This window comes from Meriones unguiculatus, chromosome 1, assembly GCF_030254825.1.
Source record: "Meriones unguiculatus strain TT.TT164.6M chromosome 1, Bangor_MerUng_6.1, whole genome shotgun sequence".
Classification (NCBI taxonomy): Eukaryota; Metazoa; Chordata; class Mammalia; order Rodentia; family Muridae; genus Meriones; species Meriones unguiculatus.
Genome location: NC_083349.1, coordinates 93,694,608 through 93,765,103, shown reverse-complemented (window position 1 = coordinate 93,765,103; position 70,496 = coordinate 93,694,608). Strand labels below are relative to the sequence as shown.

The following is a 70,496-nucleotide window of genomic DNA, read 5'->3' as shown; positions in this document are numbered from 1 at the left end:
AAGATGAGTCCAATAATATTCTGGGCTAAGGGTTTGCGTTCTGGTTGGATTTAGGGCTCTCTACACAGGAGCACACATATGCCCACAACTGTGGATGTGGCCAAGAAGCCATGGTTGGGGAACTCACAGGGCCCGGAAGTTCATTAACTATTACTAACCTGCTAAATGGACATAGTGCCACACTGCTCTCTGAATACATGTCTGTATGTCTATACCTATCCATTAGAAGGTGGTTTATGCAGGAACTCAGGGCCTGTCAAAGCACAGAGTGTCAATGGGCTGTTCAGCCACAGAGAGGACATGCTTGCTAGCCCTTCCTCCCTGAAGCTCAGGACCACGGCAGAGAGAGAAACAGCAATATCGTAAGAACCAAAGGTCGGAGAGACCCTAAGTGAAATAACACTTTGTTTGTTTCATTCATTTATTTATTTATTTTGATTTTTGAGGCAGGGTTTCTCTGTGTAGCCCTGGCTATCCTGGAACTAGCTCAAGGGCCAGAAGCATAGTTTGTGGTAGAGCATTTGCCTAGTGTATATAAGGCCCTGGGTTTGATCCTCAGCACTTCAAAAAATTTTTCTTCCCATACATTTTCAGATCAACTGATATTTTCATTTATTTTTTCTTTTTCTTTTTCTTTTTCTTTTGGGGTTACGATTAGAGAGTGTGTTTTGAGACAGGATCTCACATAGCCCAGACTAAATTCCCTGTACATTCAAGGATGGGATGGCCATGCACTCCATTTTTTCTGCTTATACCTTCCAAATGTTGGAATCACAGGCATGCGACAGCATGCCTGACACAAGTTAACAGATTTGTTGGCGGGGGTGGGGTGCTGTGTGGGGAAGCCTGCCGAAGTTAGAGGAGAGCCTCGGGGGTTGTTCCTCAAGCTAGATCCAAACTTTTCTTTTTTCTTTTTTGAGACAGGAGACTCTTACTGGCCTGAAATATTTCCCCAGAGCTGGAATTACAGGCAGGTGCCACATGACTAGCTTTTGGTTGCTGTTTCTTTGGTTTTTGAGAAAATGTTTTCATTGGCTCTCCTGGAACCCACTCTGTTGAGCAGGCTGACCTCAAACTCAGATCCACCTGCCTCTGTCTCTCGAGTATGGGGATTAAAGTGGTGTACCGCCACGCCCAGTGGGAATTCGAAATTTAAATAATGTTATATTAGTTTATTCATTTCTCCTAGGAAACAAAATACATGTATTGGAAAGCAAGTTAATGGGTCTATTTTAGCTTAAGGGACACAGTCTGTCATGGCAGAGAAGGCAGATTCATAGCAGCAGTAGGAGGCTGCTGGCCTGTTGTGTTGTAAGAAGGAACCAAACTGAAGCCATTTGGAATAGGGATCAAATAAAGTGTAAGTTCCCAAGATCTCCGAGGGTAACTGATATCCTACATGGCAGAGACATGTATCCTAGTAACTGGCATCCTGGCTGGCAAGTCCCCTTGTCACAGTTAAATAACCCAGCCAATGGGAACAAGATTAAACGTACCTTAAAGACATGTTCCTAAGGAGGTCCTCCATCCCTAAATCCTGATTGGTCGGTAAGTTGGCACAGGTGTAGCATTCTGGCCTCAGGGTCTCCCAAATGTGTTCTGCAGCCCTGATCGGCCAGTAGTGGCCTGAGTACATTAAATACTTTACTAAGATGAACGTTCAAAAATGCTCTCAGCTCCTGAGTCTGTGCTGTTGTCCCTGATTGGTCAGTTTCTGCTGCCTAATTCAATAAAGATCTTGCTTTGTTGGACTCTTACCACTGCTTGGGTTGTCTTGGATTTTTGGACCCCAGCAGTATCTGCAGTCAGCAGCAGGGAGCAATGGATGCTGGTGCTCGCTAGGACCCCAGTGCGGTGAGATCCTGTGACCCACTTCAGGACCTAATCTAGACAACCCTCACAGACGCTGCCTGAGATTTGTCTCTATGGAGAGTCTAGGTCCTGCCACATTGACAACGGAAACCATCACAGATAAAGGTTAACCGTTGACAAAGCTAAGCACATGACTTTAGGTTAAATTTAATCTGAATCAAATTGAAGTGGATTTAGAGAGATGTAAACAGAAGTAGTGATGAAGTATGAAATGACACTGGCACTATTTCCATGATCAGTGAGACTTCATTCCTAGAGATTGATTGGTGTGGCAGGGACAGATAAACAGGAAATGAAGTTAAACAACGGGCCAGAGGGTGACCAGTCTGTATCTGCCTGTGTCCTGGCCTCTTTGGCCCCAGGTGTCCTACTTTGCTAAAACCAATGAGGCCTATAAGAAAAGAGACAATTTAGAAGGACACTTATTAAATGCAGCATGAAAACAATGAGGTACAGTTTCCTAAGGGTCAGAGCCTCCTTTAAGGTAATTATTGCACAGTAAGGGAACTGTCATGACCAATTTCAATTGTCAACTTGATATCTAGAAGTACCTTGGAGACTGGCCTCTGGGTGATGCCTAGTGGGGATTATCTTGATTAGGTTAACTGAAATGACATGACTTACTGTGGGTGACACCATTCCCTGGGCTGAGATCCTAAACTATAAAAAGGAAAAAGTAAGCTGAGCACGAACATGCGCTCATTGATCTAAACTTCTTGACACTGTGATTGCAACTTGCCCAGCTGCCACAAACATCTGTGGCTGTAAGGTCCCACCTCGAGGGACTGGAACCTCAACCCCTAGGTCAAAAGTAACCATCCCTTCCTCATGTCCTATCGCAACTGCACAAGAGAAACTAAGACACAGGCTTGGTGGCACACACCTTTCGTCACAGCATTTGGGAGGCAGAGGCAGGCAGAGTTCTAAGTTTGAGATTAACTAACTAACTAACTAACTAACTAACCAACCAACTAACTAACCAACGAACCAACCAACCAACCAACCAACTAACTAACTACATAACAAACTAACTAATTAAAAGCAACAAAGGCAGGAACCAAACCTCTTTCTGCGGCATTCAGGATAAACTTCGCTTTGGTCCTCTCCGATGAGTGTTTCAGTGAATTCCCTTTCACCTTTGGATAGAAACCACAAACCTGACAAGACCCACCAAGTCAGCAGGGACTCTCCATTTGTCTCACACCCATTGTCTGGGTACTTCAGCCTTGATGTTAATTGACTATGGAGCTTCAAACAAAATTGTGGTCTCCCATGGACTGTCCGTTGTTGACCTGGCTGACAGTGTGACCGTAAAGGAGCTGGGTATGTGCTTTGGTGAGAAGGGTTTGTGAAGTGCAGAATGCCATTTGTCATCCAAGACAGTTTCCTCTCAGGGCCTGGTGGAAAGCCTGCACTGTCCACTGGCATCCTGCAAACATTGCCATCACAGCCAGTAGCCTGAGCCAACCATCGGAGTAAGAGTGAACTTGGGGAAATATAACTGTGTGTGATCCAAGATCTTCAAGATCTCTGACTCTCTAAGATGTCTATCAATTTTTTTTATTTTTATTTTTGAGTGCTAACCTATTTTTCCTCCTCAGTTACTCTGTATGCTGAAGGATTGTGAATGGAGGTATGAGTCTCAACCCTGGCTTCATTTAGAATCACCTGAAAGAGACTGAAATACCCTGTTGAGTGGACCTTGCCAAAGCTGATGGAGTCTACCCTGGGGTCCTGGCTGCAACACGTTTCTGAGCTCCCCAAGGAATCCCGATGAAGAGTGAGGGCTCAAGCTCTGAGTCTTTTCTAGGTCTGCAAGTCTGTGTCCCCGGTTGTGAAAGACTGCACCCGTGGCTGCAGGATCCACGAATGTCCAGAATACATCACGCTCACATCAATCAAAGTTCTATAGTGACCATTAGCTCAGACTGTCCCAGTCTCACAAAACTGCTTCGTGGTGTACCAAACCAGAGGCAGGATGTGCACCTATGAGAACATTCTGGTATTTTAAGGGGAAAGCTAGATCAGAACTCATAAGCCCAGACTTGAGATACATAATTCTAACCCTCACAATGTATGATTTCCATTTTTATTTCTTTTCTTCTTTTTTTCAAGATTTTTAAATGTGCTTTGGTGTTTTGCCTGTGTGCGTGTCTGTGTGAGGGTGCAGGATCTCACGGAACTGGAGTTGCAGACAGTTGTGAGTTGCCATGTGGGTGCTGGGAATTGAACCCCGATCCTCTGGAAGAGTAGCCAGTGATCCCAAACACTGAGCCATCTCTCCAGCCTTTATTTTTATTTTTAAAAAGAAACAAGGTAGGATTGGGAATGTAGTTCAGCGGGAGAATCCTTACTTCGCACGCACAAGGCCCTGGTTAAATCCCAGCACAAGAGAGACAGACAGAGAGACAGAGAGAGAGACAGAGACAGAGACAGAGACAGACAGAGAGAGAGAGAGAGAGAGAGAGAGAGAGAGAGACAGAGACAGAGAAAGTAATAACTATAAAACAAAAGAAACCCAAAGGACCCGGAGGGTTAAACAAGCTGGCTAAAGCGGTAGCTAGTGAGTTGTGAATCAGTGTTAAGTTTTATATCCATCACAGCCTCTTGGTCCAAGTGAGAGCCGGGTCTCCAGCAAGGAAAGGATAAGGTTACCCAAGGCAAAGCCCCAGTTGGAGCACAGGCTATGGAGATCCCCAGAGAAGACTCCCCAGCTCCCCAGCTCCCCAGCTCCGAGGGGAGCTGATGGATGCCTGCTGAGCTCGGGGCCTCCTCTGCAGGGAGATGCTGCTCTTGACGAACACACACCAGGCTGCCAGCCTCAGTTGGTATTTTACAGTCCACTAATTAGGCCATTTTAACTAATTTGTTTGCATTTTGTATGAGCAAGTTGGGCTTTTGGATTGACTAATGTAATTGCAGCTGGTTTCTGCCAAATACAAATTACTCAGTCTAGTGTGGGCTAGAGAGAAAAGCAAATATTTAATAGATATCAATACCCTTGTAGCTTTTTAGTGGCGCCTTTCCCCCCTATGAAAGTTGAAATAATTTCTTCAGCATCTGATTGAACTTTCATGTTAGAGAATTATTTTTTAATCATTTTTTTAAAAAAATAATGAGACAAAGGCTTTAGTGCCTCTGCTGGGGTTTATCTCTGATCCATTTACCCCTAAGCTTGGGAAACTCACAGGATTTTTCCATTTTCCAGGCCAGCTACCCACCATCTCTTTCTGCTTCAGCTCTTCCAGGGACCATCAGGCAATCTGCCCTGTAGATAGTCGCAGCTAGCAAGGACCCAAGAGACCACCTGGTGTGGCACCTCTCAAGACAGAGCCCTGGACCAGCGACCAGCAACTTCAGCCTTGCCTGAGAACTTTTTAGAAAGATGGCACCTTTGGGTTTCCTGAATCAGGAACTGTGGGATGGGACCACCAGGTTCCTTTAACAAGCCTTCCAAGGAACTTTCATTCATGCTAAGCTTGGAAAACCATTGATGTGCTTCAATCATCCCATTTTACAGATGAGGAAAATGAGGTGGGGAAGAAGTCTATGGTTTCAGTCAAGACAGGGCCTGAGCCTGTCTCCTGTATTTGCATATGCATGAGTTTAGCCTCCCTGTAAGCTCAGCAGTCATTGCTGATTGAGTGAATGATAAATGGATAAATGTAAGTCTTGGAATTCTACTTTGCTCCCTGAGAACATTCTTTTGTTGTGGGGACAGATGTGAAAAACAGGAATCCCCTAGGAATGGTAGTGCACACTTTTAATTCCAGCACTCAAGAGGCAGAGGCAGGCAGATCTCTGAGTGTGAGGCCAGCCTGGTCTACAAAGTGAGTTCCAGGACAGCCAGGGCTACACAGAGAAATCCTGTCTCTAAAAACAAACAGATAGATAGATAGATAGATAGATAGATAGATAGATAGATAGATAGATAGATAGATAGATATTAAATAGAGGTTTCTGGCTTGTGAGTCAGGACACAGTTGGGACTTAAAACACCCAAGGCTGAGGCCTGGCCATTAGGAAGATGACAGTCCCTTCACTGCCTTGTTCCCAAGCCATGGGAATGTCTAGTTTCCCTGTCCCTAATCCAGTGGCTTGACCAGGTCTCAACCACACTAAGAATTGTGTTGCTCTTGGATCCTGACATTATCTAAGTTCAGGCTTCTCTCTAACCAGAGACTTTAGCTCACGCATAGAAGGGGAGAAGGGAGCTAAACTCTTTTTTATGAATAAAAAACAAAAACTTGAGGAGAAATTGCTAGGAAGGTAGGTCAGGAAAAAAAATGTAGGATTTGTAGTAGACTAGCTCACAAGTGCCAGCTGTGTGAAGCCTTCAATCCTGCGAGGCCAAGCTGTGACTGACTAGCCATGTTCTCATATTTTACAGACAAAAAAAAAAAAAAAAAGCTCAGAGGAGCCTGTAGGAAATTAAATGGCTTCCTGAAATGGGGAAAGCCTGAGTATATCTTTCTTCCATGTGAACAAGGAAGTAGGAGAGAGGAGAGTCAGCAGAGATGTGTGACTGAGCACGGGAAAGGAGGGTGCCTCTGTTTCCAGTCCCAAGCTTCCTTTAAAAAAATGTATTTATTTATTTTACCTGTTTGTCTGCATGTATGTGTGTGCATTGTATGTGTGCCTGATGTCCATGGAGGTGAGAAGAGGACAGAGAATCTCCTGGGACTGACGTTACAGACAGTTGTGAGCTGCCACGTGGATGCTGGGAAGCTAACCGTCGGAAGGGAAACCAGCACTCTTAACTCCGAGCTGTCGCTCCAGCCCATCTCAGACCTTCTTTGGTGTTGCTAATTTAAAAGTGTGCTCTCATAATGTTTATTATTAGCCCTAGAATTATTTCGGTAGTATTATCCAACCCGCTATTATGACCAATGAAAGACACCAGATAGATCTTAAAATAGCTTTATTTCACTTGGGGCTGGGCTCCAAACTACCTTTACCTGCCAAGCCCTCACCCCTACCATCTGCTCTAATAATTTCTATTTGAACTACTTCCCATCCATAATTCCATAAATACTTGCTTGTTCTCTCACCTGAGCCGTCTTCTCCATCCATGCCAATCCGGCCTTGTGCTCCTCTTCATGCTAACCCATGGCGGCTGTCTCCTCCTTCCCAAGACTCTTCTGTCCCCAAAGCCCGAAAACTTTAGGCACGCCTACCTAACTTCTGTTTTGCCCAGGTGTGTAGGCATTTTAATCAGCCAATCAGGGATAGTTGGGGAACACTTCTTATCATCACAGGGGTACAGGAAGTAGTTCAATGTTAATAACAATGCCCCTGGCTGGGCGAAAACCAGATCTCAAAGCACTGAAATCAGCATTTGAAAACAGAGTTGGACCTTCCTTTAAAATTCTTAAGCAACTGTGCCTTCTACCATACACTCCCTGTATTTTTAATCTCATTTTTAAATTCTTTTTGAGGTGTAACAGAAAAAAAACAGGGATTTATATATGCTACACTAGCACTGTAATCACAATCCAATCTGCCAATTTCCAGATCTTTCTCTCTTTCATTTGTTTTTTGAGACAGGGTTTCTCTGTGTAGCAATGGCTGTCCTGGAACGTACTCTGTAGACTAGGCTGGCCGAGAACTCAGAGGTCTGCCTGCCTCTGCTTCCTGCATGCTAGGATTAAAGACAAGCACCACCACAGCCCAGCTTCCAATCCTTCGATTTTTTTTTTGAGACAGAATCTCACTGTAGAGCTCAGGCTGGCCTTAAACTCACTAGGCAATCCTCCTAATTCTGCCTTCTGAGTTCTAGCATGCACCTTCACACCCACATAGAGTCTGGTTTTTCATGCTGCTCTTGACCTAGTTTTTCTTTCTTGAAAATCAGTATATTGCCCGACTCCCTTTCAGAGTTGTTCTGCCAAACAACTGAGTCCAGAGCTTTATAAAATGCCAGCCCTTTGCCAACCCTTGCTGGCTGCTACAGACTGCTCTTCTGCTTTTTCAGCAGTCTCCAGTTCCACCACGCCCTGAGGATTCTGACTTAAACAAGTTAGGCTTGTACGTTAGTGCTTTTCGCATGCTTCCTAGAGCTTCCCTGTGGATATCTGAAAAGGTTTCCAGCCAACCCCAGCCAACAGATCCTCACCTCATGTGTTCTGGAGTTAAGGAGTTCTAACGCTCGTTTTACTAACTAATGATTGTCACCAATGAGGAGCAAGGCAGTGTTCTAGATGCCAAGGATATGACGCTGAAGCAAACAGTGACAGTAGTGTCCCTGCTCCTGTGGACTTGCATGCTAGCCCAAGGAGATGGAGGCATATCAAGAAGATAAGCTTCAAAGGGTGAAAAGTGAGACAGTGAGACATGAGGATAATGGGGTGGAGTGACTTCAGGGGACAAGTCAGATGGGCTCCTGGCAGCAAGTTCAGAAGTAGGATGCCTTTGATGAGCAGGAGCTGGTATGGAGGTGTGAGGAAACAGCGTCCAAGGCTGAGTGGAAATGGCTCACTGGGCTTAGGGTGGGGTGGAGTCTATGTGTTCAGAGATAGACAAAAGGCCTGACAGGCTAGTACACCCTATCCTTGAGACCATGATCTTACTGCAAGGGTTGGGGTGATGTAGACCTTGACAACAACCTCATTTGTTCTTTGGATCTGTTTATGGTCAAGGGAAGCTGGTAGGTGAGGCATTGAGTAGAGGGGACCATCAGGTCCACAGGAGCTAGCTGTTAGAGGGGTTGGTTAGGTTGTTTTTATGAGAACACATTGGATGTGAGTAGGAATGAGTTATGCTAGGGGCAGGGTGAGCCCGCTCGCTCTCCACATGAGCCAATCAGCACAGAAGGAGCTGTATGACGCTCTCTGCTCCTGCTGACCTGGCCCTCTGTAAGAGTGCATTGCCTTCCTGCCTGCTGGGAAGGATAAGGGTTCTCCCTCTTCTTACAGCTCAATCCTGGAAGCTCAGTAGCAAAGCACCCTCTCCTTGCTTGTTCACAGCCCTGGGTTTTATCCTCTGAATTGAAAGAATAATCAAGAAAAATCACCTCACTTGGACTTGGAAACATTTTTCCTGCTTCCTTCTCATGGATTTTGCTCTCGTAGTGCCTTACCTGGTCCCTCTAGCACCAGTAACACCAGTTAGTTCTTCATTTATATTCCATCACATCCTCAGCACGCACATCTTCTATAATCTAAAACAGGAGTAAACTCTCTTGGTAAAAGGCCAGATAGTAAATTTTTTAGACCTTCGCTTGCCGTGGTAGTAAGAAAGTAGCCACAAGCTTATGTGAATGGATGACAGGGTTGTACCTCAGAAAGACAGTTTATAACTCCTCCAGGTGGCCTTCAGAGTTGGACCATGAACCAGAGTATGAATAACCTCATACTGATCTAAACAACGTTTGTTATAACAGTGCCATTATAATGGAACTTCAGATATGAAGTAGAGAGGCATGAAAAGAGAACACAAAATAGAACCCAAGGAGAGAGCAGAGTGATCATGAGTCTTGAAGACAGAGCCTCAGGAGCGACTTAAGCTAAAAAGTGCATGAGATGCTGTCTGACTGACAGCAGACTTGGGGCCAGACATGCAATGCCAGAAATGTAGCATGGGGGAAATTGGGAGGGAGAGGAAGAAAAGGTTTTCTGAGAGCGAAGAAGACAGGAGGATGACCAAAAAGGGCTTGAAACTTGGGGGAATGGATTCAGGCTGCACTCCTTGTCCCCACGATATGCCTGAGCAGTGTCTTCTTTGCCTCTGTTGTTCCCAAGCAGTTGCTCTGCATCATTCTTTCTCTCAGGATGTATGACACAACTGGATGTTATTCCCGGCACTGGGGGCAGAAGCATAATAACAAAGAATTCCTTCACTTGTGCTCAAGACCCTGTTGCCTGTTTCCCCTTCATGAATGAATCCTGGAGGAGTGGATGCCCCACAGAGTCTGGACAAAGGTGAAAGGTGCCCAGGAAGGGGGTAAGGGTCAGAAGGAAAGGTTTGGAAAGTTTTTACCCAGAAACCAGCACATGAAAAGGCTAGGATGTAGCTGGGTGGTGGTGACACATGACTTTAATTCCAGCACTTGGAAGGCAGAGACAGGCAAATCTGTGAGTTTGAGGCCACCCTGGTCTACAGAGTGAGTTCTAGGACAGCCAAAAGCTACACACACATAGAAACCTATCTTGAAAACCAGAGGGGTGGAGAGACAGGGACAGAGAGAGAGAGAGAGAGAGAGAGAGAGAGAGAGAGAGAGAGAGAGAGGAGGCTAAGATGAAGACATGGTCCAGTTTTTTTCCAAAGGAGGTCTTTAGTTCTGGAGAGATCATTGGAGAAGGCAACCCACATCCCAGCATCCTGCAGGTTACAGCTTCACAGAGGAGAGAGCATCCTACTGAATGATTTCAGCACTTCAGCAGGGTTACTCCTTGCCTGTGCTTGGAGACAGTTAAATCAAAGGAAGACCTTCTGGAATACATGAGGAAGTCTGAAGAGCAGCCTTCCATTAACTATTCCATGTGCACTTACATGGGAAGGCAGGTTTGTCAGTAGGAAAAGGGAACGCTGGGCATCCTACCCTTTCTCTTTTCCAAAAATGCTTCTCTGCCCCAGCCCTTCCTTCAGCACAGCTGAGTATGCACACACTTTATACTCTCACAAAATATCACAACCCCCGCCCCCCCCCAGACCCATCCCAGAGATCTCATCCGTGGTCCTATCCTTAACATCATGTTCATCAACAGAGAGATGAGATTCTTCATCTATCTGCGGGGGCTGGTGGTGCTTGCTGGTTTAGACTAGCCTTGCAGAAATCATGTGGGGGTGACCGATAATGAAAGTTGCATGCACCCATCGCCTATCTTTTTGTTTGTTTGGGTGTTGTTGTTTTGTTTCTTTATTTGTTTGTTTGTTTGCTTTTAGAGATGGGATTTCTCTGAGTATTAAAGAAAAAGAGGCTAAAGGGGTTAGAGTAAGTTGCCACCACACTCAGTGCTTATCTTTTGACCTGCACATCTCAAACTCCTTAAAGGTCAAATAATTAAGCAGCCAGGTAAATATACATATAACCATTGTCTTTAAAAGTCACCCCTGGGTGCAGGGTGTGGTGGCCACTTTAATGACAGTGCTCAGGAGGCAGAGGCAGTGTATTTCTGTGAACTCTAGGCCAGCCTGACCAACATAGTGAATTTCGGGCCACTCTGGCTACATGATAGACCCTGTCCACCCCATCCCACCCTACCACACACCCCCTCCCAAAAAAAGGGAAAGAAAACTGGTCCTTGAGTAGGATGCCCGCCTAGCATATTTGGAGCCCTGAGTTCAATCACTAACACTTAAAAATAATTTGAATGAATGAATGAATAAAGTCACCCCTGATCTATACTTTTGTGTGTTTGGGGGGGTGTGTGACTCCCGCCCCTTCAGCCATCTGGGTTGATTGTCTGCCCTGTCAAAATTATACACACAACTGTCTTGTTTTGTCTTGTTTTGTTTTTTTCTTCTGTGCCTTCCAAGAACTATGGGTGCAGACATTACTGGCCCTGACGCAGTCTGTGAAACAACCCATTCTCAGGGGTCAAGCCTTGGCACGCTACTTCCTGCTCCTGTTAGTCAGGTGCTTAACATCTGTGTACACGTGCTCTGTCCTGCCATGCCTGGCCACTGAGGATACACCTGACTTCCCTTCTTTGTTTTAACTAGTATGCCCACTGAGATAAAAAGGTTTCATCCAGTTCTGGAGAACTGCCTTTCAGAAGGGACTGAAAACAGATACAACAAGCAGAAAGAACAGCACAAACAGATTGGGTCTATGGATTTTAGATGATTACAAGTATTATACTGCTAAGTCTCTACATGACCAAAGCTCTGCGCTTATTAAGTGGGTCCCAAAGGGCTAAAGACAGAGGAGACAATAACTGATGTAAAGAGACAGGGGGACAAATAGAAGGGAGAAGGCCAAGGATGATGTTAAATGGGGGAGGCGGGTGGTGGGTACAGCTCAGTGGTAGAGCCTAACAAAAATCTTCCAGCCGTTAGTATCTGGCCCATGACAACCACGACAGGTAGAGTTTTGAGTAATACAATTCTTTTTCTTGGACTCAGAATTCTCCCTCCCCCACTCTTTGACCTTTAAACATTGACTACAGAATCAATATGAATTGATTATGGTGCATTCATTAGGATACAATATAGACATGTACAAATCAGTCAATTCTCCCGACTATGGTGATGCCTCAGTCCATTTGGGCTGCTATAACAAAATACACTAAGGGGCTAGCATGTGGTTCAGATGGACCCACACACCATGGGTCCAATCTTCAGCAGGGCATAGCCTGAACATGTTAGCACATACTTATAATTCCAGTGATGGGAAGGTCGAAGTGGGAAGGGCAGAAACTCAGGATCATCTCTACCTACATAGGAAGTTTGGAGCTAGTCTGGTCTTCATGAGATCCTTTCTTAAAAAATAAAATAAATAAAAATGCAAGCTGGATAGTTTCTTTTAAAAGGAGAATTTTATTCCAAACAGTTCTAGAAGCAGGAAATCAAAGGTCAAGAGTCAGTACTGGTGAGAGCCCACTTTCTAGCTTACATTGTGGAAGGGCCAAGATGTCTCTCTGAAGCTCCTTCATAACAGCCCACCTGCATGAGCTGATAGCACTCTAGAAAATCCATCCATTAACACTATCATATCAGTGATGAGGTTTCAACATGTAGATTGGGAAGCAGGGGCAAAAAACACTGAAACCACAGACAATGAACTATGGGTTGATTTGCCCTTGGGCAAAGCTGTGAGCTGAGTCCATTCAAAGAGGTAAAACCAGAGGGAGCAAGGCTTAGTGGAAGTGTGTAGGCCACCATTGTAAATGTGGCATGGTCCTGTCCAGGCGTGCAATAGGGGAAGAGAATGCAGGCTTATTAGGTGGTGATGTGAGTCTCTTGGCTCCCCTAGATGGCCATGTGCTCTGATGAGGGACAGGAGAAGGGACACATCTCAGGTACCTCTCAACTACTCCATTCTGGCCAACCCGGAGGCACCAGGATTATGATTCAGAGTCAGATATTTTGGAGGGGAGAAGCCTACGTGATTTTGAGTCTTGGAGGAAATGATGAAAAGTATTATGGAGAAAGCTTAGTATATATGGAGAGTGTGAGCCTGCATGGAGAGCTAGTTAGGGGCTGTCACTCAATTAATTAGACTAGCAGATTGCTCATACCTGGCATATTCTCTGAGTAGAAAAAGAAGTAGCAAAATGGAACAAGAATAATAATAATGATGATGATGATGATAGTAATAAAGAATTAACTGATAGCAAATGTTTTCTCCTTGGTCTCTGCTTGCCCAGCTCTGACTGGTACAGCTTGTAATTAGTCTCTACCTGCAGATGTGTGGTTCCAATGACTTGTGGATTAAGGAGAAACTCTAGAATTTCTCAGTACCTGACAAGTCGTAACGTGAAAAGCTACACTTAGTCCATTAAAGATTTTTCACAGTGACATTTGAGTGCAGCTTGAGAAATACGCCACCTTGCCATTTATCATTTTCAGGGCACGAGTGTCGGGAAGGAGGTTGCTATGAAGAACAAAACAAAATGGATTGCATGTGTGGAGGTGAGCTAGTGAATGCTGATAAATGTACTTCACTGAATGTCAGCAAATGTCACCTGAGAAGCCATTTGCAGCTACCATAACACTCCCCAAAACAACAAAGAGTGGCAAAAACAGGCAAAATGAACTGGGCGCCTTGCTTCCACATGAATAAGCAATCAGCCCTCTCAGAAGTTACACCAGAAAGCTGTTAAACTTCATAGACGTTGCTTTTCAGCCATACTGACATATGTCTATATGGCTGCAGAGAGCTGGAGACCTGAGGACACCAGGGCTGGGATTCCTCCAGGTTGGGCTTAAGAGCCCCTTTAGCCCTGTCCGTGCCTTTCTTTTATATGTGGACAGAACTGACTGTCTCTGAGGCAGGTTTTCTGGGCTTTTCTTGCCCAGCATATTTTTGCAAATTCTAAGAATTCTACCTCCTTTTAATCTAGCTCTCCTTGTAGTGTAATCCAGGTGGTTGAAGGAGGGAGTCAGTGAATGCTGCTCTCACCTCAAACACTCCTGACCTAACATTTTAGTCCCTCATTCAGAGAAAAGATTTGAGTGATGATCTCAGTTTTTGTTTCATTCATTGTGACTGGTCAATACTTAGTCCTTATGTGGTTTGGGATTGGAACTTCCAGAAATTCCTTCAGAATTCTGCTTGGGCCTGTATGCTCTTCCTCCTCAGCTTGGTTATTCTCCACAGATCACTGCAAGGAAGCAAATGGAAAAGAAAGATCATGTTCTCGGGACAATTATCCAGGGAAATAAGAAACTCATTAAAATGAGATTGCAGCCCCTCTTCATTTCCTAATCTCTGTAGACTCCTTCCTCCCCTCCAACACCTACACACAAGGTCACCCGATACCTACTTCCTCCTTTGTACCTAGACTCCCAGAGCAGCCTGAGTTGGATGACCTTGTAAACAGGCCGAGCATGTGTGCTTGGTGCCTGCACAAATCGGGGTCAGTTGTGAGAGCAATGCTGAGGAATGGAGCCCTTCCTGGACTCTGTCCTGAATGTGGCAAGGGACGAACTTCCCTCATCACACTGTCATAGTCTGCATTCCAACCATGTATTTGCGCTGAACACATTTTACAACCAGGAAAACACAGGCTCTTGGGAAAGCACGCTTCCCTTGGATGAACTCGGAGGGTCGGTACCTGTAGGAGTGGCTGGGCAGGTTCCTCTTTCACACTCATTGTAGAGCCCTTCATGACCCTGCTGTTTCCTCCCTTTGAATTAATACTTCCCATGGAAAGGCTTTGCTTCAGTCCTGGACGCCCAAAAGATATCTGTTTATTATTGAAATTGAATTGCTCTCAACTTGTTGACTTCCATGCTTAGTTTGGGCAGAAACAGTGGCTTGTTTAAGGAAAAGGGGGGCGGGGGAGAAGGAAAGGAAGGAAGGGAAAGAGAGGGCTCTGGAGGTGAAGGTGAAGGTGAAGGTCACAGCCAAGTGGAAAGATCCTGCAAAGAGAAATGATAGATGAAATGTCCTGTTTAGGGGGAAGATTTGCTGTACTATCTATGGCTTTCTTTACTCAAGTAAAGTGCTTTTCTGAACAGCCAGTGCCTGCTGTGTCCCAGTGTGGGATTGTGTCTCAGAATCAAAGACTCACAATAGCATATGAACATATTCAAAAAGGAAATCAGGAGAGGTGTAGATGTCTCATCTTGCCACGATTATTCATTTTTTCTGCTTTCAGTTTTTCCATCTGGAGATTTCTCTTTTGAGACATGGTCTCATGCTATCCAGGCTGGCCTTGAACTTGCTATGTAGCCAAAGTTGACCTTGAAATGCTGACCCTCATGCTTGAGGATCACAAGTATAGGCCAACACACCCAGGATAAACATATCTGGTTGGCCTCTGGGGAGGGATCCCAAACATTAACATTGAAGTGAAAGAGAGGTAAGTAAGCGACCATTAGGCTAATAGACCGGCCAGGTCAGCCCCAAGGCAAAACGTTCAGAGGAATTTTAAGGTTTGTTTGGTTTTTTGTCTTTTTTGTTTTTTAGTGTCATTGGCTCATTTACTCAATTGTTTGAATAAACACTTATTTGCCTACCTTAGGTCAGATGTCATTTTATGGCTTAACTGGACACCAGCTTCTCTTTTGGACTGTATTTCTTAGCATTTAGACTCAAACTGGACCTTCCGTGTCCAGGTCAAGCTCCACCTCTTCCAGGAAAGCCATTTGAGATTTCTCCTATGCTGGACTCCTGTTTGTTCACAGCAGGGCGTCTCTGTCTTCTACTGTACCTGTCCTCCCACCAACAAATGCCAGTGCCCTGAAAAAAAAAAAAAAAGAAAGAAACCTATTCTATCTCTTCATCACTGAGTTGGTCTCTCCTAATCAGGTCTTTGAAATGAGATTTAAGGCTAGTGTAACCCGGGTTATCTTCCACACACAGAGAGATTTAAACCATTTGGGTTTAAATACATGGAAAACAGTCTTTGTGGATGCTGGTGATATTTACATTCAGTGTACAATAGGAAAATGCACTTGGGGAGAGGCATATAGGTAGCCATCTGGATTATTTGGGCACACCCTGAGTAGGGGAGAAATCAGGAAGTGTTGGAGGAGGCTGAATTAGCCAAAACAACTGTGTAGCTCTGCCCTTTGCTGTCAAGTGTCACTCTTCAGGCTGCACTTAGGTACAAGAAGCCATTTCCCCAACCTCTGTATCAAGTATGCCTTAGAGATATATGGGTGACACCTCACACAGACAGAATGGGGTAGACATGAGACAGTTTCCATTCGGTTTGGGGTCTTCCAACCTCAAAGCAGCCAGGTTTCCTCAGTACGGCGAGGGGACTTGCACGGTTCCTGTAGGGGAAGTTTGGACAGGGATCAGCCCCGCTCTCTTTTCTCTCTGCTCAGGTGGCTGCGCGGCTGTGCCCACTTCAGCAACTACACACCACTACTTTCTCCGTTGAAAACAAAGGTGCTCCAGAAGGTTTACAAATAATAATGGCGGCCGCTGATAATGTTCTTTTCTTCCCTTCTTTCTTTTGGGAATTCCGTTCCTTTCTTCTAAGATCTGCTGTTTTTCATATGGCCTTTCAGAGAAGTGTCTTAAAGCAAATTGTCAACCTTTTTTAATGGAAGAAGTCTCCTAAGCAGGCAGAAGACTTTGTGCCCAAAATGAATTATAATCCAGAAGAAATCATGGTTTTAGCTCACTTGAAAAGTGTAGGATTTGAAAAGCTTGGAAAACCATTAATGTGTTTACTAAAAAATCTTTACCTAATAGAATTCAAAATAGCCCTCTCTTATTATTTTGAATGTTTCACTTCAATTTTGTAAGATGTACTTATTTTCCTGCCCAAATAGCAGATTTAAAACTTTTGCCTAAATTTTAAGAATATGATCTTTAAAGTTTTTAAAAATAAGAATGGCTGGAAAAACTTTCCTTTCAGACAGCTGTTCAAAACACATGTATCACCCACTTACTTCCAGAGAGAAGAAGAGCCATGTACACTCAAAAACTGTTTTCTAAAATGGCACAAACCTATATGTGAGCCTTTCTAGAATTATGATACAGTAGAAGCAGTGGGATTTCCTACCAAGGGGCTCTGCATTGGGAGAAGTACCCAAGTCTAGGGAGCCCTGAAGGGAATTCTAATATCCAAACAAAAGCAACATTGCCATCACCATCCATCCTCTCACCCAGAGGAGAAACAATTAATAATTTGCATATGCTCATGACACAAATTAAAGACAAAAGGCCCCTCAAGGGCTGTGGTTACTCTGCAGCTCTCAGCATGATGCAAGGTTTCAGCCCTGCACTGTTCTAGCTTCCAAATGAATAGCATTAAGCTCCATAACCAAAAGTAGGGGTTGTGGGCCCTCTGGCCTGTTCCCACTGTAGAATCCTGTCCCCCAATCAGAAACATCTCCCAGTCTACCCGCGAGCGTCTAGGCAAACAGAATGTATAGTCCCAAGGGGAAAAAAATAATGTATATACTTTGCCCTTTTTATTTTAATGGCCAAACATTGTAATGCTAGCTAAATAGAAATTCTCATCTGTTAATAGGTTCCTTTAGTTTGTAATAAATAGGAATGCTAATGACTAAAATTTGGTATTTGGTATGCATTAGCTTTTGTGAGCTTTTCTTTACAGCCCTCATTGACATGCAATATGGCAAGCTTCCTTTGAAACATATTTATAAAATAACTACAGTATAATTAAACCAACAAAGCCATCTTTTAAGTACGCTTAATAGCTCAGGTTTTTTTTTTCATCTCAGTAAAATTTTTATTTTAAAAAGAAAAATAGTTATGCCTCAATCCCACTGTACATTTTATTCTGTGCATCTAATATTTCCTTTACAGCTACAATCTGTGCATATTTAATTCTTCTTGACAACCATGATTATTAATAAAGAGCTCATGAAAGATATACTTCATAGCTTCTTCAACAAGAATAATGTGTTTTTTTGTTAATGGAAATTGTAACATATCTTGACAGATACAATATATAAGATGTGCTTTTTTTTCTTAATTGTAATTTTGCTGTGCTGAATACAGCCGATATGGCAGGTAATAATCAGAGTGGATGCTATTTTATAAAACGTAACCAAAAATATTTTAATGGTATAAAAGCAATAGATAAATAAAAGGAATTATGTTTAATTTTTTTTTTTTGCGTCCCCCCCCCCCCCCCGAACACGCAGTTCTTGTTGCTGCTGTGGCTGCGGGCTTGTTTACCAGAAGAAACCACGAGTTGCAATTCGGTCCTTCTCTGCCCTTGGCCCTTCAGCACTCAGGGCGCGCAGGGCCCGGCTGAATGCAAAATCGGGATACCTAGTGGTTCAAGTTCACCGAGTTTTGTGCGGTTTGTAAGCCCTTCCCCTCTCCCCAGAATTCCAAAGATGCCAAGCCCGGAGACCCGAGCCGCTGGGGCTTCCCCAGGCCGCTGCTTCGCCCCTCAGCCCCCTCTCCTCTGCCTTCCTTGGAAACTCCGTCCCGGCGGCCGAGGAGCTGCCGAGTCCTCTACGCGCCCCCCTGCGCAGAGAATAAACACCATTGACGCCACTGTTATAATCTTTATTTAAAACAGTTTCCAAGGTTACAAATTGCAGGGCCTCGTATGCAACAGGTTCATCCGAAGCGGTATCATTGCAGATTAACTGTAACGTGTAGGATTAAAATAAAACATAAGGGATTAGGCAAAATGGGTTGAAGCTTGGGAAATAACGGCCAAGCGCGTCTCGACCGCGAGTCCGCAGAGGGAGCCTGCGAGGAAGCCGGGCCTTTGGGAGGTCGCGACGCACAAGGCTGGACCCCGCGAGTGGTCAGGGCCGGTGGTTCTGGAAGGAGCAGGGCGGCCGGCGGCCGAGAGGTGAGCCTTTCGGGGCGCCTGGGAGGAGATCCCGGGGTCCTGAGGATGGGGAAGGCCCCGGGCCGGGCAGGCGGGCCTGCGGTCCGGCTGGGGGCGCCAGGCGGCGCCGGGGACACGGCCCCGTCGCCCTGCGTGGCGCCCTGCGAGGCGTGAGGGGGACAGGGTACCTGCAGGGGCCACCGGGGGTGTGCGCACGGCCGACTGACGCGGCCTTCAAGGCCCAGGCCTGAAGGGGTCCCACGTGGGATCCTTCTGTCCATCCCCACGGTTGTCCCCTCTTCCTGGCCGCGTCCGAAGCGCCACGTGCGGCCGTCTGAGCGCGGGTCCTGGCCCCGAGCCGTCCCGGCCACCTCCCCTGCTCGGTGCGCCCCGCGCCCCCCGGCTCCAGGAAGACCCCGGGAGCCCCTCGGTCCCCTCCGCTTCCTGCGGAGCCGGAGCGCGGCGGCCCAGCGGAGGCTCGCTGGGGGCGGGGAGGAAGTGTGCAGCGTGGCCCGGGAGGGAAACAAAGCCCGACCCCCCCCCAGCCCGGTCACCCCGCGCTGACCCCAGACCCACCCCGCCGAGGCCCGGGGCTCCCGGCCGCCGCCCCCCGGCGTCCACGGAGACCCGGCGGGCAGCCAGGCCCGAGGGCGCGACGGCCAGACCTGCAGGCGGGAAGCCTCGCCCGGCGAAGGGACGCCGACCGGCCAAGGCTGGGAGGAGAGCGGGTGGACGGGCGGGAACCCGGCCACTCCGGGGCTCCCCGCAGCCACCGCGGTGCGAGCCGTCCGGGAAGAGCGGAGCGAACTTCCAGGAGGAAGAAACTAGGCGCACAACTTCCCCGAGGCCTCCACCGGCGAGGGAAGGGCCCCGGCTAAGGCGGCGGCGGGAAGGGGCTGGTGCAAACAGCTGTTCCTCATACATATTTCATTACACAATCAGATAATGCGTCCCACTACCTTCTCAATTATTCACAGATAAACATTTTCAAGACGTTTTGACATCTGTCTTGGTGCCTGCTATTAATTTAGTAATCACTGTAGTTAAAAATGTATGGGATTTTCCCCCCACCGTCGGAGTACCTCCTTTCTGAGCCCAGTGTTGGGCTGCGGCAGAGAGCCCGGGCCCTCTAGGAGTGAGGACACCTTAGGAGGTGAGGTGACGTCTCCGGAGCGATGACACTGTTGCGGAAAGGATTAAAGGGGTATCTGGTTATTTTAATTCACGGTTGAAGGTAATGACTGTCATATCACACACACACACACACACACACACACACACACACACACACACTACCCTGTGATAACTCTAGACCCACAAAGATGATCAGACCTTTGCCCTGGGCAGTAGAAATGGTTCGCTTCATGTAAGCACAAGCGTTTGTTGAAAAAGCATGGGCAACCTACCTAGGAAAACATACACGCCTATGCATTGACATATACGGGAGAACTTCTCAAGGAACAATAACAAAAGCCTAACAATTATGCGTGCTATCGAAGAGGCCACCAGCCTCCGAGGGCCCTGGTTCTGCGCCCTGGGCAGAAGGCACAAGAATAAGAAAGAAAAGTAAATTATGTCCTGTGCAGTACGTGGAGCCTTGGGGGTTATGAGGAAACAGTTGCTCTCTCCTTGGGAGGCAAGTGTTACAAGTGTCCTAGCTAACTCCACATAAACATTTTTTTTAAAAAGCTGGAATTAAAAAAAAATTGTTCAGACTGGAAAATCAGGGCAAACATTCCCAACTCTAAAATGCTGTGATTCGTTGCGAGAAATTTTCTAAACTACCCAGAAGGGTAGAGAACGTCGGGTGGCCAGAAGCTCATCTCTTTGTGTTCTGAGTTTTAGCTAGAAGGAACAAAAGTTACACCGTGGATCTGTGGATGACGAGACCTTACTCATTTCACTATTTTGGTCGAGGTCTCTTCCTGAGGTGCATCAGCAGGTGATTCGCATTTCGAAGCAAGAGAAAAGAAGACCTGGAGAAAAATAGCTTTGGAAGAAACTGCCCTCCTAACGGAAGAGTAAGATTACATAAACTCTAAAGTGATTTTCACAATTTATTGTTCAAAATACAGACAAGAACAAATTCACTAAAATGTCTAGGAACTAAATGTGTCTTGGGAAAGTGAAAGGGAGAAAAAGAGGAGAAAATTCTTCCCTAGCCACACCCCTACATCTCTTCAGGGGATCAGTGTGCCTGTTGCAGTTTGGCCTGCAGCAGTATTGGGGAGTCACTTTACAACTCTCTCTTTCTCTCTCTTGCTCCTTGAAGAGTAGTTATTGGACTTCTTGGCCCAAGAGCTAGCACTCCCCTCCACTCTCTTCATCCCTTCTTTTCTCCCTCTTTCTTGCCATTCTTTTAAAGAAATGGTCCAAGACTCACCCCTACTGCTTTCAGAGGGAGAGGCTCAGAAAATGCATTCAAGAGGACAAGTTGGAAAATAAGGTGATGTGGGGAAAGGCACCATTTCTCTGGAAAGTCCCTGCCATTGTCTGGGACTGTTCCCCAGGACTCAACAGGCAAAGGAGGTGTCAGAGAGAACAAGCCAGCACACTTACTAGCCCCAGAACAGCTGTGGGCAGCCCTGTTGGTACACTCTGACCCACGCCAGCACCTCAATCTCTGTCTGGAATAGAGGAGCAGTGGTCGAAGACCTCTCAGTATTCCGCAAAAGGAAATTACTCAAATAAATAATTCAGCTTGGTGTAGCATATTCCTTGCAGATTTATTTGATGTACACGGGGTTGGGGAGGGCTACAGTTGTTTTTCTTTAGGTCTCAGAGGAGAAAAGCAAAAAGGGCACAAAATGGCTTTTCCATATCTGGAAACGTTCTTAGAAATGAAATGTCCCCATTGAAAATTAAGTCTCCTGTTGTCTGGTGGAGGCCTTCTGGGCTATCTGTTCAAGCTCTACTCCAGAGCACAGTCTCCCAGGCAGAGGATGAAAAAGCCAACCGAAATAACCGATGAAGGAGAATCTTTCCTGTGTTGCCCTCTTCTGGGAGTCTCCAACAGAGCAGGTAGGAGAGTCCTAAAGCAGACTCTGGGAGGATGATTCCTTGGTCTTCAGAAAGTGGCCTGAAACTTTTCATGCCGAAGATTCAACAAAGTTTCCTCCTCCAGGGTCAATGTACCTCTTACAGGAAGTGTTGCCTTCTAGTTGAGCCCATTCTCCCTGGCTTCCTGTACATCTGTGTGCCTGTCTGGGGTCACTCCATGTGGGCACCGTCGCTTTTGTCTGCATTTGGACAACTGGGTGTGTACCTACGTATTGGACCCATGCCTTGAACAAGCCTTTATTCCTCCACTTCTGCTGTTAGGGTTCCTGTAATTCTCCTACGTGTGTTCTCGAACAATTGCTGTGCGCAAAATCCTTCTGTGAATACCAGAATACCAGATAGGGCGCGACCCCAGAGATCTGCGTTGAAGAGAGGAGGTGGGTACAATGGTAGTTCCGGACTTTGGGCGGGCTGTAAGGTTGCTAAGTTCCCCAGTTCTAGGGGCCCTAGGCTTTCCCCACCCCTTCATATACCCTAACAAGTAGTAAGTGTTTACAAGAAGAAGCGACTGTCTTCCATCTCACCAGCCTCTGGACCTGTAGACTGCAGCTCCAAATAGCCAAAACGGGAGGCAAAGTGAAGTCTTAAGACCTTAGACATCAGCTGGCCTCCCGGCCACCTTCGTCCCAGTGTCGCCTTGGGGCTGGGAGGGAGCAAAGGCCCCGTAGGTACCTAACCTCAGGGAGCCTTTAGGCCAGCACCCCGAGCGTTAGGGGAGCGTTAGGGGGCGAAACTCTCCTTGCTGGCACCCCTAGAGCAACAACATTTACAATTGCAAACTTGCAGGGCCCGCCCCCTCGGCTCCTCCTCTGGCCCTCACCCCAACTTTAAGCTCCCAGCGGGAGAGCCAGAGCTAGAGTCACAGTCTCCCTTAGGCACCCTGGGGCCAAGCCACTTCTCAGGGTCCCTAGAGGGACCTAAGGGCCTGGATAGCAGAGGCATAGTAGTGAAAACTGTGACCACGGCTTTCTAAACAGCCGGAGGCGCTGTATTCCTCCGCGACCTCTCTCCCCCGGCCTGGGCAGCCGCAGTCCCACTCGCCCACCCTAGAGCCGGCGAGCAGGCGCGGGGAGCGCGCCGGGAAGGGTGTACGCGCACGTGTCCTCGTGCGATTGGAAGTGGTTACACGGAATCTTCCAGAGGATGTTTTTTTCCCCGTGATTGAAGATGACTTGGTATTAACTTCAGGTGGTGTGTCCCTAAGGACCGACGCCAGTCCGGCTGTCGGCCTGTGGGTGTTTCCTAGTTGGCACTGAGGGCAGCCACCGCCCCCCCCCACCCTCGAGCAGCCCCCAAGGCCCGGTGAAAGGGTCAGGCTCCGGGCCCTGAGATCTGTAGGGCTGAAGTTCTTAATGTTCGCCCCAGAGATCTGATTCAGAGGTCTAAGCTGTTGCGTGCCCTCGCAGGTTCAGGAGGGAAACCTGCGCGGGTGAAGGAGATCCTGATAACCACCCCATCCCCACGGCAGGGAGGAGTTCTGACCTCTACACACGGGACCTTCGGACCTACTTACTGCCTTGCCATCTCACTCCAGGCCCAATCTGTGATCCGGATTGGCGGCGGCGGGGTGGGAGGGCTGCTGGAGGAGTTGGGTTGACACCAGGGTGGAGGTGGAGATGCAGAGAGGGAAGAAAAAGAAGCAAGACTGGGTGAGGATGTGCAGATGGGTGAGGATGAGGTGGAGATGGAGTTGGGGGTGCACCGCGGGGCACCAACTATTCACCCTTCCGTGGAGAGGTGCGTCTGGCTGCTCCGTTACTCCCCCCCCCCAATAAGGCTAATGATGTAGTAATTTAGGAGGGGTGAGGGGCTGGGCGAAAGGAGGGAGGGGAGAGGATGGGGAGAACGCGCGCCCCGGGAGCGAAAGCATACAGCTAGCTCTAGAGGCGCTGCCGCAGCTCGCGCTTCCCAGCAGGTTAGCTAGCCTAGGATCCACCCGGTATTTCGCAGGAAGGGGGGGGGGGGGTGCGTTGAGATAGCTAGAGGAGGGGAGAGTCTTCCTGGAGGACAGGGGGAGGGAGAGAGAGCTCGGAGCGAGAGCGCGCGCGCAGAGCCCTTTGAAAGGACTTCCACTTCCTAATGAATATTTATCCGCCGCTGCTGCACTCTCCCGGCTTCTCTTACCTTTCCGCAGGTAAGAGCCTTCCTGGTCCCCTACCCTAGTAGCGGCGGGGGTCATCCCAGCTCCCCCGACCCTGGCGCGGGTGGTGCGCCTTTGGACCGGCGGGGTTAGGGGTGGGGTGTGGGGCAAGGTGGCTTCACTGTGTGCGATGGGTTCCGCACGACCAACACAGAGTGTGGGAGCTACCTGTGTGTGCGCGCGCGCGCGCGTGTGTGTGTGTGTGTGTGTGTGTGTGTGTGTATGTGTGTGCGCGTGTGTGGAGGGGGGGAGAGAGAGAGAGGAGGAGAGGAGAGGAGAGCGAATGTGCGCCCCCGAGCGCGCATCTGCTCTAGGCGCGCATTAAGGACATTTTCGGACTTTTCTCTCTGACGTCCTGGATCTCTCGGCTTTGCCTTTCTTTGCCCCCAACCCCGGCCTCTTCACCCCCCCCACCCCCCAGCACTACCCTGGGTTGTAGACCACTCCCCTGGCCGGCTTTGTGCCGCCGGCGCACAACCCTCCAGGCGGGCCCTCGCGCCTCTCACAAAGAGGACCAGAGCTCCTTTTCCGCTGTAACCTTTACCCTTTCTGCCGAGACCGCGGTCAGGGCACCCCGACCCCCTTCCCGCCGGTTCAGCTCCCGAGGGTCTGCCGCGCGCTCTGCCGCTGCCCCCCTCTTGGGTCTGCCGCGCGAGGAGCTGAGAGTACTGATCGGTGGTCGGGACTCCAGGGTACCACTGGGCGGAACTTCACAGGGTCTACTAACCTGGAACCCGGAGCCAGAGACCCACCCCCAGTAGGGCGCGGGTACCCGCCGCCCCCCCACCCGCGGCCGCACCGGCGGGAGGAGCCCAGCGAGCTCGGACCCGCCTAGGGGGAAAGAGGGAGGGGAAAGGGAAGGGGTCAGGGAGGAGCCGACGGTGTACGGAGAATTCTCGAAACAGACTCACCCAGCCACCTGTTGCGACTCAGTCTGGGGTCGGGCAGCTCCAGATCTGCTCCAGGTGGACACGCACGAAAGCAAACACCCAAGTTTGGAAAAGAAAAGTCTCTGGCTTCGCCGGGCGCAGCCGGTTAGACTAGCAACCCCGCGCCGCGCGCTGGGGTCGCGAGGCTGTAGGTTCCAAGAGGGGGCTTGAGGCCAGAGGACCCGCCACTTCGGGGTCGGCTCCCGCCGCATGCCCCTCGTCCGGGAGGCCAGGGGCTCGAGCTCGGGAAGCCGGCGCTCAGGGCTGGCGCCCTCGGGGCGGTTGCAGCCGGAGCAGGCCCCGCTGAGCCCTGCTCAGAAGTCAAGAGCAGCGGCGCGGCCGCTCGTCGCAGCCTTTCACGCTGCAGCCGCTCCTCATTCTTGTGCCTCGGACCCTCTGAGCGCCCCCGGACAAAGCCCCCACAACCCGGCCTCTCCCTTCCCGCTAAATCCCCTTCGGGGTCAGTGCGCTACCGGCACCGGGCCGCGCGCCTCTCCTGCCAGCCCTGTGGCTCTTAAAGAGCCCCACACCCCTCCGCCCCGCGCGCTCCTCCGACCCCCCCCGCCACCCCTCCCCTCTCCTCCGGATCTCGCCCCCCACGCCAACGCCTGAGGTCCCTACTGCCCCGACCCAATGCCCGCGGACTCCCAGCCTCCTCCTTTCGCCCCCCTCCCCTAAGCAGCCGTTGCCCCCACCCACCCCACACACAACCGAATTCTACTCTCCATTTCGGTTCTCCCTTCTCGCCAAAAGCACCCACCCCTGACTTTTTTTCAGCCCCTGCTTTGCCCTTTAGATCATGACCTGGCACTACCGTTTCCCAGCTCAGAGCTGATCCTCGTCGAGTTTCTGCCTGGGCTTGGTTTAGGGGGTCTTGGAATGGAAAAGGGGCTGGGCACGGGAGTGGAGCTGAATGGAAGGAGGGAAGGGAGGAGGGGCAGGTCAGATAGACTGACTCTGAGGCGCTTCTATCTGGGGCCTACACTGGCCTTCAACAGTAGTTGAACGCTGGCATTGAATGGGGTCCTGGGGTTAGAAATCTCACCTTGACCAGTGTTGGGGAGGGGGGGAACCTGTGGAGAGGGGCTTCCAGAAGATCCCAGCGGAGAACTGTGAGCTCCCTGCTCCCCAAACTCAGTTGTGTAAAGACCCAAGAACTAGGTGCACAAGGAGGACGTGAAAGGGGACCTTAAGCTCCAATTGTCCAGGAGAAAGGATAATGGAGGAGAGCGGGCAGGAAGACAAGTCAGCTCTTTCTGAGGAGTGGAGGGAAATTTCTAATGTTTTCTTATATTAACTGGTTAACATGTTCCTTGGCCCAAGAAGAGGAGGAAAGGAGTAGATGATTGTCACAGTGGATGGCTGTCTCCACTCTCCTTTCTTCCAGAATTTTCCCTCTCTTCTCCAGGCTTGTTTTGATTCCAGTGTTGCCCAAGGAGAGTGGCCTTCTTTGGAATGCCTTCTTTAGGCCTCTCCTGGGCTAGAAACACGATTGAAGAGAGCCGGGGAAGGGACAGTGTGAAGGCAAGTGTGAGCCTTTAAGTCAGGCTGTAGTACCCTGGTTTCATCAGTGCCAACCGTTACATCATTTCACTGTTTGGGCTCTGGAGGAGGTGTGTGCGAGCCGTGGCGGTTTGGTAGCTGAACCTGTCCACTCTTTCTCAAATACAGACTAGACCCAGGGGTTCTAGTTGCGGGAAGGTTGGTTGAAAGAAGGGTGAGGCCTCCTGGTGAGATGAGGCAGAAGGAATTTGAGGAAGAGGGGTGGAAAGCTGACCCTCCCCTGTGTGTCTGCCCTTCTGCCCCTCCAACTCTAGTCCAGACGCACCTTTTAGGAAGTGGAGTGGTTAATTGATTTACAGCTGGCCCTGTGGGGGAAAGTTCATGGTACAGAGGGATGAGCTAGATCCGAAGGCTGTAAAACCCACCTCTCTCCTTCCCCTTGGTACAACCACTGTAGCTCTCACTCCCCCAAGTACCGGGCTCCTTTCTCTTGGGACTACAGCACTGTGCAGCCAGCTAGGCTGGGGTTGTGCCCACCCTCCCGGGCCTGGCGGTGGGAGGTGTTCAGGTCCTAGACAGAGCCAAACCTCTCTTGTTTAAGGATGTGGGGGGTGGAAGGGCCTTTAGCGGGCGGCGGGGCTCATTAGGCAGAGCGGGGTGCCGAGAGGTGCGCGCTGCCGGCCCCAGAGGCCTCCTTTGAGGCGTCGGGGCGGCTTCATTAAGCAGCGCTAACAAGGCGAACAAATGCCGGGCCTAGCAGCTTTCTCGCAATGGTGGGGCCTTAGCAGGGCGCCAGGCTAATGAGGGTCACTCAAAGAGGCTGATCAAATATTCAAATTTCCCCTCACGCCAGGAACTTTTATGCACCGGGAAAGTTGAGGCAACTGAGCTGTGTTTACTGTCCTGAACGACAATTGCTTGAAGCCCGGGTCCGCAGAGGCTAAGGAAAGGAGGGGAGCTAAGGGGGAGGGGGAGCAGTTGTTGTTGTTGTTGTTGTTCAAAAGAAAATAATCGGGGGTCCTTGAAGGGCTTCTAGGCCTCCCAGCCCGAGTACTGCGCTCCCCTACGCCCTCCCTGGCGGCCTGCGCCAAGCTCCTTCTTTTGCAGCTTGCGGGGAGGCCCAGACCACCCGCTACCCAGCCATCTCCTTCTTCCGACGTCCCAGAGAGCCCGGAAGAGGCGTTTCCCCCTGGACCAACCTTCCTGACCGTTTGGGTCGACTGTTCCGGGTTGAGCCAGGCGACCCCGGGGGTAGCCGTCCCAGGCCTTCTGGGGCGCACTCTCCCGCAGACCCGCGAAACCCTTGGCTCTCCCTGTAATCCAAAGCAAGGAGTGTGGTTCCCGCAAAGCCCCCCGACCGGACTGAGAGGTCCTCAGTGCTAGGGTTGGAGCTGACGTCTGTAAATAAATGCCCGGGCAGAGCACGGTAGAACACTACCCATCCAAACGCTCCCCTTTCCCCCACCCCACGCCAACTGAACTCTGACCCCACCCCACCCCCGAGCCGGCAGGACAGGATTAAAGGGTGGCGGCAAATTTGTCTGTGCAGGTGACCTCTGTGGGTACCGAAGCCGTAGGCACAGCAAATTCCCGGTCCTTGAGTCTGAGAGGCGAGATAGAGAGGGAAGTCTTGAGGCCCTCCAAGGTGATCCCTCGGGTTTTGCAGCCCCGGGAGAACCCGGGTGCGGGCGGCCCTCAGCGTCCCATCCATTCTGGAAGCGCCCCGGGCACAGTCCCCTGCCCTCGCACCACCCGCCCTAGACCGGCGAGGAGGGCAGCCCGGGTCCTCTGCCCCAGCCCCTCTCCCCAACGCCCAGAGCACGGGAATTCGGAGAAACTCCAGAGGTCCACGGCCCCCCCACCCCACCCGGCCCCGCAAACGCACACACCCCAAGCCTTTAGATCGAGACCCCGCAGAGCCTCAGCGGGATCCTGGGCTCCGCTAAGCATCGGGGACCACCCGCCCCGCCTCTCCGCCCTGCTCTCGGGACTCTCGACTTACCGGCTTCGGGGAGGCAGCTCAGCGCTTCCGGCCTGAGCCGCGGAGAGGCTGGCGGCGCCGTGGCCTGGAGGCGGGCTCGGAGGGCGGCGCGGAGCCCAGCTCGGCGGAGAGGCTCTCCCGCGGCCGGCCGGGGCGGCTGCGGCCCCCTCGCCTGCGCCCTCCTCCCGGCTCGGCGCGCCCCGGGCGTGCCTGCCACCCGGCCGCCGAGCCCGGCGGGCCCACGAGCGAGCCGGCGCTGGCCGGAGCGCGGGGCTATGCCCGAGCAGCGCCCGTGATCCCTTTGCCTCGATTCTTCTGGAGTGGCGAGGGTTTTCGATTTCAGCGCTTTCGGCACGGCCCGCGGCACCTGCCCAGCCTCCCTCCAGGCCCGGGTCCCCCCCACTCGGAGGCGGGGGGCTGCGGAGATTGGGAGGGACCCGCCGGGTTCACCCGCCCGCCTGGCGCCTGGGTCCCCGGCTCCGGGGGGATGCAGTTTCGGGGTCACGAGCTGCTTTCAAAAAGTTGAACACAATATTCGGAAACCCACCCGTAGGAATTCTCCCCCTCCACGCGGCACAATACCCACTCCCCTCCCCTTTTTCATTCCTGCCTCCCCCGCTTCCTCCTCCTGCCCCTTCTCCCGCCCACCTTTCAGCCTATAATCCTTCCCCTACGAGAGAAAGGGGTCGGGAAGAAAGGATGAAGTGTCTGTTTTTGTGTCCCAACCTTTGGGCCCTTTCTGGTCCCGCAAGGAGCGACCGCCCAGAGCTTCGCAGCTGAGGAGGAGAGGACTCCCGGGCAAGGGAAGGAGCGTGGAGAGAGGGAGGCCGTCAAAGCGGGGCTCGAGGGAGCCACCTTTTAGGGGAACACAGTTTCCCCGTCCTGGTCGGCGGGTTCAGGTCTCCCACCTGCCTCCAGCTGAAGAGCCAGTGTAGTCCCCAAGCCCAACCCAAACCCTCGGTGTCGCCCTCAAAGCGGGTTTGCTCTTCAAAACCTGGCACGGCCGGATCGAGGCCTAGGAAAGACCCGGGCTTGAGGTTTAGGGCCTGCGACCATTTTAGCTCCGGCCTCCGGTTAGGTTCACATTTGAATTCCCCCAGAACCTCTTTTCTCACTCCTCCCTCACTGAGAGCTCCAGAGTGGTGTGTACCCGGCGCCGAGCCCCCAGATCTGCATCGGAATGTAGAAAAGATCTTAAAAAAAAAAAAAAGTTTTGAATTCCTCAATGATTTTTTCTTCTGGAAAGGCAGCTTAGGATAATTATTTCAGCTTTATTGAGGGCAGATTAGTTGAAGTCTGGGCGCTGCGTTTCAATACGCGTTGTACATGGGCCGACAATGTGGGCATTGTCGGCTACTGTGTGTGAATCCATTCAACATATACACTTTTTAACACCAACCCGAATCCTGTCTAAATATACACAGTGCGTAGGGAAAGATGTCTCTGACCCGGACAAATCCGGGTAAATCACACTTCCATAGTTACAGAAGGCTCACAAAGGAAGCCTGGACTCTGAGATGCAGACTACAACTTCTCACGAGCAACCTACCTAAGAAGTAAATGCCCGTGGGTGGGGGCTGTGGGGGCTGTGGGGGCTGCAGGCAGGAGGCCCTCTGCATTCTTTGGGGGGGGGATCTGTTTCAGGGTTACCATACTACCTTACGTAAAGAAAACCCCGGCTCTAGTTGTTTGTTATAGTTGTTTACCTTATGAGCAGACACCGAACTCTCGGGCCTTGGGTGCTTACTCCTGGTGGCCTCTAAAGTTTCTGTATCTTTCTGGGGATGTTGAGCAGACCCAAGGGGTTGTGACCCTGGATGCAGGAAAAGTGGGCATCCACCAGACTTCCCAGAGGCCAGAGAGTTCCTAGGTTTCTGGGCTCCTGTTGCTTCTCCACCACTGTGGGAGGCAGCTGAAATCTGGGGACGGGGAACAAAGAATGGGGTTGCTTTAGGAGACGGTGCAATGTTGTTTCCACTGTCTAAAAATACACGGTAACGGAGGGGCTCGCCGATCCTTGGTTGGGAGCAGCACCGTGCTGAAGGAGCTGGGGATGTAGTCCAATGCCAACTGACCAGGGAAGTCCTCACAGCTTCATGCTCTCTCCGTCCTGGCTGCAAACTCCAGGTACCAGGTTCCGTCTCCCAAACCTAGGCTCCCCCAGCGGCTTGCTGGGAATGAGTGTGCAATGGGCCTCGTGATCTCCTCTCTCCTTTCTTCCTGACCACTCTCAGCGCTCACACAGGCAGAAAGAGGCGGTTGAGATACCGCGTGCAGACCTTGCCGGGCCACCTGGCCCGCAGCCTCTCCTCAGACAGGCTGTCTGCCGCTCCGAGGCCGGCAGCCTCTCCCTGACCCCAAAACACTCCTGGAACTAATTGCCTATCCCACTCAACTTCTCCTAGGCCTGTTCCTTTTCGAATTTTTGGATCAGCTTCTTTGAGCAAGAGAAGAGAAAAGGAGAGAGAGAGAGAGAGAGAGAGAGAGAGAGAGAGAGAGAGAGAGAGAGAGGATATTAAGAGTTGCAAAGATTTTTTAAAAATTCTGTTTCACCCTCTTCTCCCTCCTTCTTCTCCTCCTCCCCCCCCCCCTCCGGCTAAGTGGTAAAACCGTCCTTACGTTCTCGGTATTGATTGGCAGGGCTGACAGTGATTGGCAGTGGTTGCCGTGGCAACGACACAACGACACGTCACAGACCAATAGAAAAGCGAAACAAAATGTTTCAATGCTGCACTCACTGTGGATTTAGGGGAGATATTATGAGGCTGTTGTCATTAGGGCGATTGCTGTGGAATCGCTGAATCTTGACTCGGCGGTGGTTGGCTCTCGCTCTCCTCTCTCTCTCTCTCTCTCTCTCTCTCTCTCTCTCTCTCTCCCTCTCCCTCTCCCTCTCCCTCTCTCTATCTGCCTCGGGTTCTCTCTCTGCGCGCGCGCACCGGGCCGCTCTCCTTCCTCCCTCTCTATGTGGCTGCGCGGGTGTGTGTGTATGTGGATGTGTGCGGGGTGTGGGTGTCCCTCGCGTCCTTCCTCCTCCCCCTCCTTCTGCTCCCCCCTCCTCTCCATCTCCTCCTCCCCCCTCTCCTCTCCCTCCTCCTGGTCCTCGGCGCCCCTCTCCTCCTCTTCCTCCCCTCTCTCTTCCTTTCCCTGAATTTTCTCCTCTCCTCTCAGGTCGGTCCATGGTCTTCCGCTCCCCCCTAGACCTCTATTCCTCCCACTTCTTGTTGCCAAACTTCGCCGATTCTCAGCACTGCTCCCTACTTGTGGCGAGTAGCGGCGGCGGGAGCGGTGCGGGCGGCGGCGGCCCGGGCGGCGGCGGCGGCGGCGGCGGGACCCGTGCGGGCGGCGGCGGTGCTGGCGGAGCGGGCGGCGGCGGCGGCGGCTCCAGGGCCCCTCCGGAAGAGTTGTCCATGTTCCAGCTGCCCACCCTCAACTTCTCGGCGGAGCAGGTGGCCAGCGTCTGCGAGACGCTGGAGGAGACGGGCGACATCGAGCGGCTGGGCCGCTTCCTCTGGTCCCTGCCCGTGGCCCCCGGGGCGTGCGAGGCCATCAACAAACACGAGTCGATCCTGCGCGCGCGCGCCGTCGTCGCCTTCCACACGGGCAACTTCCGCGACCTCTACCACATCCTGGAGAACCACAAGTTCACCAAGGAGTCGCACGGCAAGCTGCAGGCCATGTGGCTCGAGGCGCACTACCAGGAGGCCGAGAAGCTGCGCGGACGCCCGCTCGGCCCCGTGGACAAGTACCGCGTGCGCAAGAAGTTCCCGCTGCCGCGCACCATCTGGGACGGCGAGCAGAAGACGCATTGCTTCAAGGAGCGGACTCGGAGCCTGCTGCGGGAGTGGTACCTCCAGGACCCCTACCCCAACCCCAGCAAGAAACGCGAACTGGCCCAGGCCACCGGCCTCACCCCCACACAAGTAGGCAACTGGTTTAAGAACCGGCGACAGCGCGACCGCGCCGCGGCGGCCAAGAACAGGTCAGTGGCGGGGACGGCGGCCGGGCCGCGGCCTCCGGGGCCGGGGAAGGGGAGACAGGGCGAGCCGCGGGCGACCGGGGCCGAGCGGCGGCGGCTGACCCCGCGCTGGAGACGCCGGCACCCTCTGGGGAGTTGGGGAAAGTTTCTGGCTGCCCTGGAACCCGGGCCGGCCGTGGGCTTGCAGCCGGCTTTGCCCAGAGCGGCTTTTATCAGGGCGGAACTGTGTGAGTGGGCCTCGGGCGTCCTCCACCCACCGGGCCGGTCTCTGGGCCTTAGCTCCCTCGCAGCTCTGCTTCAGCCCTGACCCCAGCTCTGCGGCTGGGAGGGGAAAACAGCACTGCTTGCTGTCTCCTTATTTCTGTGCATCGTCAGAGGCCGGGGAAGGCTGAGAGGAACCCAAGCCTCAAAGGGGGGAAAGTGGACCCAGGGCTCTCGCCAGAGAGGGGAGAAGGCCCAGGACCACCGTCCACGGAGCTTCTTTCCTGACCCTTAACAGGAGAGGCAGCTGTGGGCTGCGAGCGAAGAGGCCTCGTGTGTTCAGTGTACACACACACACACACACACACACACACACACACACACACACACACAGTGTGTTTGCTCCCGCTGCTCTTCAGCCACTAAGGCTCCCTGTATCCTCATTTAAGCAGCATCCAGCCCTTTGGTGCACTTAGTCCGGAGGCAACCCCCCAGGTGCCGTTCTGTTACAGATAAGTTGGTCACAAAGTCACAAAGTTGTTTTGGTTCTGGTGTATCTGATTTAAGAAGCCAGGCTGGGAGAAAGTAAGGAGAAAAAGGAGAGGGGCGAGAGAAGATGAGTCCAAAGGGAAGGGAGAAAGGAGTGGGAGAATTGAGCAAAAGCTCTGATAACAGAGCTTTGCTCAGTTTGAACGGCGCTAGGCCTGGGACACTGCCAGGAGCAGGGGCCTCAGCTGCTGACAGATGCTGGTGGCTGGAGTCTTGGGGTGTGGTGGGTTTAAGTGGCCGGGGTCTGAGCCACTTCCCTCGCTCTCTGCCTGCGGAGGCCACTTTTCGCCAGATGGGGGGAGCGCCCAGGACCAGGGAAAGGCTTCCTTGTGGTGAGACACTAGGTTCAGGTAACTGCTTCACCCAGAAAGAGACAGTCTGTCTTTTTCCCTGCCTTGTCTTTCTTCCCCTTTCTTTCTTCTTCCTCTTCCCCATCTTTTACCTTCCAGCTCCCCTGTTTTCTCTTCCCCGTGTTCTGCGCCCTCTGCGTAGGGATTCAGAAGGCAGAGCGGCGGCGGCTGCGGGGAGGACCCCCACAGCTCTGGGTGTGTGTTTGAGAAAGCCGTGGCAGACGGTTCTGTGGAATCCCTGACTCTCCGAGCCTGGCGGGTTGCGGAAAGGCACAGCTCTTCCCCGCTGTCTGCTGGTCGGCGGCCTTTGCCGCCTGCTCAGTTCCCTGCAGGCACTGGCCTGGCCCGGGGTTGGCTCTACCTCTCCTCTGAGGCCGTCCCTAACTGGACCGCTTCTCAGGACCAAGGAGCCGGGAGCTCGGACTTCGTTAGGAAGTGTCTGCGGCACTCAGTGGGCAGCTGGGTGCCAGGAAGAACCCTGGGCTCAGCCGTGGGGCCGTGGCTAGGGGCACGCGCGACGTGGAAGGCCGCGGAGGCAGGGGAGTGCCGGCCCAGCCGGGCCAGGCTCCCCACGGTGCGAGCGAGGGGAGCAGGGTGGCGGGCCCTGGAGTCAGGGCGGGCACGGCTCTCTCTTTCCCGCAGGCTCCAGCACCAGGCCATCGGACCGAGCGGCATGCGCTCGCTGGCCGAGCCCGGCTGCCCCACACACGGCTCGGCAGAGTCGCCGTCCACGGCAGCCAGCCCGACCACCAGTGTGTCCAGCCTGACGGAGCGCGCGGACACCGGCACCTCGATCCTCTCGGTAACCTCCAGCGACTCGGAATGTGATGTATGATAGCCAAGGCCGCCCTCCTCCTCCTCCTCCTCCTCCTCCTCCTCCTCCTCCTCCTCCTCCTCCTCCCCTCCTCCCCCTCTGCCTTCCCCTCCTCCTTCCAGCCTCGCTCCCCTTCCTTCTCTTCTCCATCCCTAGAACAAACCGAAATCAGGATACACAGCCACATACACACACGAGTCCATACACGCTCCCACCCCAGCCAAAAAAAATATATTTAAAAAAAAAAACAAGAAAAATAATTAACCTCAAACCATCAACAACCCCCCACCTACCATCACGGCCACCCCAAAGGACCGCGACGCCAAAAGACAGCCACAAACGCTGATGTTGCGGGCTGAGAACGTAAAAGAGGTGACAATTGTATACTTTCTAGGACAAGCACGGCTTCTCCTTTTGGTTCCCACGGACCCGGCACCCCACCTGCATGACGATTTATTTGTATCTGGGAAAATATTCTCTCTAGTTTAAAATGATTTAAAGAGTCGACTATACAAAAAACCACCACCACCGCGACAAGACGACAAAAGCAAACAGACAAAAAGAAAAAAAAAATCTGACCTCTCCATTCTGAATTTGTTTTTTTTTTTAAAGGAAAGAAAGAAAGAAAAAAAAGAATGAAAAAAAAAAAAACTCCTTGAGAGAAATAGCAAATGTTTCTTCCTTCTGTTGCTCTGTTCTCCTTTAGCTTTTTCTCTCTGTTTTTAAGTCCAAGTATTGGTCAAACAGGATGCGATCCTCTGTTTTTTGTTCAGCAGACAATCATTTTCTTCTTAAGCACCTTTTCCTCTCCACTCTGTCACTGCCTGTGTGGGTACTGGTTATAAATGTGGAAAAAGAATAGTTATGACTGTAACAGATTTTTATTTTTATTTCAAAATTTTATATGAATTATGTATATCTTAATGATCGGTCATTTTCCCAGTTTGTAATATATGTGTAGAAATTGCTTGTATATGATACCTGCTTTTTCTCCTCTCCCTCCTCTCTCCTTCCTCCTTCCCTGCTCACTCACCTCTTTCTTTGGGGGGGGGGGTTTCCCGGCGTCGACCTAGCAGTCGAGGCTTGGTGAACTGGCCAGGGTTAAGGCGAGAGAGGGACCCTGTAGCTCGCGAAAGCAAAGAGTGAGACCGTAGTATTCTTATGCAAAAGCTATTCAAGTTTTTCCTAGCCGCTTTGGAGGCCTCGTTCACTCCCGTAGGGCGCTTTTACTGTTATCTTAACTGCGTGTTTATCTATATGTAAAAACTTTCTAAAGCAAATACAGTATTCTCCATTTTCTTATCACTCCCAGAGCCCTGTTTGTGTCCGCCCTGGCCTCCGGCTCCCGGGGCAGCAGCCCAGCCTCGCGCCTGCTCTCTAGCTCTGCGGCCGCCAGGGCCGGGGAAGGTGTGAGTGTGTGTGTGTGTGTGTGTGTGTGTGTGTGTGTGTCAAAGCTGGGGTTCGAGACTCTTCTGGAAGTTGAGTCGAAAGCTGGGGGCAAACACTTGCTTGGAAAGGGAGCCCAAGCAGAAGCCTGAGAGGCAGGCGGAGAGGGCGCGAGGGATGGGAGTCGTGACTAGTTTCTTCCCCGGAGAGATGTCAGGCCTGAGTCCGACCGGAAGAGCTCTGCCCTGAGGTGCCGGAGGCCCGCGGCCCCTCGGGGTCCTCGGGATGTTTCGGTAGGGAAACATGTTAGGACCCCTGAGCCCCGCCACCACCCTGAGCACAGCTGAAAATTTGTCTTTGTTGCCTCCCCCCTCCTTTTGAGAAGGTGTACGGTAGTTAAATGAAGATGGGGTGCGGGGGGGGGCTGCAGCTTTCTGACTTAGCGGCCTAAAATCAGGATGCCCTCCCCATCCACCTTCGCCATCACGTCTTGCCCGGCCGGGTCACTTGCCTTAAGAATTTAGATCTATCTGTTTAGGGGGAAAAAAAAGTCCCTGTCTTTTGGGATCACCTTAACTTTCCAAGGGATTCTGGTTGGGTTGCACGGTTAAAGGAAAACCAGAAGCAAAACAAAAACGCTGCCCCTTGCTAACGGCGCTCTTCTGCGGGCCCCAGGCTTCCCTGGCCTGCTGTGGCCTCGCCGTTCCCAGGGACGGCTGGCCGGCCGGAAGCGGCTCTGCGGCTGCAGGCGAGGACAGCCTGCGCGAGGAGGGGCCCGAAGAGGTCATTTCAGAAAACTTGCCTTCGCTTGAAAGTCCAACTTCCAAGCTAGGAGGATTAGGGGGAAACAAGCCCGAAATCTCGCGCCCACTTCTAACTAATTTTGACTTCCGATTTCCTTTTGTCTGTATTCCCCGCGGCACCAGGGGGGTTTCCGTGGCCTGGCCTGGGCAGCGGGTCTGACCAGCCTGGAGGTGCCCTAGGTGCTCAAGAGCGCATGCGCGCTTCCACGAGCATGGGGGCGGGTTCCTTGGGGGTCCCTTCTCAGCACCGGGGCATCCAGCCGACCTCCCCAGCTGGCCTGGCTCACAGTGTCAGAATCTCTGTGTGTGCCCACTGCTCTTAGAAACAGTCCAGCGCCGCCACGTTTCTGACAACACGAGGAGTTTGGGAAGAGGCACGTTAAAGCCCACCAGCTTGGACCTCCAGTCTATCACCTGCTCCTCATACACTTCACCCAGAACTTGGGCCTTTCAACCCAAAGAAATGGCTGCCTCGGTGTAGACAACGTAGATGGACTCAGAGCAGCCAATAAACACTGGGGGTGGAAGGAAGGGGCTATCGCTGCTGCCTTCTGGAACTGACTTCTGGAACAGACTAGGCCGGTGACTTCAGGAGCAGAGGGCTTTTTGTGTGAGGACAAAGGGAAAAACTTGAGTTACACTTCCTTCACTCATCATGTCCCGCAGAAAAGGCTGGTTGGGTCTTCTTCCCCTGCAGGAAACGGCCACTGGACCCAACCAGAAGCTTTGGCTTTGGAGGGCCTGGGTCCTGTTGTGCGTCACCCCTGTATCTCTACATAGGTCTTCCACAAATGCCATTGCGGTGCGCTTTGCATTTTTCTGACTTTCCCTCCAGGTTTTTGAATATGTGTTTGGAGTAGCTTGTGTGTGCACAGTTCTGAAAGCTGGGCTCTCATCATTTCATCAAGTTCTGCTTACAAAAGGATGTGTGTGCGTGCGCGCGTGTGTGTGTTCGCCATAAATGCACGCATACTTCATTGGTACGTGCCTAGTGCGGGCTTTCATGTATCTGCATAGCTTAGGTTCAGTACTTAGGTACAGCATGAGCATGAGCGGGTTGCAAATTCCTAGTCTTGCAGGGAGAAATACACCTACTGGATGTTGTATGTAGGGGCTTTCTGCCCAGAGAACGTGTGTGTGCGTGTGTGTGCGCGTGTGTGTGTGTGTGTGTGTGTGTGTGTGTGTGCGCGCGCGCGCGCGCGCGCGCGCGCGCGTGTGTGTGCTCCCACGAGTGTGCATGCCCACAACAGATATTCATTGTCTAGAATGAGTAAATGGGCTTTTTGACTTTTTCATTCATCCTTTCCCTTGATATACTGGGGCTGTTTCAGGAAATTTAGCCTGCTCCCTCTTAAACAGAGATCTTTTCTGACCAGATCTCTCTTTCACCTGCTGCCTGACTATTCTCTCTTTAGACCCCAAACGATGGCCAAAGCAGTCAAGGTCATGTGGGATCGCTGAGGCAGAGCTGGATGTCAGAGCTGAAACTCTGTACAAAAGCCACCTCACCCTCAAGCTCCTGGAAGCAGAGCAAAGTGCACCTGGGCTAGGGGAAATCTGGCCCTCTGTGGGCCTGTTAGCCGCAGGAGCCCTCTGCCTGGACCACCCAGCAAGCACTGGGCTGGCTCCTCTTGGCACCAGAGGATTGAGGCTCCTTCTCCGTGTGCTGTGCACTTTTTCTTGCCGCCCTTTCTAGTGCATTTGGTTGGAAACGTTCCCAGTGCTAGGCCTCTATATACCTAGGTAGTTTCTCTAGGGTATACAACTGGAGGAGTAGACTCCAGTTTTCTTCCTCCCTGCATTCCTCAAAGGAAAACAACGGTGTTTAGGATTTGCCTTGGAAACCCAAACAGCAGATTGGATTGTAAAGCTTTGAAAAGCTGTATCAACGACCCCACCCCTGAAGTCCCCCTGCCAGAGGAAAAACAGACCAACATGACTCTTGCTGGTTTGCTCACCTCTGAACACGCTGTCCTTCTCAGACCCATCCCAGAGCTCCTGTTCAGCCCTTCTTTTTGCCCTCCGAATCCTGCCAAAATTGGCTGCCCAGTGCCAGTGAAGTTATTATCCCTGGTGAGATGCACAACTGATGTAAAAGAAACGACCCGGAAGCTGCCACGGTACCAGGCAGGGATGCTGATCCATAGTGGTGCGGGAGGCCTGTGAGTGGTGGTATGGCCGGGACTGGGCTCGGCGGGACTAGTGGCCCAACTTTGGCCCTGGAGCTGGTTCCAGCACAGCGCTGGGAAGGCCAGTACAGGGCCTAGGCCAGCCAAGTGGGAGGGATGGTGGAGGCAGAGTAGTGACTCGGGCCTTTAATAGCCTATTACCAGTTTGTCATGGACACCTGTGTACCTCTTTAAACATGGAATGGAACAGCCTAGCACACTTTGAAGCTGGTGCCTTGCAGAGATCACTGAACCTGTAGATCAGGCCTGTGGAGCACTGGGCATGCCCTAGTTCCCCCAGGGCAGGAGGAGTCTCAGACCCTTCTCCCTCTCCTCGGCTCCCTTTGCTTGCTGCCCTGACCTTCCTGTACTGCCTAGACCATTGTGCGGCTGTCACCTGGAGTACTGGCTGCCACCTCTGAGGCTTTTCAAAATCCTGCCTGGGCACTGAGGCCGAGTCTCCTGCCTATCAGGACCATTGAGCTACAGGTCCTCAAGCGTGGGCCCCCTCACCTCCTGCTGCCGGGTCTCTTTCCGGGCTCCAGCTGAGCTGAACTGAGCCTTCCTGGTCCCAACCAGGCTGGGATGGCTGTCTGGCCTGAGGGGTGGGGGGTGTGAGAGAGTCTGGGAGGAGGGTAGCAGTCCTAGCCCCGCTCCAATTTCTCCGGTCAGCTGAGCACAACTTTCCATTCGAGTGTATTCATGCAGCGGCTGATTGAGCTCTGCAGTGTCAGGCACGACTCGGCGGGAGGGGGTAGGCACAGCCAGGCTGACAGAAGCTACAAAACACACACACACACACACACACACACACACACAAATATACCCCAGACACATGTATGCACAGGTTGCTTTCATCCATTTCTGCATGAATAAAGCTCTCTCTCTCTTGTAAACACACACAAACACACACTCACACACACACCTGCCACCAGAACACCCGTAGATCTTCCTTACACAACACACGGCCAGTCTTTCTGATTTACCCCTTACAGAGTCTCCACGAGTACTCAGACACAAACGCAAGCATCTTTCCTCCCTGCAGGCATTCTCTCCAGGACACGCATACTCAAAACCTGCATGGCTGCACACACAAACCTGCCCGATCTTAAAGTCTTCCTCCCACAGAGCTATCTGAACTCACGACACAATAGCACTGCATACCAGCACCCACAGGCTGGTAGCACACCGTCTGGTCTGTGTGAGGGGCTGGGACTCACCCAAAGTTCACACACGGCAGAAGCCTGGGGAGAGTGACCCACTCCCTGAAGAGCACAGCCATGGCATGTTCCTGAAGACAGAGGCCATCCGAGGACCCTTCAGGTACCTGCTGACATAGGAGCCAACCCAAAGACAGTGGCTACACTCTGCAGTCCCTCGGCTCCACCACACGGCCTGTCTGGGCACCTCAGGGACCTCTTCTGTCAACCTCATCCACTTCCAGAGGGACTCCTCGCAAACCCCTGCAGGCGCCGGAGATTAGAGAAGACAAGTTGTGTAGTAGAAACAGCACCAGCTGAGCACGCTTTCTATTGAGAGTAGAGCAGACCCTCTGCTTTGAACACCCCCCCAGCCCAAGTGCCCAGGCGTGCGATTCTGCAGAGGGAGAAAGGACAACAGAATGGAGAGACATCATAGAGCAAGGAGGGACAGCAAAATGGAGGGACACCACAGAGGGATAGCACAGTGAGAAGAGGAGAGAACAGAGGTGAATTGAAACAAAAAGAGATGGGCCAGACACATGTCTGTAATACAGGCAGAGAGGCAGGAGGATTACCATGAGTTCAAGGTTAGCCTGGCTATAGAATGATGCTGTCTATATGACAAGAAAAGGAAAAGACAGAAAGAAAGAAGTGAGGAGAAGAGTAAGAAGGGGGAGAAAAAGCACGGGGTAATTTAGAAAACTCTAGAAAAGCCAGCTGGCCTCGGTCATGGGCCCAGGCAGGTTAGATGTGCTGCAGTGGTGGGGAGTGTCTGAGGGAGTTCCAGACTCGTGCCCAGCCTGAGTACTGTGCATGTGTGCCAGCAGCCTGGAGCCCTAACATGCCCATTTCCCCTGGAGAGTGGTTGGAGTTTGGACACCTTTCTCTGCCCCGAAAGCACGAGCTGCCCCTTCCCACAGCAGGCTCTTCGCAGAGCTCACCATGCCCGCTCGCTCCGCAGGTGAGCGTGTGGTGGACAGAGATCTCCTCCAACGGGCAGTTGCGTCCCACACTCTCCTGGGCAGGCCTGAGTGGGCCAACAGCACCACACAGAAGCACGTTTGCACTGTCCACATTTTGCAAACAAGCCTGAACCTCCCTCCCACTTGCACAGTGTCTTTAAGCAAAAAAGAGGTGGAGCTTAAACCCGAAGGAAACTAATTCAGCCCCGTGGGATATTACTGAAGGGTGTCGGTCAAAAGGAATCACAGACCGGTCCTGTGCACATATGTTCACATCTCCTCTGGCTGTGTCCACTCGGTAGCAGCTGGGTGACCCTTGGATGGTCAGGAAGGAGAAAGACTTACCTGAGCTTGCGAAGAGCTGCCTGCCAGGCCTGCACACACACATACATGCACACTTTCTAGCCAGCTCTATACAAAGCTCTGTATAGAGCCTTGGTGTCTAGAGGAAAAGGTGGGGCTTTGGACCAGGGATGAGCGCCCTGAGGCTTTTCAGATCCCTGGGTGTGAAGGGGCTGTTGGGGAGGGGTTTCCAGGAATCTACAAGCAAGGCCAGAGGCAAGGTCTGCGGTGAGGACTGAGGACCGGTGTGTGGGAAGGTAGGCAGCCCTCTGGGACCGTGTGCTGTCACCCAGACAGAGCTCCACCTCCTGGCCCTCTCAGAGCGCCTGCTAGTTGGGCCTTTGTGCCATCACCCTTCCTTCCACGGACCCATTCTCGGCCTCACTCTGCCTTTCTTCTTTCTGTCCGCTGGGGGGGGGGGGGTTGTGATCCAGCCCTGGCAGCTCCAGGCCTATCTTCCTCTTGTCCCCTGGTGCCCGGGCATCGAGGCTGTGCCTGAGGGTGGTCTGGAGCGCTTTCGGGTCCTCAAAGGCTTTGTATTGTTGGATTTTGAGGTGGGTATTTACCTATTTACCATAATAATTAATTTGTGACTATTATTCGACACAAGTTCTTAGCTATGTGTGAAGCATTTTCCGGCAGCGTGCATGCCTCTCGGCCTGCCTGCAGTCCGGAGGCCACCCGGCCTGCCCTCAGGTCCTCCACACCCTGGCCCAGCTGAACAGGATCAAGGATGTGGATAACCTTGATTGCAGGTGGCAGCCACAGCTACTTCTCTCCAGGCGTATCTGAACCCAAGAGGCTCCCATTAAAGGTGGAGGAGAAGGAAAACTCAGAAAGGACGGTGACTTGGCCACTGTCACACAGCTACCTTTGCACACTCAAAGTCCCAGTCTTTCTCATCAAGGGTTCCTGGTAGCTGAGTAAACAGATTTCTAAGATCTTTTGCTGGTACTCAGAGCAAATTCAAGAGCAGGAAGTTGGTCAGGGAGTGGCCTGCTCCAGGCACTTGACTCTTTGGGGATGTAGTCTTGCAAGAGACTGGGCTACTAAGCACCTACTTAGGACCAGGTATTTGCAGAGCACCCAGCTAGGGGCTGAAATCAGCTGTTACTACAAGGCCCTGGATCAGTAGAGCAGGCTCTACTCCCAGAGAGGACACACCTCGGTTTGTAGGGCTTGAAGTATTGGAGTGTCCCGGTGGATATATGTGATCCCGACCTTGTCGGGTGTCACTCAGGGGACACAGCAGCTTCTAGATGTGTCTAGGGTTCTAGTCATCGCCATGTAGGTAGGCTATCCAGCTTAGTCCAAAACTATCCCAGAAGTTCTGTAAGAACCAGGGAGGAGGAGGAGGAGAAAGAGGAGGAGGAGGAGGAGGAGGAGGAGGAGGAGGAGGAGGAGGAGGAGGAGGAGGAGGAGGAGGAGGTCAAGTGCAATCCAAAGCTGACTTCAGGCTGCTTCCAGTTTTAAGGAACCGTATGGGAAGGAACAGGCCATCAACTGAAAACCAGTGCACACAGCATACACGGGCATGAAGAGAGGGAAGGATAACGTTGACCCAGACAAATGGATTGGATTCATCGGAAGGGATTCCAGGCAGGCAGAGTGGGGCCAGGGCGTGGAGGCAGAGTTGTCTCCAAGGTGCAGCCGTGGCAAGACTGGTTCCTGGCAACTGCAGGGTGTCGCCCATGGGGTGTGGAGAGGCTGACAGGTGAGTCAGAGGGAAGGAGGCACGAGGTTAGGCACAAGGTTCCAGCAAGCTGTGGAGTCTTGACCCCATACCCACTGGATGGCCAACACAACCCTCGGGTCCATTCTCAAGGAACCATTCTCAGAGCTTGTCACTAGTTTGTGGACTTATGACTTAATGGTCCTGATCCCCACTCCCTGTGACTTCAAGAAATACGACGACCTTGAGCTCTTCCACTTCCTGTCAGCCAGTCAAACTGAGTGTGCCTGGAAAGGCCACCCCCTACCCAGACTGCGAGTCCTCGTTGGTTCTATTTCCACGCCCACCCATTCTGCCTAAACTCCACCGTGCAGGAACACCCTAGGGGAGGGTGCTAGGATGAGAGCCCTGAGGGGGGTCCTGGAGGAGTGGCTGAGGGGGCTGAAAGGCTAGTACACCAGGTCATTGGGAGCATGGCCCCCAAGGGCTGGAGCGTCAGCGGCCAGGCAGGAAACCCAGGGTTTCCTGGACTCCCAGCTTCCGAGGAGACTCGGGTTTGAGCTCTGCCTAACGCCAGTGGGCACTCTTGCTCAGCTTCCAGGTCTTCCAGTTTGTGACCACTAGAATTTCAGAAAGGTTTCCTAGAAGGCAGCAGCCGTTCAGAGATGTGGGCTTCAGAACCACCACTCGGTGAGAATATGTTATCAAATAAAAGCGGGTTTTCAGACCCAGAGAGAACACAATTTGAGCTCAAGTTTCTGGGCTTTTTACCCTGCCTTTTCCACTGCATTTAAAATTTTATTTATTTATTTTTTATTTTTTTAGGAGCAGTTATAGAGTAGGCTCAGCTTGCAGGGTCATTCTCAGGACCTAGCAGTAATAGGAATGGAAGGCAGCAACCATGTAAGGATGGCTGTGGGCCCAGTTGCCACCAGAGTCAGCTACCTGTTCCAAAGGGAACAGAGGAAGCAGGAGAAGGCTTTCCCGGAGGTGGGAGCGCAAAGAGGGGTGCGGGTCACAGCAAATAGGCTCTGCGACATTCTCGAAACGTTTTCACGTAACATTTAAATTATTAGCTGGAGACCTGAAGAAACTACTCTACCCTACGTCTCAAGGAGCATCCAAAAGTTCTCCAGGCACTCAGTCCTCTGCTGAGTCCTCTGCTCTGCTCTTTGGCATTGGCGGGACACAGGCACGCGGAGGTCCAGGCAGGCAGCGGCTCGCTCAGGGAACATTGACGGGTTTTTGCTGCCACCTCGCGGCGGAGCGCAAAATATCTGAGCTGGTTGCGGAGGCGAGAGGATGCAGGTTAGTGTCTTCTTCCTCTTGAAGTTTTGGAGCATCATCTCCCCTGTCCAGCTTCCTGTAAACTGTTTGATTTTCTGGCAGCCTTTTTTTTTTTTTTTTAACGCTGGTAAGAAAACCCTGTGCAACACTAAGCTCTGCCTTATGAAGACTTTCTGCCTGTGCAACTTGGGTCCGCCCTTACCTGAACCTGCAAGCCTCTTGCAGAGGCTTTCTTCTCCAGCGCTTGTGCCCATGCCTCCAGGGCTCCGTATAGATGCCTCCGGTGGCTCATTTCCTCAGGGATTTTTTGGCGGGAAGTCGTCACTGCTTGATGAGTGCTGGACAGCTAACGGCAACCCAGACCCTAGCCCTGTGGTCATAGTTAAATGGAAGCAGAGAAAAAGCAAGATGGGAGTTACCATTTAAGCTACTGTACCAAGCTATGAATAAAGAGGGAGTCCAATGAAGGGCATTCGAGGGAGAGCTTGATCGGGATGTGTGAGTTTTCCAGGCTAGAGGGGAGAGACGGACAGCACAGGGACAGCATATTCGAACACTCAGAAGTAAAGGACATCATGTGCTGTTTATTAGGGGTAGCTCCATGGTCTAACAGTGAAGACAGCGCCCCCCTCTGGCAGTATACCAGCTTTTGGCTAGTGAACTGAGTTAGTTAATAAGCTTACCTAACATTAAGTGTTAGACTTTGGAAGCTCTCCAGTCTCCATCTAAATATGTAAGAGAACTAGCAACGCCAGTGTTGAAGTCTCTGTCATAACAGCTAGTTATGTGGCCCTTCCCTTACAGAGGACAATACAATACACAAGGACGGCTGGCCTCCAAAGCGGTCTGAGGTAAGATGGTCGTGGAGGACGAGGCTCCTCCTCCTCCTCCTCCTCCTTGTCTTCTTCCTCCTCCTCGTCCTTCATGTTGTCTTGGTAGGGTTTCTCTTATGCCACACACATATAGATCCCCAATATCTTCTCTACACATCTGAAATTCAAAAGGCTTTGGGTTTTTTTTTATTGTGCGTTGGGTGGGGCTGCTGCCAAAATGACTTGGCAGCAAAACCTTACCTAAACTGTATGAAGCTATTTAGAGTCCATTTATCCATTTGATGTAGATATTAGATGTTTCCCTGCAAGAAGGATCAACCTACTGGTTACAGGTGCTGCTCCAGACCCACCAGTGTGTTACTAAGTAACAGACAATATACGTACCAGGCCCCCACCATCTTGACACCAATCTCAGGGTCTCACACATGCTCGACACTCTAACAGCAAACTTTATCCCCACCTCAGCGGAACCTTTCTAAATAATAGCCAAACTTCTGGGATTTGCAGAGCGTTGAGCAATGGGATTTTGCTCTGCTGAACTGAGCTTATGTTGGTGCTGGGACAGGAAACTGGGAGAGCTGGAATTGAAGTCAGGATGACAAACCACGAAGGGCAAGGTCCACAAGAACGGAAGTCAGCTTGGCTGTGGGACAGGGCCACACAGCCTGTGAGGAACCGGGGGCATTGTGGAAGACTTAGGAGTCTGAGTTCTATACGAGCTGGGGAAACAGGTAAATCCTGCATGTCAGTATTAAGTCGGTATTTCTGGGTATATTCTGCTCTCACCGTTGTTGGAAAATTTGTCCGGGCCAACTCTTGTCTCTAAAAGACCCTTTCTCCTAACAAACACATCCAAGCTCAGGTCAACTTCCTTTGTTTGATTGATTGATTGTTTGATTGTTTGTTTCTTTTATTTTGAGACAAGGTCTCTCATTGTCTGGCTGGCCTGGAACTCTATATAGCCCAGGCTAGTCCCAAATGCACAGAGATCCACCTGCCTCTGCCTCTCAAGTGCTGAGTTTAAAGGTGTGTGACACCATGGCTGGCCCCCAGAATCATTTTCTACTGTATGGTGAAATATTGTCATCACCAGTGAGTGACATCTCAAGTTACCTTCCAGATCCCAGATTGTCTACAAGGAGGAAGACAGTAAGTCTTCCCAAAGAATAGCGCCTCCTCTCACCAACTAGTGGCCAGCTGTGCCTGCCCCTGCCTTCACTATATACTTCTCCATCAGTCCAGACGAGTTGTCAGGCCCTCTGAGTGTGGTCTGGTAACTGAGTCTCCTGTAAACACAGTTCCATCCTGCCTGTCTTTCTGTAACTGGGACCACCAGTCTCTCAAGACAAAGGAGATACATCCCCTGCTGGTGGCCAATTTGCAAGCCCCATGCCAGGTGGCTGAAAGGGTAGGAACACAGTACGGGAAGGAGGCTGTTAGGTTTCATTATTTGGCCACAGACTTCAGGTCTGAAAGTAACACTGCCCCAGCCAAGGCCTGTGGGAGCAGTCCTGGGTGAGCTTTCATTGGACAATATCTCCCCAACAAAAGAAATAGGAATTTTGCTTTATACACAGTGAACTCCAGAATGCTTCTTCCTCACAGGACAGGGACTGGAAGGATGGGAGGAAAAAATACCCAAGGTTTGTTTTTCCTTTTGTTTTTTATATGTTGGAGTTGTGGCAAAGCACCCATAACAAAGTCCAGCATTTTAACCATTGCCAGGTGCCTGCTCAGGGAGGTTGTGGATCTGTCAGCACTATATAATTAGTCTCAACATCCCAAGCACCTTCAGTGGTCTCTTTCTGGGTACCCTCTTCTCCTGCCCAGACCCTGACAACCATCAATCGATTTCTGTCATCATGAGGACAGAATGGTGAATTTTTCTAAATGGTTTATGTTATATTTAGCCTTTTGTATCTGGCTTTTTGTTTTGCTTGTTTTTTGAGACAGGATTTCTCTGTGTAGCCTTGGCTGTCCTGGACTCATTTCATAGACCAGGCTGGCCTTGAACTCAAGGAGATCTGCCTGCCTCTGCCTCCCAGAGTGCTAGTATTACAGGTGTGTGCCACCATGCCTGGCTGAATCTGGCTTTTTCATGAGGTCCATTCACTCATGGCATGTGCCATTCCATTTTACAGCTAAATACTATTTCATTATATGAATGTGTTTGGTGAGGCTCACATCACTACAATGAAACACCTAACACAAGCCAGTTATGGAGTCAAATAAGTTTACTTTAGCCCATGGTTCTGAATCCAAGATTTGGACATCCCATTGCTTTGGTGAGATTAGAATCATAATAATTTGTGCTATAGCAAGCACTCACATAGCAAGCTAAGATGCAGAGGAAGAGACAGAGGAGGTGAATGTGTAGAGTCCCATAATCCTGTTCAAGGACGGGCCTCTAACCCTAAGAATCTCTCCACAGTAGGCCTTACCTCCTAAAGAGCCACATCATTTCCCAATAGCATCTCCCTAGGAACCAACTCTTTAATACACAGACTACAGATGTGTACTTTGATATCTTACTAATGGTTAAATCTCACATTGTTTATAACTTATTTTTGAAAAGAGGTTTATTTATCTGTGTGTGTGTGTGTGTGTGTGTGTGTGTGTGTGTGTGTGTGTGTGTGCATGTGTGTAAGGGCATTTTCTTGCAAGGATGTCTGTGCACCATGCTCATGCAGTGCCCCCTGAGGTCAGCAGAGGGCACTGGATCCTGTGGAACTGGAGTTCCAGACTGTTTTGAGCTGTCATGTGAGCTCTGGAAACCAAGCCCTGGTCCTCTGAAAGAGCAGCAAGTGCTCTTAATGGCTGAGCCATCTCTTCAGCCCCTATCATCTTAACTCTTGATGAAAATGCTATTGTTATTATTGTTGTTGTTATTGTCTCCTCAGAGTTGGCTGGAGGCAGAGGAGAACATGCTAGACATAGTAGGACCACCGCTAGTTGGCGTTTTCTTGTAGCTTTCCTGACATAGCCCCGTCATTCTCAACAAATATTCATATAGGATATTTCTGCCTTGATCCCGAATGGAAAAAGAAGAGGTGGGAGTGTCAAAGTGATCCAGGGACATTTGAAGCCAGGAGAAAAGGTGGTAGCAGAAACCTGCCTGGAGAAGCAAAAAGATTCCTGGAGCAGCCTGGAAGCAACATCAGTTAACTCAGGAGCAAATGTCCTCTTTTCTCTGTGTCCCAACCCTTTCCCTCTGCCCAGGTTGATGCTCTTTTCTGCAGAGCCCAGGAAAGAATGCAGCCTTAACCATCGATGGAAAGAAGGAGTTCTGTACAAAAAAAAAAAGAACAAGCTTCAACGTTGACAAAACAAAATGGGATTCTTTTAGGAAAGTCAGCAGTTCAACTTCCAGATCTCAGACTAAATGCCCACCTCCAAATCTTAGCTGGAGGTAGCTCTCATTTGTCATGGCTGTTCTTTCCAGGACTGGCCTTCTTCCTTGTTGGCAAAAATCTATGCCTTTTCCGGATCCAGCAAAGCAGTTAACTCCATCATGCCTCAGGTTTGTCAGGTGGGCTTAGCCAAGGGGTCCTTCACCTCACTGGATGCCTTAGAGCATACTCCTCTATAACAAAGCCTCGAGTAAGCGTGTAAGGTTTTAAACCTTGACAGTCTGCAGAGGAAGAAGAAACTGGACTTTATGGCACTTCCTAGGCATCAGGTTGGGTTTCAGGGTCCTCCACCCATCTCCTTATTCTCACACTGTCCTGGGAAGACAGTACTTTTGTCTCATTTTTCAATTTGAGGAAAGTGAGAGCCTGGAAAGTCAAATGATGCTTGCTCCTCATCTCTGTTGTTTCGGAGTCAGCCAGCAGTAGAGTAAAGGATTCCAATACGGACTGTCCTCTCTGCCTCTTTTAGGAAGGTGGTAAGCTGGAACTCTGTGTGTGTATGTGAGAGAGACAGACAGACAGACAGACAAACTTTTCATAAATGAGTAGCTTAGGAAAGCTGTTTTGAGGATAGCCCTGTGGACCTCTTTTTTATGAGGTTCTATCATGGACCAGGGGATGTTCCGTCATCATCCTGGAAAGAACATCCCCTGGTCTCCTCAGTAAGGCTGCCTCCTCCCCATCAGGGCTCATCCGCAGCTGTTCAACTCTTCCTTCTGGTCAGAATCTTCCCTCATTCCTCTGTGAGAACTTTAGCTGTATTGTCTTTGCGTTTATTTGAAGTATTGTAACACTAGGAACTCGTGTGCTGGTAGTCTGGAAGGGCACTGCCCTGGAACATCTGGGCCCCTGAGTCACTGCGAAAGTACTTGGAGACAGGGTGGGGATGGTGACCTGAGCTGGGGAGGGTGATGTGGAGTTAGGTGAGTCATTCTGGCTAGCCTGAGCAGAGAGAACAGGAAACCCATCGGTGGGCACAGAGGAGCTGAGGTTTAAAAACGGAAATAAGGTCTCAGCCATCAATCATACAGAGGTTACCGTAGAGAACAGAAAGTACCAGACTAACTTGGTCTCCTCATCCAGATATTTTGGCCCCATGGAGCCCAGAAGCTTTTTTTTTTTTTTTTTTTTTTTTGCCTGATAGCGATATGGATGCATGGCTTATTTCTCCTGCTGGTTGGAGGTGGGGCTGCGTTGGATGCACTTCCGTACTGCCCCTGGCACCTATGACAAATCCAGGTACACATTATTGGATTAATTGGTGAGCAAACAAGTATGTACCCAGAGCCGTCGGTGAGGAAGCCAGGCATTGCTACCCTGCTACAGCATATGCCTGGAGAAGTGAGCATGGAACCTGGAAGGAACCGGCAGAACTGGAGCAGTGGAGGAGCGTGGAAGTGAGGGTTGCCTGAATGATGGGGACCACCCAGAACCAACAGGACTCTCTGGCCTCAGATGTGAGGAAAACAACAAACTTGCAAGAAGTAAGCACAAGCCAGGCAAGGTCAGGGGAGTAAAGGCAACATAGTCATCAGCCTTCCATCACGATGACTAATACAGTCGATTTGTAAAGAGAAAAACAATGTGTTTGGACCACGGTGCTATAGGTCTCAGTCCTGTTGTGAGTCCACTCACTATGCCTGTGCCTTAAGGTAGGGCAAAGCCGCCCACCTCATAGCCAAGATGGGGAGTGGAGTCTTACAATCCCCTTCCAGGGCACACCCTCCATGGCCTGGAGGCCAGGCTCCTCCCTGGCTTCTTAGGGCTCCACTACCTTCTAGAAATGCCTCTCTGGAGTGCCTTTAGCACTTGGACCTTTGGGAGACACTTATAAGGAAAACTGTGTGGGTGGGCATCCTTGAGGACAAAGCTACAGAAGTCTGGGTGAGTGCAATAGGAGAGCCTGGGAGCAGAGCAGTCTTGGGGGGCTTTGCTTTCTTCCTTGGGGTCCATTTGAACACTGTGACACCAGCTCCATCCTTCCCATTTGGACCTTCTTTAGCTTAACTCTCATGGGTCTCTCTAGTCCCTGAGTTTAAAATCCAGCCACTGAGGCTGGAGAGGTGGCTCAGAGGTTAAGAACACTGGCGGCTCCTGCAGGGGACCCTGTTTCAATTTCCTAGCACCCACATGGCAGCGCACATTCCTTTCCCAGAGGGTCCTAAACCCTCTTCTGACCTCCATAGGCACTGCATCCATGTGGTACCCAGTGACAGACATGCAGGTGAAAACACCCGTACACAAAATAATTGCACACAAATAAATAAGCAGGACGACGGCCCACGCCTTTATTCCCAGTACTCTTGAGGCAGAGGCAGGCAAATCTCAGAGCTCAAGGCCAGCCTGGTCTACAGAGTGAGTTCCAGGACAGCCAGGGCTACATAGAGAGACCCTGTCTTAAACAAACAAACAAACAAACAAACAAACAAATATTTTTAAAAATCCAGCCATTTGAAACACACACAAGCACCTGAACACGCCACATGGACTAGCATGTCGCTCAGTGGTAGAGCACTCGTGGGAGGCCTTGAGTTCAATCCCAGAACTACAGGAACATAACACGTCAGTCATCTGAACACAGGCCTTCAGGTCCACCCGTCTCCTCTAAGCATGGTAAACATATGTGATCAAATTGACACTCCTATTTTCTCAAGTGGACACGTGGGCCGAGCTGGCTTTTCAGGGTAATTTCTGATTCATGATTGTGCCCTAGAATAGCAGGTGATGTATTTCATGGAGAAAAAAAAAGAAAAATAGAACTCAAGACGACTTGGTATGCATTAGGATGAAAGCACTCTTTGTCCACTTCAGTAGAAGGCAACTCCATTTCCAAGAACTAAGCTGAGGATTGGCACAAATTAATTAACTCATTAATTTTGAGACAGGGTCTCACTCTGTACCCTTGGCTGGGTTTGAGCTCACAGAGATCTAGCTGCCTCTACCTCGAGCGTGCTGGGAGTGTATCTCCACACCCAGATAATTTTTTTTTTAAAGATTTAAACACCGTACTTGTTTGTGCACGCACATACTTGTGTTCTACTGCTGTGCGTGCACATACACATGACATCCACAGTGTTTTTGTGGCAGTTAAAGGGCAACTCTCAGGGGAGTCTGTTCTCCCTTTCTCCCACGAGGATCCCAGAGACTGCATTCAGGTCGTCAGGCTTGGTGGCAAGTGCCTTTACTTAAAGATCTGGCCAGCACACGAGCTAACCGTTTGTTTGGTTTTGGTTTTTGTTTTGTTTTTTGTAAGTCAGCATGTTTCTTTATAATGTTTCCACCACTCAGCCACAATGATCACTCTCATAGCCTTTCTTTCTTCCCTTTTTTCTTTTCTCAAATATATATAGCTCAGGTTTGCCTGGTACTTAACTACTGCAGTCTAGGCTGGCGTTGAACTCTCAGCCATCCTTCTGCCTCGGCCTTCCGAGGCCTGGATTAGGGGTGAGAAATGGCACACTCAACCCTAGTATACTTTCAAGCTGATTTTTAGGGAGAGAGTACATATGTATTTGGTTCAGTTGTGTTTGTACTGCATGTGTGAACACCCTTTCCTCTGTGGACCCACAGAGGTAGGGCGTATGTCTCATCCTGTCTGTCTTCTCACTTGCCGCTCTACCTCAGTACCTGGGTTGGTTCCTCAGTCCCCGGGGTGAGGCTTCTCAGGTTCTTCAGGTAAACCCCAAAGGCCCTGGAAGTGGATGGCATCAGGAAGGTCTTCACCCTGGTCACGCTCACAGCTCTTCCCACCTCCACCTCTGGCCAGGGAAACCAGAGAGGGCATCCCTCAGTGGACAGATTCTACCAGGAAATACGGAGGTCAGACCCACTGCCAATGCCTCTGCCCGGTGTGACTGGAGCCACACATGGCACGCCACAGGGGTAGGAAAGGTTCCTGGAGCCGCGGTGTGTGGCGAGTGGAAGCATTGTGGTACCACCAGAGACGTATTGCCTGAGCAGTCAGCTGGCCTGACTGTGGGTGGAGAGCAATAGGGGTTCCTGACAACCTTTCAGAAGCCACAGCAGGTGGCTCCATGCGCTTCCTCATCTATGAAGATCGCTCCAGCAGGGCCGATCCAGGTGGGTCTTGAGAGCTCTTTGGTCTGCCCCTGTGGCCGCGACATGCTCTAGATTATCCCGCCTGTCCCATCAATTTTATACTGCCTGCCATTTGTTCCCCAAGTCAGCCACCTGTGCTGCAGGTAAGCACTTGCCACCTCCACCCTTTATCTCACTATCAGTTTTATTAGTGTAACGGTTGAGTTTTATTTTGTAAAAGGCATAAACAGAGCACAATTGGTCACGTTGTGGCTTTCCACTTCTGTCTTACCAATTGCAAATATTATCCACTCTGCAACCATGATAGCATATGTGTCTTCAGTCAAGGGTTCTAAGTTACACCAATTCCTTTCTTTTTCTTTCTTTCTTTTTTCTCTTTCTTTTTCTCTTTCTTTTTCTCTTTCTTTCTTTCTTTCTTTCTTTCTTTCTTTCTTTCTTTCTTTCTTTGGCAGGGTATTTTGTAGTCCAAGTTGACCTTGAACTTGATAGGTAGCCAAGAATAACCTTGAACATTGGATATTCCTGCCTCTGCCTCTCAAGTGCTGGAATTACAGGTGTGGGTCACCACCCCTGGTTTATTCCATGTAGGACTCAAACCCACAGCTTTTTTCACTTTACCAACTGAAATACACCTCTAGCTTCCTGTTTTTGTTTGTTTGATTTGAGAGAGTGAGGAGATGGCAGGATCTGCCTATGTAGTTCAGGCTGAACTTGAACTCACAGAGATCTGTCTGATTGCCTCCTAAATGCTGGGATTAAAGGTATGTGTCACTAGGATTGCCTTAAATTTTTGTTCTTAGTGTGTGTGTTTTGCCTGTACATATGCATGTATGTTTGTATGTGCACCATGCTTTTGCTCTCCCAGGCCAGAAGAGGGCGTGGCATTCCCTAGAACCAGAGTTACAGAGGTTGTGAGCTGCCTTGCGGGTGCGGGCTGAGAACGGAACCCAGGCCTCCTGCAAGGGCAGCAATTAACAGTGCTCTAAACCACCGAATCACTTCTCTAGTCCCAGCTTCCTGATTCTTAAGCCACTGTATGTGTGTGTTTCATAAAGCCACAGTCTGGGATTCCGGGATGCAGCCCTGCCCCCTCCTGTGTGAGCGCTTCTCTAGGTCACCTTGTGGAAAAGGCAGGCCTTGTCTTCTGTAATCTGATGTGAACAAGCCTTTTGGGGAATAGACTTCAGGATGATTCCACAGCGATCTGTAAAGAGTTTTCAAAAGTCATGAGTCTAAAACCAGAAGCTTAAAGTCTGGGAGAACTGACCCGTGGAGGAGGCTCTGCTGAGAGCCGTGCGGGGACACTGCATCCAGCATCCAGGGCGACCCTTGTCCGGACAAGCCCCGCTGCTGTAAATCTCGGCAGTGATATTGCAGGCCCATCGTGTAGGTTTTCTTCCAGCTAGGCCTGGAACCTTTGTCCCAGTCGCAATGTGAGGAAACAGTGGTTGAAGACTAGGGTGCTACCAGCGAAGGCCGTCCACTTGGGAGATGACCCAAGTTAAATTCTTCTCCCCGGGCCGGCAAGCTCTTCCCAGGGTAACTGCGGCCCCTGAGTCCTTCCTGTCTCCTTCCCTCTTTCCCCCTTTCTTCTGCTCCCTACCCTCTTAATTTCCCTCCCCTCCCTTTTCTTTCTGTCTGTTGATTGCCTTTCTAAACAGTCCGGGGCGCAGCGTTCCGGCTTTCAGGGGGCTGGGTACAAGAGTGACAGGCCCCTGGCGGGCGCAGGAGGCAACACTGAGTGTCCCACCCCCCTGAGCGCGGCGGCCTCCCTGCCTGGGCAGAGGCAGCACCTCCCGCTTTGTCTGGTCCTGAGGACGAGCAGCTGCGGCGTTAATTGCCACCAGCAGGGGGGCCAGGCCGCGCTCACCCTCACCCCGCCGGTTAGGAGGCCGCCCAGGAGGGAGGTTTTCAGGAGCCAGTGTTGCGCATTATTCCAGGAATTTTAAACACTCGTTAAAGGCTTTGCCATGTCTCACTTCAGTACACATCATGCTCCAGTTACTGCGCGCAACCGCGGGGGCATCAGCTCGGGCAGCACTTATCAATATTTTAGCAAGAGAAAGGCAAATGATGTTGAAACATTGAACTATATTTCCATCTGTTCAAACTGAAATGGGACAAGTGCAGCTCAGGAAATGGAATACCACCTCCCCAGCTGCCTGTGAGGCAGCGATACCTACCAGCCTGGCCTCAGCCCCCACCGGCCTGGCCTCAGCCCCCACCGGCCTGGCCTCAGCCCCCACCGGCCTGGCCTCAGCCCCCACCGGCCTGGCCTCAGCCCCTGCCTTTATTTTGCTTCCATCTTGTTTCTCACTTGGCCCCACCGTTCACACCCTGTGGGTAAAGTCCAGGCAGTTGCATGTTGCGTAGGTGATGGCTTGTCCGTAGAGCAGAGGGTTGTAGCACCTGGAAGATTCTGGACGTGAGCAGTGTCAACACGTGCCTTTGCCACGGACTGAAGAGAAAAGCAGGTCCAGTGTGGTCTGCCTCTGTGGTCCGTCTGTACCCTCTGCACTGGCCTCACTCAGTGCCTATAGACTGACGCCACACCCCCCCCCTCCGGGGTGAAGCCAGGCGGTGATAGCTCAGGCTTCTAACTCCAGCTCTCCCGAAGGTTGAGGGTAAGGAGTAAGGCCTGCCTGAGCCTAGTTCTGCTTCTCACTTGGTCCCACCATTCATACCCTGTGGGCAAAGTCCAAGCACTTGCATGTTGCTTAGGTGATGGCTTGTCTATAGAATTAAACTTGGATCATCTCATTCCCAAGTGTGAGACCCCGCATTCAAGTCCCAAACTTTAGAAGAAAGCACACAATATCCAGGAGTAAAACCTCCAGGTAAAGACTGTTAGAAAAAAAAAATTTTTTTTCTGTGTGTTGTACTTCTATTTTTCCTGGAATAAAACAAGGTTGATTGATAGGTAAGGCTCCCAAGGGATATTGACACAGTCTCTAAGAAATGGAGAGGTTTCTATACTATGGAAAGAAGAATGTCTGTCATGAGTCCTGAAACAGGTTATCTCAGAGATTTAGGGATCCCTGAATATCTCCATGAGATATTGGGGGGACAGTGGGGGGCCCCCAAAGGCTGGAGAATTGCATGACTCAAGAAGTCCTCTTCCCTTTCGTTCTCGTATCTAACTCAGAAAGGGGAATGTCATTACTAATTTTCCTTCAGACTCTTTGTGATTCTCCCTTTGAAGATGTTTACTTTAATTTGATCCACATCCAGGGTAAGGATGTGGAGAGGGGGCGTCCAGAGCCTTCAGCCCTAGGATTCACATCGCTGAGCAGGAGCACTGTGGGTGGCTGCCAAGCCTCGGTTTATTTCTGGCACCAACAGAAGAATAACTGAGGACATTCCTGGTGCTGGCCCTAATGCTTGCCGCGAGGCTGGTGGTACCTTGCCCTGTGATGAAGGCGTTCCCATCATGGGATTTGGAATGGCAGCTGTAGCGGGCTCATGTAGTGAGCGAATGAGGTAGAATGAAGGAGACTTGAGCTGTGAATGGTGGAGGACACACTGATTTCACCCATCCTTCATTTGCAGACAAAGCCATCCACATCCCAAGCCAGCTGGAGGTGAAGTCTTTAGAGATGAATGCCTTCTCTTTAGCAAGCCTCTGTAATCCGAACAGGGAAAGAATATTTGACTAGGCAGGAAGGTGAGGTCACAAAAGACCACCGCAAAGGCTGCTCTCGAGCTGAACCCAGCGCTGTCCAAGGTACTCCGTGCGACGTATTTCCTTCAGAGCCGGAGGCATAAATAGTGTTAAACCCACTAAACTTCTGAGAAAACTGAGAGTCTGGCAGACTATGTGATGTGCCAAATGACACACTCAAGGTCACTGGGTATCACATTCAGAACCAGAATCTAAATTTATGTATCTTCAAGCTTTGTGGTTTTGTTTTTGTTTTTGTTTTACTTGCACGCTGCACCTCAATGTCAGAGGCCAGAGTGGGGGGACAGCGGGCAGAGGAAGGGTGGAACTTTATGTAGCCCAGCGGCAGGAGGCATGATGAGGTAGTAGCGTCGTTCTTGAAAAGGTTCTAACATATGGCTGGTGCACAGGTAGACAACTGTGTAAGTGCAGGAGAAATGACCTCTTTAAAGCAGGAGCATCAGCTAGCTGCCCAAGAGGACAAGGACAAGCGAAGGATGAGTTCAGGCCATCCTCAAATTGAAGATGCAAGGTCAGGTCCAAAGCCTAAAGAGCATCATAGCCTAAAGAGCATCATACAGGTGAGGGACTGATTGGTGGCCAGCATTCCAGGGGGTCATCAAGGGTGAGGGTGGGGGGGTGTAGTTTTCCTACTCCTGAAACCTGATAACACTGTTAGTACACCAACCTGTTCATAGTTAGGAAACAACAAATACAAACTCCGTCAGCAGCCTTTGAGGAGCTTTATGTCAGTTGGAGTGTGTGTGTGTGTGTGTGTGTGTGTGTGTGTGCATGCGTGTGTGTGCAAGCGCGCATGCACATGTATGTATTCTGCTCAATGTGTACACATCTCATGGTAGCAAGGATTGCAGATCATAAAAAAAATGAGGGTACCAAGACCCATTCAGCATCCTTGCCTGTGAAACGAAAGGGAAGCAGGTCCTCGAGTGTGGAGAGGGCGGCGGATTTTTATTTTTAACTTCTTGGATGACAGAGTCATATCATTTTCTCAGAAAGCTGACTTCACGGTATGTGAAAATGAAAACAAGAAGAGCTCAGGCCCAAGGCTGACTTCTGGAGATTGCAGGAAGCTGTCTGGGCAGGCTTCACGGATAACAGATATGTTGCCCAGAAATCAGGAAGCTGTTCACATTTGAAGGCATGTCCCAGTTATGTGACTGTTTCTTAGTAGGTATGACTGGTATGTACTTCCTCTCCACTGCTAACATCCCCATAATATATATATATATATATATATACATATATATATATATATATATATGTATGTATATATTTAAGTTGCTAGGGTTACCAGACCTAGGACCTACAATCTTGCAGATACATTTTGGTTCCAAAATCTGAAAGAGAGACTACAAAGATTATACCAAACACATATTTTATTGGTATCTAAAGTTCATTAAATTAATATTCATAACTATTTGTAAACATATTGCAAAGTAAAGACCCAGGTTTCTCAAGATTTCTGAACCATGCCCAATAATCAAGACATCAAAGCCATCTAAATAAAATGTATCAGGATGACATAGACAGGGAATTTTAAGCAGGAAATTTAATCTACTGACACCTCTTTTTGTTTCAAATGCAGCCTTTGAAGTGCTTCTGATTGGCTTGAAGGAGAATCAGCCTATGGCAGGCAATTCAGCACCATGTGCTGAGGATCTGCTGTGCACGAGACATTGTTCCAAGAACTTGGATGACATCAGTGGACACAAACAGCGAAAGAGCTGTGTCTTCATGTCAAGGGAAATGGGAAGAGAGAAATGCAATAAATAAGCAGAACACATGATGTGCTTGCAGATTATAGAGAATGATAAAAAGGGCTGGAGAGGTGGCTCGGTGGCTAGGAGGGATTGCTGCTTTTGCAGAGGATCTGAGTTCGGTTCTCAGCACCCACATAGTGCTCACAGCTGGTTGTCAGATCCCAGGGGGTCTGACACCCTCTTCTGACCTCCACAGGCTCCTGAACACAACACCCAGGACACATAAAATAAATGATGATAATTAAAAGCAGAATAAGGAAGGGAACCAGGAGGGATGTTTGGAAAAGTTGTGGTAAGAATACACACGTATCTAACACACATGCATGTGCGCAAGCACATGAACACACACACACAGAGTTGCTTGCTTGGGCCTCAGTGAGAAAGTGAGATGTGGTAAGTCCCAGAGGAGGCCTCTGCTCCAGAGAGTTCCATCTGGGCCTGGAGACATGCCTGCTGTGTTTGAGAGACAGCAAGGAGGCCAGTGTGAACTCAGGAGCAGGCCATTCGAGAAGTGATGCAGGGTCAATGTGCCAGTTTTCCAAAGTCCTGTGGGAGCACTGGTGTGTGGAAAGAGTTGTCTTGCTCTGGAAGACAGCGGGAACTCTTGGTGATTCTGAGAACCTATAAGGTTGTTGCTCCCGCGCTCAGGCTGGAGAGCCTTCAGGTAAAGGTTGCTTGGGGGTGGGGTGAAAACAGGGATCATCAGTTCAGTTTGTACCTGTTGAGGCTGAGGGTCTATAAAACACCAGGCAGGAAGCTGAGTGGGCAGCTGGATATATAAGCTGAAGCTTGGGAAAGATGTAGGGATAGAGTTGTTGATCTATCCGCACTATCTCAAGCCATACACTGCTATGACTTCAGTGGGAGGGCAGAGATGGAGAAGAGAAAAGCAGCATGGCAGGGCTCGAGAATCCAACTTGCAGGCAGGTGAGAATAAGCAGAATAGTTAAGAGGCCAAGGAGTGACAGGAACACAGGAGGACCAACTGAGGATGGCTATCATGATGTCAGAGGAATGTCTCGAGGCAGCCGTCTGTCCATGATACCTTCCTTGTGTTGTAAAAGAATACTGGGCAGATACGAGGGAGGAGAGATTTATTCTGACTCATAGTCCATCATGGGGCTGGGGGTAGGCGTGGAGGCTGTGGCGGCTCCACCCACAGCGCCGGGAGCTGTGGCGGGGCTTGCTCACATCTTAACGGGTCCGGAAGCGGAGAGCGCTGCCTACAGCCAGAAGCAGATGACAACCTTTAAGGCCTGCTGCAACCATCTCCACCTGCTTGCTGGACCACAGCTGCAAATCCACGGCTTCCCAAAATAGTGCCATCTTCTGGGGATGGCACAGAAGCAAACACAGGTTCCTCAAACACAGGAGCCTACAGGCAACATTTCACACCCAAATTACAAGGCCCATTGTGGAGCTTCAAAGCAGCTCATGCAGAGTGCAATGGGCCACACCACCTTTGGACTTTTGAATTACTGTTCCTTGTTGTTTGAATATGCAATGTCCCCCCTAGGTTCCCATGTCTGACCAGTTGGTCTCCAGCTGGTGGCAGTGTTTCCAAAGGTTATGGAACCTTGAGCAGGTAGAGCCTTGCTTGAGGAAGTGTGTTACTGGGGGCTTTGCGGTTTTACAGCCTGGCCTCACTTCCTGTTGTCTGCCTCCGGACTGTCAATGCTACACAACAGGCTGGCATCCTCCTCCCACTGACCTGCCTTCCCTGTTATGCCCACCTCTCTTGAACTGTAGAAGCTGGAACCCTTTCTCTTAAGTTGCTTTAGTTAATGTGTTTCATCACAGCAACTGAAGGCAACAAGCCAAGACACTGTAAGGATGGTGGCGTGTGAGCTCTGGAGAAAGAAGGACGGTAGGGAGAAAAGCTCCATGTTATTGGCTCGCCATGCCTAAGATTTTATAATTAGCCATAATCTAATGGAGGGAAATTCTCATTCATTCATTACCAGAATAAAGCAACTCTATCTCTCATATAAGTCTAAGTAAAGGGCCTCAGGTCTAGGGACAGGGATCATTCTATAGATCGCCAGTCTTTGGATACTCTCCACAGGGGGACTGTAGCCAGGACATAGTTCTGATAATGTTGGCTTATACACCTCAGCATGGGTTCTCCAAAGACTTTGTGGATGTCTTTTGACCTCCACCCTTGAGCTGGGGATCAGATCCTCTGGCAAGCTCTCCACAGTCATGTACACAGAAGCAGGTTTGCATATCCTTTGACGTGATTGCTCCCTTTAGCTCCTGGCTTGTGTTGGTCTGTCACCAGGAGAAACAGCCCCTGCTGTGTTCTCTAAACATTCGTGAGCTTGGAGTGACCTGGCCTGACACAGATGTAAAGAACAGCTGAAACAAGGCGTGGTGATGGCTCCAGCAGAGTCTGGGAAAGGACTCCTAGAGAGATGCTGATTCAAGCCAAAGCCACTGCTAGAGGTTGGTTGGTGTGTGGTCATCTGCTGGGCCCTGGGGTGCTAGGACCTGGATAAATCATAAGGTTTGCTGGCTGTCTTGTGAGGCTGACTCCTGTCCCCCATCCATGTGTCCTCAGCAGCTAACACATGCTTACTGAATGTTCCATGAAGGATGCTCATGAGCCCATGAACACATGCCTGCTGTAGACACCTCATCCTTAACCACTAGGTGAAGACTCCAGCTGTGGAGATTTCTGCTTCCTGCTCTCATTTCTGGGTCCATCCATCTGCTATGAAGCCTTTGCATTTAATTCCTGAGATGGTCCTTGTTTGCAAAATATCTTGACAGGCAGGAGTCTGTGTTTTTAGCATGCCTTGCAGATAACTGCTGGGATAGTCTTTTTGTTCATTGGATAAAGTTTCTTTTTGTATTATTCAAATGTTGTTTTTTGTATTAGTAGAGATTTTGAGAGGACCAAACCTACTATGAGGTAACCCTCTCTCTCTCCAAAGTGAGAGCCAATACCAATCAGAGTCAGGTAGCCTCCATGGGCACCAGCCAATCCCAATCGAAGTCACGTAGTCACAGTAGAAATTCCCCTAATGCCTTTAAAAGAGCCTGCTAGCTCACTTTGGGGTTGCCATTTTGTATGAACGCATGCTGGTTGTCTCTACAGAATAAACCCTTTTTGCTTTTACATACTATTTGCATCTGAGGTCTTCCTTCAGCCATTCTCTGACCCCTACAAGGTAAGTAGTGTCTGAACTTTGGTGCTGTTATTTCTACAGCTCATCACCTGCCTCATACATCCCCATCTCCTTCTGACTGGTTTAATAAAGAGCTTACGGCCAGAGAGGAAAGGTGGGACTTCCCAGAAGAGATAGAAACTGGGGAAAGAATTGAGAGGAGAGAGATTCACTATTGGACACTGAGGTGAAAAGAACAGGTGCCAGGACTGAGTGTCCAATAGTTAATTAAGCTAGCCAGGCTAGCTGGGAGGTAGCAAACTAAGAACAAAGCTATAATAAATAAGAAGTCTGTGTCATTATTCGGGAGTTGGCAGGGTTAAGACAGTCTGAGGACACAGTTCACAGTGAAGTGATGACTTGTAGTCTCAGTCATTGATTTGTGGGTCAGATGGGCCCAAGGTGGGTCAGGCAGAAGGTTGGAGTGAGAAAGTCTGTCTTTAACCACTTTTGCCCAACTTAAATCTCTCTATGGAGTGCCAATCATGCCTTTGAATTATGTGCTGTCCCTTCAGAACCTCTTAAAATGCTCTTGAGATTCCCTCCTTCTGGCCCAGTGGTTCTCAACCTTCCTAATGCTTCAACCCTTTAATACAGTTTCTTATGCTGTGGTGACCCCCCCAGTCATAAAGTTTTTTGTTGCTACTTTGTAACTGTAATTTCACTAGTGCTATGAATCATATGTTAACATCTGTGTTTTCTGATGGTCTTAGGTGACCCCTGTGAAAGAACCATTCCACACTCCACAGGGGCCCAGCCCACAGGTTGAAAATCAACATTCTAGAGGGTGATGATGGGAAAATTTGCTCATGTCAGGTCCCAGAGATGGTCCTGACTGTGTCATGAATAGCACTCCTGTGTCTGCCATACACTAGGATCCCAAGGTCTTTACCTTCCAGCCTAGGTCACATGCTTTTAGTTTTTATAGAAGTATTTTGATTGGGTAAGAGTGATCTCTCCTTCTCCACTCCCTTCTCCTCCCTCATCTTCCTGCCTGCTGCCTGCTCACCCGACCACTCCAGGGAAAAGCACTGGGAACCACATGGTTTCACCTGCCTGGCACTATAGCCAGGAGGCATTGGCTCTGCTTCCTCACCCCTCATGTCAGGCCATGACAATCCCAGACTGATGTTATCTAGAGAGGGCTCATCCAATAGGGCAGGGCCGCATGACAAGGCCAAAGCTGCTGTTCTGGATAATTCCTTCCCTTTGGGGGAATCTGCTGCTGGTTCTAGACAACCATCCTAGCCAGCACACAGAGGAAAGCTTATCTCGGAGCACTTCTGGGATTCGGAGCCCTCTACCTCCCAAAGCCACCCCACCCACCTGTAATTGTGCTAGGACATTCTTCCCAGCCATGACTCAGGAACAGTGACCCTGTGTGTTCTCCTGAGTCTTAGAGGAAAGCCTGCTGCTGCTTTCTGGGACACCGGGTTCACAAAACCCTACTGTTGAAGTACAAAGAGGGTCATGCTCCACGTTCTTCCTCCACAGGGATCCTGGAGCCAGTACTGCCACTGTCATGAACACCTCCTGGGATAAAGAAGACCTCTTCCTAATGAAGGACACCTTGTGGACTGTCCTTCTTTCCTCTCTCTGCAGCCCCTCCCAGGGCCTCAACCTGTCAGCTCCAGGGTCCATCCAGCCACCACACTAGCTAACATGGTCCTAGTCCCATCCATTCCTAAGCCAGGGTTGATGTTGTCCCTGAAACCTTACACACAGCTTATCAGGAAGTCTGTCTAGTTAAGTTTTCAGTGATTGTCTCTATTGATTGTCAGTTTGACAGGCCCTACTCCCCTGTGAAAGGAGCCTTCTGCCAGGCTTGTGAGGGTTTATCGAGACTACGTTAGCCTCTGGGAGTGTTCATGAGGGATTGTGTTGATTAGGCTAACTGTGGTGGGAAGACCTACCTCAAGTGGGCAGCACCATTCCCTGGCTAAAACCCTGTCCCACCTGAAAAAGAGAAAGCCAGCAAGGCGGTGGTGGTGCACACCTTTAACCCCAGCACTTTGGAGGCAGAGGCAGGTTGATCTCTACAGAGAGAAATCTTATCTTGAAATATGGGATGGGGGAGTAGGGGGCTGCCAACCAGCATTTATCACTCTCTGCGTTCTGACTTTGGATGCAATGTGACCTAAAGCTTCCGACACTGTGATATTCCTACCCTAAAACTGAGCCTCTGGGAATGACCCGATTGCATCCTTGACCTGTGAACCCAAACAAACCTTTCTTCTCTTAAATTGCCTTTTGTTTGTTTGTTTGTTTTGTTTTGTTTTTCGAGACAGGGTTTCTCCGTGTAACAGAGCCCTGGCTGTTCTAGACTTGCTTAGTAGACCAGGCTGGCCTTAACTCACAGAGATCTGCCTGCTTCTGCCTCCACGCCCCACCTTTTGTCAGGGTACTTGATCATATTAATAGAAAAGTCACTAGTATACATTCCTGGTACATCTTTTCTCTTGAAACCAAGGCCTGGTCTCAGCCACCACTTTCGAAGCACTAGGGCTCAGTGCATAGGTTCCCATTGAAAAATGCTAGTAGGCTTTATGTTTGGAAACTGTTATAAAAATCTCCATCATTTTGACTCACTGACCCCCAAACTCCAGTGTGCAATTGTTCCTTGTTATGAAGTGCATATGGCATACAGCTTATAATACTAAAATCACCTCCATCATCTTCAGAACCATCTTTATAACTGAATCTCTGTACCCACGGAGCACCAGCGTCTTATGTCCCCTCTCTTTTATCTACATGAATCTGACCAGTCCAGGTTCCCTCATTTTCAGGCATTTGATTAAAAAAAAAATGCCTGACTATTAGCCTGTTTCAGTTAGCCTTGAGTCCTTAGGCAGATTCGTGTCTGCACACTGAAGGGCTCTAGCAGGCCCAAGATTGGCAAACATGACTCTGGCAGGCCATGATCTTCTCCATTCCCTCTTCATTGCTAAAAACCATTATGTTTTGTTTGTTTGTTTTTCAAGGCAGGGTTTCTCTGTCCTGGAACTCGATTTGTAGACCAGACTGCCCTCAAACTCACAAAGATGCTCTGTCACTGCCTCCCGAGTGCTGGGACTAAAGGTGTGGGCCACCAAGCCTGGCCAGATTACATTCCCAAAGCTAGCTACCAAGATCTATTAATTTGTTTGGCAACTTCCTCCTCCTAAAGCTGACTACCATGGTCCAGCCTATCAAAAGTATTGAAGTCCTGCCATCAAAAGCCCCCTTTCAGCTACCCTACTTAATATATCCAATTAAAATTAAACATCTCATCCTGACACAGGGTTTCTCCTTTCACCTTTATAAACCGCCATTTGCCTATGGATCATGCCTGTCTCCTCTCTATCCAGAGGCTGTCCTTTGTCCCTCTGGGGCGAATATCTCTTCCCCTTCTCCCTTGTTCCCTTGCCTTCTCCCTCATGATCTATTTCCTGTCTTTGTCTCTTATTTTCTGCCTGTTGTTCCTCTGCAGCAAATAAATCTCCTTTGGGCCGAGAACTTGATCTTATGGAGACCTCAAGGTCCTTTCACATATAACACTACATTTTGCTTATCTTTTCATCAACTATGGGCATTTGTTGTCTTGGTATTTTTATAAACATCTAGAAAAATATCATGAAGCAGGTCATTTCTAGACAACAGTGACTTATAACTCACAGCTCTGGAGTCTAGAAAATCTATCCGAGGTGGAGCATCAGGGGTTTTGGTGTCTGGGGAGGGCTTGCTTCTCACCGGTTATGCTTTCTTTGAGGAAGGGCAAAAGGAAGCTAACAAGTCTTCAAGCTTCTTTCACGAGGGGACTAACTCCATTGATTGGGGCTCAGTCCTCCTGACCCAGCCACCTCCCAAAGGACTCTCCTCTTGATGCCATAATGTTGGTGATTAGATCTCAGCGTATGAATCTGTGGAGTCCATGCATTAGACCACAGCCCTTGGATAATTTCTTCATTTTGGCTGTTGAGTATTTGGCGTGATACTGCTGTGACTATGGGTGAACTCATCTCTGCTCAAGTAGTGTGTATTCTACACCTTGATCAAACAGTTTCTCATCCTTCTTCCATAGCACCACGTGTCTCTCTGCCAGACAGTACCCCCAGGACAGTGATTCTCAGCCTTTCTAGGGCTGCAACCCTTTAATACAGCTCCTCATGTTGTGGTGACATAAAATTATTTTCTTTGCTATTTTATAAGTAATTTTGCTACTTTTATGAATTGTAATGTAAATATCTGATAGCGGATGTCTGACCCCTGTGAAAGGACCGTTAGATCCCCAAGGAGTTCAAGACCTACACGTTGAGATGCACTGCTCCGGAACATAGCAGAAGCCACGGTCTTGGGTCTCTTTGTGTCTGTCCCTAAGTCTAACACAGCCTGGCACAACAGCAGTACTTGTGGCACCCACTTAAGACCCGGGAAATGGATGGATGTCACATTTCAGTGATAGAGGACATAAGTGCTAGCTCTCCGGGTCCTGCGGCTAGTCAGTGAGAACTGCTGTTCAAGATGACTGTCAGTGTACCACACAGAACGTGATCCGACCCCTCACTCTGAGTCAGCTTTGTCTCAGTGCAGGCTTTGCCATTTGTAAAATGAAGACAATGCCTGCTTTTCCAAATGGTTCTGACTGTTGAAATGTCCTGTCATTTCAAAATGCTGTCACTGTCAACCCTCTTTCTCATGACACTGACCCAGCGCACACATGGGAATTACTGCTGTGGGCGTTACTAGTAGCTTCTTACCCTCTGTCCTGCCTCTTGAGAACCAGGGCCTCAGCTTTTTTTTTTTTTTCCACATCTGTAAGAATGCAGGTGAATGTCAGCAGGAGGTCTGTTACAGCCCAAATCTCCCCAGGGCCCCTGACAAATGTGGTCAAGTCTGGGCCTCAACTTTCTTGGGTCCCTGAGTGTCTGGGATCTGGGCGCTACAGCTAGAGGATGGATCTGCCACCTTGTAATATACACGAGCATTTACGAGCTGCCTCCTTTCTCCACCTTTCCCTCTGGGGCCCTTCCCCAGGGTGGCTCCGTTCTCATCCCGATCAGAGGCGTCAGTGGGGCTCTGAGAATCTGCGTGAAGCCACCCAGCACACTGCTGTTGCACAGGGCGGTGCCCTGACTCAAAGCATCAGCTCTATAAAAACTACCCAGATATTAGCATGGGCGGAACAGAGATGTAGGGCGAAGGGCCCTCAAATCTCACCTCTTGGCAGCATCTGTTGTCACTGACCCTGGAGCCTCAGATTGGGGAGATGGAAGACGATGTGCTTCAGTTTCTCTCTGGTCCCCAGCCTGCTGACCTCACCCCGTGCTGCCTGAGCTGTGGCTTGGGAGAGTCCATGCCACCCCAGCCACCACCTCTGGTCTGGCAGTGGCGAGTCCTTCCTGGCTAACTGTCTCACTGTAGTGCCTTCTGCGGACCCACTATCTGCTCTCGGGGTTCCTGTGGATCCCCAGGTCCTGTTTGTCGGAGTGCAGCATCTCTCGAAAGCCAGTGGGCAGCACCCCCGTCCAGGGAAACACCTGGCTTTGAAACACTGCCTGATTTGGGCTATTTTGTTATAGTTGTTCACGCGTTGATGTGACTTGTCCTACGCAACCTGCTAATCCTGCTTCACTGAGGAAAACTAGTCATGCCCGTGTTCTTGGCCCCTGATACAAATTTAAGGTAAGAATCACTGAAATCCAGTCTTTTTTGTTTTGTTTTGTTTGTAACAGCCCTGGATAACCCAGAACATTGATTTGTGGATGAGGATGGCCTTGAACTCACAGAGATACATCTGCCTCTTCTTCCTGAGCTCTGGGATTAAAGGTGTGTGCCACCAGTGAGTTAAAATCCATTCTTCTAAAAGCTGTATTGGAAAGGAGCTTCTAATAGCTGCCTTTTTCCTCCAGATTGGGAGGAAGTGGTGGAGGGAGAAGGTGATCCTCACAGTGTCAGAGCTGCCTGAAGGGCTTCGTGAGATGACGGTGTGTGTGTGTATGTGTAAATCTCTGCTCTCAAAGAGGATCTTCTGGCTGTGAGAAATATCTAAGGTAAGGATGCATATTAGCAGCCACCAGTCCTGGTCTAGCTGAGATTCTTGGGTGCTTAAGACACAAAGTTCTTCTCTTCTCCTTCCTGGGCACTCTGGACCAGCTGTCCAGGATGCTGGTTGACCTTCAGCTGTTTCCAGCTTACCTGTTACTTGCTCTTCTGACCTAGTCTGGGTCCAGGGGCATTCAGAGAAGGTAAGAGGCAAGTATTGTGGAGACCAACTTCTAAACCCTCTATTCCCCCAACACATACACATACTACACACACACACACACACACACACACACACTACACACACACCACACATACATGCACACTATACACATACATCACACACATATATGCACACATACACTACACACACACTATGCTACACACACTACACACATGCACACTACACACACACACACACATACACACACACACACTGCAGGACTCCTACATGTGAGACTCAGCTATCAAGCCCGATAAATTAGCAGAAGAGACAACAGAAGGGATGCTGGTGGCTCCTCTCTGCTCCATATCCTGGCACCCCATCCCCCTCAGTGAGGGATGAGGACCCTGGGCAAGGACTTGGCTTTCCTAGTGAGATCAGAAGCCAGGCGAGCTCTGGAGGAGCGCCCTTTCCTCTTCTGTCCTCCTTCTTTGCTTCCCGAGGTGTGAGGCTTACACACCCATAGCCAGGTAAGGCGGGCCTGAGCCTACGGTTGGGCTGGCTCAGCTGTGGGCCTTACCTATTATAAGACCTGTTTTCCTCTACTGCAGCCACTATGGCTCACAGCCCACGTGAAAGGGGACCACCTCATTTTGTCCATGGTGGCTCCAGGCCTTGTGATCTTAGACAACCCCCCCTGTGAGATCCCATCTGGCTGTCTGGGGAGCCACAACAGAACACTGGCATATACAGGATGCACTTGTGAGTTTGTGCACTTGAAGATTCAGTTTTCCTAGCCATAAAATTGGGGCAGATGCCAGGTGTGGTGGCACACACCTTTAATTCCAGCACTCAGGAGGCAGAGGCAGGTGGATCTTTGTGAGTTCTAGGCCCTGGTCTACACAGCAAGTCCAGGACAACCAGGGCTCTGTTACACAGAGAAACCCTGTCTCAAGAACAAAACAAACAAACAAACAAACAAACAAACAAAAAAACTTGGGCTTGCTGCTAACCTTGTGGGTTTGCTATTTGGACCAAGTAATAGTAGAGCCTCTTAGCAGGTTCCTGGCACATAGCACAGGTTCAATAAATGCAGCTTGCCATTGTAGTTACTGTGGTAATGATTATAGCTATGTTATACAGATCTAGCTATAGTCTTGTGTTCTGAGCACACACACTTCCCTTGGGAATACTCTGAACCGCTGGGATTTAGAAATTCTTAAATTGTGGTCCTTAATCACTAGATTCTAGTTGATAACACAAGGCCTGTCTACATCCACACAGATTATTATTTATTATGGTTTTTATTTTTGTTTTTGGGACAGGGTTTCTCTGTGTAATCCTGGCTGTCCTGGAACTCAATCTGTAGACCAGGCTGGCCCTGAACTCAGAGATTTACCTGCTTCTGCTGGCTTGAAAGCATGCAGCACACCACCCACCCACACAGATTTTTAACTTTACTTTTTGAGGAAAAGCTGTCTCGTCCAGGCTGCTCACAGTGTCACTGATTATTATTGTACAGACACGTGGGGGTTGCAGCCTGAATATGTTATTGTCTCTGTGATGTCTCTCCTTTTCCTCATCCCACTACTATCCAAGTCCAAGCTCCCTCCTCCCTTCAGGAGGGATTGGCCACTCCTCCTCTGTAGAGATACAGTGTTTACATAAGTCCAGAACAGGCCAGCCAGGTCAACAGTAATTGCTTCTGCATGCCTTTCTGTGCTGAAGGCTAGGCTCATAGTGTCTCTTTCTTTAAAGCCAGTATCAAGGCTTGACAGACAGAAAAGAGGATGTGGAAAAGCCCTGTGAATCTTGGGTGCAACAATGTAGCCAGTATCCTCTTTAAACTTTAACCATCCCTTTCTAGGGTATAGAAGAGCCAAAAACAAAAACAAAAAACAAAAAACCAACCAACCAACCAAACAAACAAAGAAACAAAACAACCAAAAAACAAAGGCAAACTTCTGGGAACACTTGTGAGAGAATATCCAATCAAATTCACTGAGATAGGGGGACCCACTCACGATTGTGGATATATTGTAACCAGATGCCTCAAGATGCTCTTCATGATGGAGCTCAGTTCCCTTGAACTGGGAATGGAAGTGAACCCATTCTTAAGAGCCTTTGGTCAGGTAACTTCTCACAGCAACAAGGCCATAGCCAACCCTGGAGGCAACCAAATCCTCCTTCACCCCTTCTGGACACTCAGGGAAATGGCTGGCTGCACTGGAACCCCACCTCACACACCAGGATGTTATTCTAAACCCAATAAGGCTGGGGACTTGCCCGGGGACACAAAGCAAACAAAAGGATTAGTGCCTCAGAGTGCAGCTCTTTGGGGTGTGGCCACCGGCCCAGCCAGTTCTTCCTAGTTCTTACACAGGCTTCCTGCCCTTCTCTGAACCATCGAAAAGGGAGGGGAGACAGAGAAGCGAGGAGAGTGGTGGAGAGCACAGAGCTCCCGGGTTGCCCTCAGAGTCACTGCTTTGGGAGACTTGTCTCAACTCATACAAGAGAGAGGATGAAGAAGCCCAGGTCCCAGCAGGTCCCAGGCAGGTTCTGCTAGCAACAACCCTGGAAGGACCTGAACGGCTCTGTGTGAAACCCTTTGTCCCTGTGACCAGGCACAGCCTTCAAGGGGGGCATGTGCAGAAGACCTGAGGTGAGCTGCCTCAGGGGTGAAGGATTCGGGAGCAGAGTTAGGATACAATGAAGGAGACTGGCCAAGGCAGGGACAAGGACTGCAGGGGAGGGGAAGGAGTGGCTGGGCAGGGACACAGGAACACAGATAGTGTCAATGCCCTGACAGCTTATTTTCTGCTTAGCCAGTGTATGCCGCCCGAATGGTAGGTGGCACTATGATGAAGGCAGACACAGTGGCAGGACCAGCATCAGTTCCAAGGTTTCTGTCCCAGGATGCCAAGCTCTTCTCTGTGTCACACAAAGAGGAACTTCGGGCTTAAGCCACGGCAAACCCTCTGCTGTTGACTCTTCTCATTCCCTCTTGAGGAGGGTACTGCACTGCGCTGGGCGGTGCCCCCAACGTGTGCGCCCCCACAGATCTGATGGCACTCCAGTGACTTTTCCAGTTCTGCTTTCACACCTTGGTGCAAACAACTGGCCATCACGTCCATTCTTGCCTCTGAATCCCCCCTCACCCATCCAGAAATTATCACTTACAAACTTATCCTTAAAGGAACTTCTAAATTCCTCCTCGTGATTAATTTCATGCATTTAAAGCGAGTGTGTGTGGGTGTGCACATATGCACATGGCTGGGAGCAGGCCGGAGGTACACATGAGGTGTCTTCCTCAAC

General features: G+C 50.3%; 1 protein-coding gene and 1 long non-coding RNA gene across 3 annotated transcripts; one reads left to right on the top strand and one right to left on the bottom strand.

Moving 5' to 3' along the window:
• Positions 1–12,361: 12,361 nt before the first annotated feature.
• Positions 12,362–28,848, bottom strand: LOC132646276 (uncharacterized). The gene is made up of 4 exons (XR_009584394.1): positions 28,393–28,848; positions 15,499–15,721; positions 14,592–14,898; positions 12,362–14,138 (listed from the first exon to the last, which is right to left on the bottom strand). It is a non-coding gene; the product is annotated as an uncharacterized LOC132646276 (long non-coding RNA).
• On the top strand, positions 23,380–34,867 carry Six3 (SIX homeobox 3). Of its 2 annotated transcripts, none has more exons than XM_060363437.1 (3): positions 23,380–23,555; positions 31,540–32,350; positions 34,090–34,867. In XM_060363437.1, exons 1-3 carry the CDS (start codon positions 23,435–23,437, stop codon positions 34,280–34,282), a joined length of 1,125 nt encoding a protein of 374 aa, XP_060219420.1. In that variant the 5' UTR covers positions 23,380–23,434; the 3' UTR covers positions 34,283–34,867. The 2 variants fall into 2 exon arrangements, with proteins under 2 accessions (XP_060219420.1, XP_060219424.1); XM_060363441.1 differs by lacking the exon at positions 23,380–23,555 and adding an exon at positions 23,755–23,952.
• The last annotated feature ends 35,629 nt before the right edge of the window (positions 34,868–70,496 follow it).

What these genes read in the sequence shown, in the direction of transcription:
- Six3 (XM_060363437.1), top strand. Translation starts at nt 23,435, where the DNA reads ATGCAGAGAGGGAAGAAAAAGAAGCAAGACTGGGTGAGGATGTGCAGA. An exon ending in ATTCACCCTTCCGTGGAGAG is followed by an intron (nt 23,556 to 31,539) that starts GTGCGTCTGGCT and finishes CTCTCCTCTCAG; the next exon opens with GTCGGTCCATGGTCTTCCGC. An exon ending in GCCGCGGCGGCCAAGAACAG is followed by an intron (nt 32,351 to 34,089) that starts GTCAGTGGCGGG and finishes TCTTTCCCGCAG; the next exon opens with GCTCCAGCACCAGGCCATCG.